The 67,003-nt window shown below is 66.3% G+C and overlaps 3 protein-coding genes across 4 annotated transcripts in view; 2 read left to right on the top strand and 1 right to left on the bottom strand.

The window, feature by feature from the left end:
* Positions 1–3,891, bottom strand: part of ACOX3 (acyl-CoA oxidase 3, pristanoyl) — a 23,656-nt gene extending 19,765 nt beyond the window's left edge. The window contains exons 1-5 of one of the 2 annotated variants that reach the window (XM_028503822.2): positions 3,743–3,891; positions 2,521–2,678; positions 1,940–2,173; positions 888–962; positions 334–423 (exon numbers count right to left, since the gene is read on the bottom strand). In XM_028503822.2, coding sequence (XP_028359623.1) covers positions 334–423; positions 888–962; positions 1,940–2,173; positions 2,521–2,664 — 543 coding nt within the window. In that variant the 5' untranslated portion in view covers positions 2,665–2,678; positions 3,743–3,891. Of the gene's footprint in view, positions 1–333; positions 424–887; positions 963–1,939; positions 2,174–2,520; positions 2,679–3,729 lie in introns of both variants that reach the window. The other variant, XM_036018367.1, reaches the window with a different exon arrangement.
* A 4,649-nt stretch (positions 3,892–8,540) lies between these two features.
* On the top strand, positions 8,541–24,592 carry TRMT44 (tRNA methyltransferase 44 homolog). Its single transcript, XM_028503762.2, has 11 exons — positions 8,541–9,176; positions 11,349–11,463; positions 13,480–13,699; positions 15,051–15,119; positions 15,841–15,948; positions 17,019–17,090; positions 19,067–19,173; positions 19,931–20,114; positions 20,447–20,810; positions 22,703–22,819; positions 24,280–24,592. Exons 1-11 carry the CDS (start codon positions 8,585–8,587, stop codon positions 24,510–24,512), a joined length of 2,181 nt encoding a protein of 726 aa, XP_028359563.2. The 5' UTR covers positions 8,541–8,584; the 3' UTR covers positions 24,513–24,592.
* Positions 24,593–48,238: 23,646 nt separating this feature from the next.
* Positions 48,239–64,855, top strand: CPZ (carboxypeptidase Z). Its single transcript, XM_028503827.2, has 11 exons — positions 48,239–48,293; positions 49,972–50,004; positions 50,892–51,266; positions 53,555–53,770; positions 56,418–56,614; positions 57,159–57,320; positions 57,711–57,869; positions 58,967–59,102; positions 60,661–60,800; positions 63,570–63,669; positions 64,360–64,855. Exons 3-11 carry the CDS (start codon positions 51,182–51,184, stop codon positions 64,725–64,727), a joined length of 1,563 nt encoding a protein of 520 aa, XP_028359628.1. The 5' UTR covers positions 48,239–48,293; positions 49,972–50,004; positions 50,892–51,181; the 3' UTR covers positions 64,728–64,855.
* Positions 64,856–67,003: the final 2,148 nt, after the last annotated feature.

The raw sequence follows: 67,003 nt of genomic DNA, 5'->3' as shown, positions 1-67,003 counted from the left end.
GTGTCCAACAAGGTAGCAATATACGCAAAACCTCGGGGGCGGGGGGCTGAGCCCCCAGTCATGTACGTTCTTGGTGAGACCTTCCCGACCACCTTTGCTAGTGCTGTTCCGCCCACCCGCCTCCCGCCCGCGGGACCCCTCGCTGACCGCCAGTCCTCGCAGTTTCCGGGCGGGGCAGGAGCAGCCTCGCCCCTGTTGGCACCACGGATCTCACGTGCACTGTGCAAGCTCACGTGTGTGCAGACGGGTCTCGGGTCTGATGACCTTTTCACTGGCGACCGCACGTGGTTCCTGGGCTCGAAGCCCAGGCAGTGCGGGGACGGGGGCGCCTACCTCGGTGGCGGGGTCATAGTGAGCGGTCGTGCGGATGGCCTTGGTGTTACTCCCGTGGCTGAGTTCCGTGAGGGCCAGGCACCCGAAGATCTAGCGTGGGAAGTGAACACGGAGTTGGGCAGCAGAGGCTCCTTCCCACGGACCTGGAAGGGCCCTGCCCCCGCCTCGCCTTTGAGGTCCAAGCGCCCTGAACCACGGCAGAAGCCCCAAACCCCCGTTTCCTATCTAAGCGACTAGCAGTCTCGCAGCGTCCCCCGAGCTGTGCCGGGCGCCACGCTGCCCGCGGCCCCGCTGGGTGGCCCGGGGCCAGAGCAGCCCCTGGACAGCAGAGGGAAACAGGAGCTTTTGCCTTGATAAGGAGACGCCGCATTCAGTCAGCGCGGGGCTCGGCAGCCCCCGTCTGTCGAGCGTGGCGTGAACGACCTGGGAGCAGCGTGCGGACGCCGTTCCACACGGTGAGACCCCGGCCCCCCACCCGCAGCTGCCCTTCCCAGGGACCCCAGGGGGACAGAGAGAGCCGGCAAGCGCACAGCCTGCCGCCCACCGAAACGCACCTCCATGCTGAAGACCTTTGGGATGTATCTGAAATGTCTTTCCAAACCGGAGCTGTAAATCGCTGACACGAAGACCTGAAAATGTGATGTCATCCCGTAAATGGGGGAGTTAGCAGAGCTGCCGCGCTGTGACGTCACGAGTGACGGCCCAATAATACCCCTGCTCCCTTGCTGCCCCGCACCGCCAAACTGGGCCAGACAGCTGAGTACAGCCCCAAGGGGCTGGCGACGGACACACAAGACTGCTGGGGCTGGGGGGGCCTGGGTCCCCTCCCAAGGCAAATCCAACAGAACCGCCCGGTCCATCTCGAGGCTCTGTGAGGAACACGGGACAGGGGCGGAGCCGGTGGTGGTGCCGGGGGCCCACTTTCCGTCAGGCAACGGGGTGGACCACGTGCTTTGCCAAGGTTTTTTGTTTTCAGGGTTTTTTGGGGGGTGGGCGGGATAAAGCAAGAGTCCCAAAGCTCCTCCCCTTACAGGGCATTGGCTTCCGCAGCACCGTGTTTTCTCAAGGGCCAGTGTGTGCTGATTTGCATATATAGGTGAAAAAACTGGACTTCTCACTAAAAACCCCAAGATCTACCCACACATTATAATCTCCGCTTGTCTCCTACATTATTCTTATTTTTTAAAGATATTATTTATTTTTAGAGAGAGGGGAAGGGAGGGAGAAAGAAAGGGAGAGAAACATCAGTGTGTGGTTGCCCCTCATGTGTCCCCCACTGGAGACCTGCCTAGCAACCCAGGCATGTGCCCTGACTGGGAATCGAACCTGAGGCCTTTTCGGTTCACAGCGGATGCTCAGTCCACTGAGTCACACCAACCAGGGCTCCTACGTTATTATCAGAAAACTCTTTAAACAAGCATTTCCCCAAACACACACATCCCCAGACAATGTTAAAAGCAAGTAGACACGAACAACCCCAAGGCCACAGCGGCAAGCGTCTGAATCCCACAGGCTGCGAGCATCTTCTGCGCAGGAGTTCCTGTGGCGGTGGCAGCCCTGACCCAGGCAGGGCAGGCTGGGCTTTCCTCCCCTGACCCCTACTCACAAACGAGTGCAGGGCGACCTTGGTGGCCAGGGACCAGTCGTACATGCCCAGGCAGTTCACCAGTGCCAGGAGTTTGAGCGGGCTCTGCAGCAGGTCGCTGGGGGACAGGAAGTCGTACTCGAAGAGCCGCTTGCAGCGCCGGAAGGTCAGCTCGCGGTGCTGCTCCAAGGAGAGATCGTGTCCCCTGGGATGGGCGAAGAGGGGGTCGTTCTCCAAGGCCGAGAAGATGGTTTTCTGGAAATGCAGGAAACGGGAGAACAGCAGAATCTCACCACCACGCTCTTACTTACCCACGTTTTCTCGAGGCTGCGTGGCGCACACAGTCCAGCCCAGAAACACTGGGACGGAGATGACAGTCCTTCCCGGCTGAAGCTTAGGAAGCTCCAACAGGCTGGGCACCTGGACAATTCTCTGAGGCTCCACCATCCTGGGGTGCAAAGAGGGGCCCAGCCTGCACCTCGCCCAGGAACAGCCGCACCCTACAGAGGCGGACCTGAGGCCCAGTTCACTGACAAAAGCCCCATCTTTGCCAGTGAACTGGGACACCTACCAGACCACTCTGTGGGCCAGCACGGCCTCACCTTAAGGCGCAGAATGTCCTCGCCTTCCAAGAACAGCGCCAGCTCCTTCCAGCTGAAGGACGCGCGTGCGCGGTACGCCTGCAGGGGCCCCCTGGGGAAATCCGGGAGCAGAGCGTCCTCGCTCCTTTCCGGGATGGGTGCCATCGTTTGACGTCAACCTGTGCAAAGTACACGGCCTGAGTGGGTGCTCCAGTCATTCTGTTCACACCGTCCACCAGCACCTGGGTAAGCGCCCTGTGTTACAACAGAAAAACTAACTCGAGAGGAACGGCGAGAGAGAATGACCACACTTGGAGCTAACATTCATTTTCCCCAGACCAGAGGGGGAGGGGAGAGCTCCTTGTTTTCATTTCAGAGCAAAGGTGACGGGGAGACCCACGGATGAAAGCCAAGGGCAGCGCCAAGGTAAACTGGCCGGTTGTGGTCTCCGTGCGCGCGGAGGGCTCCCAGAACTGCGCACTTATTTGGCACTTCCGCCCGCCACTCTCGCGTCCTGGAGGTCCTCAACCTCGGAACTCGCCTCGGCCCGCTGATCCAGCCTGCCCTGCAGGCCTGGGTCCACCCTGCCAGTGGCCCAAGGGCGCTGGAGCTGTAAACCCAGATGTCACTCTGGAAATCCTTTCTCCCTCACATCCTAGAGCCCCGCTCCCCTCTTTAATGCCTACGGAACCTCTCCTTCCTCTCCGCCCCCATTAAATCTTGCACAAAAACCTCCGACTATTGCGCAATCCGCGCAGGCAAGTGGATGTGTCCGTGGTGTGGCAACCTGTCAGAATGAGGCCAGCCACCCCAGATTATACAGCTGTCATCAGGCACATCGCCCCAAGTCCCAAGATCCTAAGTGACCAATAAGTCCCCTATGGCCCCGTGCCATGCAACAGTCCCAGCACGGAACTGCGGCTTCCGTGTGATCATTGTGCCCACAGTCGCCTGCGGTCAACTGTCCTCTCCGCAGTGGAAGAGAGAACTCTAAAACTCAGATCAGATCTTTCTCGCTCCACTGAACAGCTGTCCCGTGACCTCCGGGGACTATGTCCGAGTTCCTCAAGAAGTCCCGCGGGCTTTACCCTCGGATCGCCGGCCCTTGCCTCCTGTGCACCCCGCAGTTCCTCGATGGCAGGGTGTGCGCAGGACCCCTGGGGTGCCCCGGGCCTTTGCACGTGCCGTCTTCCCCTCGCCCCCTTGCCCCCGGGCGGACACGGGCTGGACCTTCGGATCTCACCAGTCACTTCTGTTCGCCGGGTCAGCACCGCTCGGCGCACACAGCAGACGCTCAATAAACGTCCTTGGGGCTCCGTAGCCCTGCTAGGGAGAGCCCAACGCGCGCAGCTGCGGACATCCGCTCCGCCCCACCCCGCCCCGCCTCGCCTCGCCTCTGCCCCACCGCCCCTCGGCCACCGTCCGGCCCTGACGTCATCGCGCCGCGCCGCCCGCCTTCGTCGCCCAGGAGACGCAGAACGCGTTCGGAGCGCTCTGCCGGCAGGGGAGGCTGCACGTTTGCGCTGGGGCGCAGAACCTTGGCTGGACGCTCCCGGGCGCTCTTCCAAGGGGGCCCCCTGCACGCACCAAAATCCCTGGGACGTTTGTCTGATTTGCGGATTCCAGCGCTACGGGATCAGAACCCCCTAGGCTGGGCATTCTCAAATTAGCACTCCCAAGTGCTCGTGAAGTCAGAGAACCATGGGGGGCGCCCCCCAGGCCGTGAGAGCGTCCCCACTGGAACCGAGCCCCGCTGCCCGTAGCGGTAACCACCTCGATAGCCCATCCTTTCCCAGCGTCTCTTTCCTCCTGTCTCACCCTTCCCACCTCACTCCCGCGTTCGGGGTCGGCTCCGGATTTACAGCACGCGCCCAAAGCCTTGCCTCAGCCTCTGTTTGGGGGCATCCAATTTAAGACCGGCACACCCTATTAAATGTACCAAGACAGAATCAGCTGGACCTGGCAGTTTGCAGTATACAGACGAAGGAGCGCACAAAGGGTTTCCGTTTAAGGGGACTGGATGATGGGAAGTGCGGTCCTGGGGAAGCGAAAGGTAAGTCCAAGTCTAGAGACCGTCAAGTTGCAGGTGTTGGTGGGACATCTGGATGGAGAGGTTCAGCTGATACTTGGATTTTTTCTACTGCTATTCTGTTTTGAAACACCTTCCCTTTCATTCCATGACAGTATTTTTCTTCACAGTTGCGACTCTTATTACTGGTGACAGCCCGGCTTCCCGTTGCAAAGCGGAAGGAAGAGACTGGTGGACACACTAGGACCCTGCGTGCGCGCTCCTGAGCTATGAGAATTGATCCTCCGTGTAGGCGGAGTTCCCGCGAGGGGTCCTTCTGACACAAAGGTGACTGGCCCCAGTGACGTCTGCGGTTCCGAGCTGAGAGGGGGTGTTGAACGGTGTGTCGTTGAGGGGCGTGTATGTGATCGTGGCCGCTTAATTTGGAGGTTCGGATTCGCAGACAATAAAAACTCCAAGTCAAAGGTGAATAGTTAAACGCTTTATTAAGCAAGAGCAAAGCGAAAGCAAGAATCAAGAGCATCCATCACAGACGGGAGGTCACCTACACCGAACGCAGGCGCCAGGGAATCCCGGAGACGGCAGCATTCGGGGTTTGTCTGGGAAAGTTCCGAGCAAAGCGTCCTTCCCTCGGGTGGGGTTCTGGAGTCACACTGTGGGGGCTGTGATCGAATGTATTTTAGACAGACGTGGCCACGTGCCAAGGGCCTTGTGTGGCTCAGCTGACCGATAGGTCCCTCTGGGAGAAGGGCCAGCTCTCGCCGAAGGAACAGTTAAATATTAACAGTACTCGTCTCACCCTGGCTGCTGCTCAGTGGATTGCAGTGCCGGCCTGCGAGCCGAGGGGTCGCTGGTTTGATTCCCCGTTGGGACACATGCCTGGGTCGGGGGCTGGGTTCCCAGTGGGGGACGCACAAGAGGCAACCACACACTGATGTTTCTCTCCCTCTCTTTCTCCCTCCCTTCCCTCTCTAAAATTAAATAAATAAAATCTTTTTCTCTTTTAAAAAAGTACCGATCTCTCGGGGAGAAGGGCCAGTTCTCCCTGGGGGACAGCACGCTTCTGTTTCATTTGTACAATAAAGGGCGCGGCTCAGGCATAAACAGAGAAGATTCTCAGTGCCCCTTTAACCCGCCAAATGGACACATCTCCGCTGCAGGTAAACCTCCGTCTCGTTATAGTTTGTGTCCGTGCTGTGCTGGCCTTCACAGTGTGGGACACGCCGGGCAGCCACCCCGGGATGGAGGGGCCCGCGAGGTTACAGCGGAGCTTCCGGTTAGAGGCGCTGCGGCTTGCAGGGCTCGGAAGCAGGCACAGCAGGGCTGTTCCGCGGTTCCACTGCAGGTTTCTTCATCCCCTTTCCGCACCTGGGACCTAGCGTGCAGTGGTGTGCGGTGTCCCACGTGGGTCTCTCTAGACCTGCACTGTCCAACACAGAACTCACTAGCCTCGTGTGGCTATTTTCATTTAAATATGCACTAATTAAGATGAACCGAATTTAGCGTTCACTTCCCTAGTTGCACCAGCTATTGTATTTGCAAAGATTCACAAACAGAAACCTCATTTAAACCTCCAAGCCAGGAGGACCTGTAGGGGGAGCTCTCACACCCTACCCCTCGGGCCCATTAACCCAAACAAGAAAAACCTGATTTCTTAATTAGGCAAGATAGGGAATGAGCATTCCGAGCAGAGGGATCGCCTAAAGGAAAGCTCTCGGGTGGGAGTGAATGAGCTGGGCAAGCTCCAAGAGCAAGAAGACCCCGGTGGCAGGAGCCGAGCTCGTGAGAGGAAGAAACGAGGTTGGGAGGGCAGGGGCAGAACCAGGGTGTGTGGGACGTTGCAGGCAGGAGCCAAGGGGCGGGTTACATGTCGTCTTAATCCAGTGGCTGGGTTTCCAGCAAGAATATCAGCCCGTGTACAGTTTCCCACCTCCCCCAAAACATTGGTCCCTGAATGTGTGCCCGCCCAGTCCAAGTCGTAGGGCCCCAGGAGTCGGTTCAGTGATTCTTATTGCTCTGCTACGCCCAGAGGACGTGCCGCCAGAGCCACCACACAGGCAGGCCTCCCGGCCACGAAAGGGCCTGGAGTGCAGGAGCGCAGAGCCCGAGAAACCAGATGTTTGAGGAGAAGTCAGAGCGGACACCTGGCCTCGTTGCCGTTCTGATTAGGGACATTACACACCAGGGCAAAGGACAAAACAAAAGCACTTTGCATCCTGAGATCAGCTAACGCAGGCAAGAATGCCCGGTCTGAGGCCAGTGCCCTGGATCCATAAGCCTTTCCTAGGAGGTGCTAACCCCCCGGTGAAAGGCTAACCCCCTGGTGGAAAGTCTGTGAAATGAAAGACACGTTTTTGGGTATTTTGAGGATGTCAGTCGGCTCTCCCCCACGTGGTGGAACGTTGAGTGTTCTCAGCTAATGTCTCGATTGGATCGCTGTCAACTTCGATAGTCTACCGGGTGGTGGAGCGTCGTCCAGTGAGAAATACCCAGCACAAAACTTCGCCACCACTGCTGACACGTTCGATCAGTCACAGCGCCTTCCCCATGCGTTGCACAAATCTTTTTTTACATTTCAGTTGTGTTTTTACCTCTTGGAATAATAAAGCATAATATGTCAAAAATGTCGTGTATTTTTTCCATCTTCTGTATTAAGATGGTTACATGAAAATTCACCAATTTTGATGTCTTTTTAAATGCACACTGGTAGGACAGCTGTCACAATACAATCTAACAAAATTGTTTCAAACGGAGCTAAGGACCACTAAATGCTACTAGAGCCATCTTACGGGAAAAAACAAATGAACTTTTGGCTGACCCAAATGTATGCATAGCAATGGACACAGACAACAACCAGTAGGATTTGGAAATAATTACTAATCCTTTAGCTGCCCCAACTACATTAAACCTATTTGGACAGTATAGGGGACTGAATTATGCCCCCAACTCCCACCAAGGTATGTCAAAGTCCTTGCACACTGTACCTAGGACCATATTTGGAGGTAGGATTTTTGCAGAAGAGACAAACACGAGAAAAAGGCCACGTGGCCACGAGGCAGAGATCGGAGGTCTGTGGCCACAAGCCAAGGAAAGCCACTGACTGATGGCGAGCCCTAGAAGTGAGAAGCGGGGGAGTCGATTCTCCCTCAGAGCCTTCGGAACTGTAAGAGCACATAGCTCCCCGTTTTTTAAGGCCACCCGTTGGGGGTAACTTAAGGCCGCCCCAGAAAACTCACGGGGAGCGTAGCATCCACCACGTGGTCAAAGAGTGGAAGGGCCCGCGTGAGCAGGTGTGTCTCCAAGGCTCTGTCCCTCATTTATCCTGTTAATTCCAGACATTTGGCCGGCTCTTTGATGAGTCGCATGATTTGAGTTAGTTTTGACTTAATCTGGTTCTCCCAGACACCATCTAGGGAACGAAAACAACCCAACTGAGGCACCGATGTGCAAAAAGGACAACGGACCTCTGACGTTTCTGTTTCATCACCAGCTTCTGCAGACTGCGCCTGTGAGGCTGGCTTCAACCGGCAGCGCCCACCCTTCCCCGTCGCAGGTGACAGCTGGCGTAAGACACAGCCAGGGCTGCGCTGGGGCGCAGGAGCGCACGCCGTGGCTCTCCCGCGTAAGAATGAGGGGAACGAGCTTCCATAAGAGGCGTCATCTTGAACTTGCACAAACTCGGGCTCCTTGGTCGTGAGGCATCAACACTGGAGACAATCCGACGTCGGACGCCGGGTCGATCCTTAGGATTTCATAAATGCACCACCTCCGGACTCCCCAAAGCTCAGCTCTGATCGTGCTTCTGTGAGGCACCAACACGCCTGGAATGGATCGATTCCCCCCCCCCCCCCCCCCCCAGGATGAAGCAAAGGTTCAATTCCGCAGCCGAGAACTCCGCAATGCAATCCTGCCAAGGAGTCACCGCAGCGAAGCGCTCGGGCTCGGGCCCCGCCCCTCTCCTGTCCGGCCCCGGCGCCCCGCCCCTATTACGCCACGCGCCGCGCCGCCTTCCGTCATCGCCGCGCGCCGCCGCCTGGCTCTCGGCGCAGGCTAACCATGGCGGAGGCGGGCAGGTCCGCGGTGCGCGACCCCGGTGCGCTGCTCCCGGGCGGCTTCTGGGCGGCGGTGGCTGTGTGGCTGGAGAGGCCGCAGGTGGCCAACCGGCGGCTGTGTGGCGTCCGCCTGGAGGCCCGGCGGAGCGCTGCCCTACCCCGGACGGAGCAGGAGGCGCGGGCTGCGGCGGGCTGCGGGTCCGAGGAGAGATCGGGACACGGTCCGCGTTCCCTCGAGGATGGCCCGGGCCCCAGGCCGAGCGCAGGCCCTGACGAGCCCCAGGGCCGGCACCACCAGGGCGAGGACAGGAGGGAAGCAGCCGCAGCGCCTCTGCTCACAGGGGCCCCGGGACAGCCCAGCGAGGCTGGAGGCGGGGAGGGCGACCTCTCCGCCTCGGAGCTGGATTCTCTCTGGGACGATTTCTCCCGAGGCCTCGTCGGCGACCATCGGGAGCTGCTGGCCTTCCTCACAGGCTCAGGGGCAGGACTGCAGCCAGAGGCTGAGCGCGAACTCGACGTGGTTCTCAGAACCGTCATCCCGAAAAGGAGCCCGCATTGCCCCCTTGCTGCTCCGAGAAGGGAGATCGTCGTGCACGGTAGGGGTATTTCTGATACCGGGAGGTGTCCAGATGAGCAAAACCGGACGCGAGTTAACGTGACAAAGACAGAGTTTAAAATGCACTTGCAACCGGGACATGAGGCTAGATTGCCCCACACGCTTGGATTTGTGTGACCAGGCGTTTTAAAGGGAGAATGAGCAGATGGAGGCTGATGCACGTGAAACCCACCTAGGTTTGTTAACTGGTGCATCTAGAAGCGTCTGCCCTCCCACAGAGCGGAGGAGATGGGCCCCAGCTTCAGGTGTGGGCTGGAAGAGCCCTTTCTTTTGTCTGGAATTTTCTCTGGAAGGCATGTAAGGGGAGCCTTGGGTCATCCTAGGGATGCAGCTTTCAGCTGTTAGAAATCATGTTAACGTCTGTTTGAGTGTTTAATGAGCCAGTGCTGAGGCGGGATGGAGAAAGGGCCCCGAGGAGGCTGGCTCGAGTTTGGTCAAGGGAATCGTTGTCAGAGGACGCAGTGAGGTGAAAACGCGTTCGTGGAACCCCAGGTCAGTGAGAAGGCACAGGAGGTACCCAACCGTGCCAGTGCCTTTTTGCGGTGTCCTAGGGACCTTGTAGCTTTTTCACGGTTTGAGGGGGCACATAGCAGTGTATTTCCATATACAGAGGATGGTCATTGGCTGGGGTGCTGCCTGGAAGGCTTGGGGGACACGGGGAACAGCAGACAGGAGTCTGGCAGGTGAAGAGGTGCTTGAAAAGGCCCTTCCTGGGGGAGCCCACAGGAGGGCCCCCTGGCTCTCGGGCTAGCTCCCTGCGTTGCAGAGCCGGCCACGCTCGGAGCCTCTCCGACTTCCCCTTCTGCACCGCTTCTGCCTCCAGCTGGAGGAGGTTCCCAGCGTCCAGGGCTCCCGGGACTCGATGGAGCCCACCTGCACGCTCCCTCTCCGGGGGTCTGTAACCTGAACCACAGCTGCGAGTCTCTTTGTGCCACGTTAGGCGGTCGTCACGGGTTCTGGGTGTTAGAGCGGAGACACCTGCGGGAGGCGCTGCTCTCTGCCCGAGCAGCAATGCCACGTCCTGGTAGGTGCACACCTCCCCGCCTCGGTACCGTCTGTGTCAGGGCACCTGTGGGACTCCTCCAGGTGTCCCCTACCCCGGGAGGCCCTCTCCCACCCGCGTGCCCAGGCTAGTTCAGGACGCCTCCCAGCTTCCCCCAACCGCGTCCTCACGCTGGCTTCCCTGAGAAGAGGCAGAACTACACTTCCTTCTCCGAGTGCGTGTGGGCCCTGAGGAAGCACATGCTCACCAGGGAGGGCTCCCGCTGGCCACGTGGGCCCGAATTAAACAAAACACCAGAGCCTGTCGCCCACGTGTGCCCACGGGCCTCTCACCCAAACTGCACGCCCGGAGCTGCCTGCACTGGCTCCTGCCACCAGCACAGCCCTGATACTAGATACTAGCCCTGATAGGATCCCCCTGGGATCCTATTTCAGCCAATAGGATGAGGCTTTCCCCAACCATTTGCTGCTCTGACCAATTAGAGTGAATGTATTGTGACCATTCAGGACAGTGCACAGTGCCTTGTGGACCAATCAGACTATGAAGATTTGGAGTCCTCATTTGCATGAGGTCAGACCAATGAGGTTTTAGGGTCAGGGACTTCTGCCCATATAAGCCAGCTCCCCTGGCTTGGGGAGCTGTTTCTCTTTCTGTGAAGATGAGGCTGCTGTGTCTGGTGGCTGAGCTGGTGCACCAGGGCTGCCTCAGCAGAGGGGCAGAGGAGCAGGTGCAGACCTACTGGTAGGCGGCAGGGCAGTGCCATCCGGCTGCAGACGGGCCCCAGCCGTGCTGTTCTCACAGCCGCGCTGCATCACACTTGAGCTGCTTTGCACTGAGCGAAGTTTCCTTTTCACCTCACACTGCACTGCACGCTGGAGGTCCCCATGGCGGTGAATTGGCGGCCATGGACTGACAGGGAGTGAGTGCCGGCGGTTTCAGGGCTGCTCCTGCAGAGTGTGGCCACGGGGGTGGGGGGCTGGGGGGGTGTATGCTATCCATCCCCAGCCCTGTGATAAGGGCGGGGAAGCCCTGGGGGGCTGGAGGTACAGTACACCGTCTGTTTTGTTACTATTTTTAATTCTTCTAACACCGCTTCTGTTAAGACGCTGAACTAATCTTTAACCTGTCATCGGTCTGTCTTCCCCCCAGATGTCCTCCGTGGGGCGGTCACGTTTTTACCTCTGGAAGAAGACAACGACGGGAACGTAAAGGTTAAGACGAGCAACGTGTATCAGATTCGGCTCAGCCGCAGCGGAGAAGAATGGTGAGAGCCGGGTAATCGGTTCCCCCCAGTGGTTCAGTCACTTTTCCAGGGAGCCGCCGGCTCTGGGCCCCTGAGGCGCTCCAGGGGCTGCCCTCCAGGCGGCTGGGCTTGTGGGAGAGAACGTGCCTCCTCGCCGGCTGCCTGGCGTGTGCATGCCGCCGGCGCCTAGCCTGCGTGGTGCGGTCCCTGCCCGGCGGGAGTCTTCGGTCTCCACGTTCCAGGCAGGCGTCCTTTTAGCAGTGAACTTGAGGAAGCTCAGATCCGCCTGTTGCTTGGTCACTCCTTACAACTTGGCCGTGGGGACTGAGTGGGGGCTTTTTCTTACTTCCTGCCGAGGCCCCGTGGTTTTTAGATGCAGCGGGTGTTTGAAAGTGCAGTTTAACGAGCTCCCTTAGTTCTGTGTGGCGGTCGGGCCTTTTCAGAAGGTCGAGATGTGGTTTGCTTCCACTTGGTAGTTTTTAAATGAAAGAGTCAGAGAAAGGGTGACTTTGCTGCTCGCTTACGGTTTCCTGAGAGCCACGCCCCGCCTGCACTCTCTGGAACGTTCTCGGGGAGCTGGTCTGCTGACGGGAAAATGCGAGGCCCCTGGTTCTGCAGGATGCAGACGTGCAGTGGGAGGAGCCTGGTTTGGGGTCGGTGGACTAGGTTTTCCCCCTTGGGCGTAGGACCTCGGGGACACGGGGGCCCTCCGCCTTCCCGCCCAAAACGGGCTTCCCAAAAAAGCTGCCCGGGGGGGCTGGGCTTTCATGCTGCGACGCCTGGGGGGGTGTTTCCCGGCCTCCCGGGGGCCTCGTCTGCCCTGCCGGGGGGCCCCCCCTCCCTGCTCATGCCGGTGAGCGGGGAGTGCTGGGCCCCAGGGGGTGGGGGTGGGCAAGGCTCCAGCCCCAGCTGGCGCCGAGGGCCTCGAAGAGGAAGGGGAGAGGCAGTGGGTCTCTGCTCCCGTGTCCCCTCGTTAGCAAGGGCTGTGCTGTGAGGGCGTGTGGAGGGAGGGTGCGGAAGGCCCCTGAGGCACGGACCCGCAAAGGGGAGGCCTGAGTGGACTCGAGGGAGCAGTGTGGGGACCTCTGGGGGGCACCCACTGGAGCAGGAGAGCTCAGCTCCCGAGGAGAAGGGACGGGAGACCCGAGCATCTGGCGTCCTCATCCTTCCCGGGCCCCTCCTGCATGGGGGCCGCCCGGAGTGCGTCTCAGGGGAGAGTCAGTACCTCTTAAGGGATGGGTGGTGACCCTCTGATGCACATGGTCACAGCCTGACAGTCACTGCTCTCGCCAGGCCCACCAGCCACTTGTCCCTATGCCTGCCTCCAGCTCTGCCCCTTTCTCCAGCGCCTGGGCTTCTGCCTGTCCCGAGGGCCCCGTGGGACGCCGCCACATCCCCTGTGGGCTCTGTGGAAGCCCACTCTCCTCTCTGGGCTGCCGAGTTGCAGCCTCGAGAGACAGTGGTGGTCAGGCCCGCTGGTTGTGGGCACCTGCCGTGGACCAGGTGTCCCATGAGCCGGGGCAGAGCAGCGGCAGCCCGGGCAGGAGCCACAGCTGCACCTCATTTTTGGGCCGGCGGAAGGGACCTGGGTACTGCAGGGGGGCGGCGTGCGGGACCCCAGCCCTGTGGCTGGGCACTCGGCTGTCTGGCCAGTAAACACTGGGTCAGCCAATGAGCTCACATTTCACTGGCACGTGTGAAAGGGAATAAACAAACACCAGGAAACCCGTGGGTATTCAGAACCCGGTTAGTCAGTGGGGGAGGCAGCAGGTGAGGACCTCAGGTGTTTGCAGTCTGTCCGTCCGGCGAGCCCGTGGCGGGGGGGTGCACTTGAGCCGTGTCCACAGGAGGGGGAGCAGTCTTTCTGCCTCTTAAAGGTGTTTTTCTCTGAGATGGAAACTGTAACACGTTTCAGTCTTGAGTTTTGGGTGAAAAAGACTCTAGCTGCCTTTTCTCTCCTGTTGGTAGATAAATGTGTAATTCAAAAACAAGAGTTGAGACCAGCTCTGCTTACTCATGTTTCTCTTATTTTTAAAGGTTCATATCTGTTTTGATTTTCTGTCCAGAAAGATGGCATTCGGACGGAATCGTGTACCCCAAACCCAGCTGGCTGGGGCGCGAGCTGCCGGCCCGGCTGGCCCGCTGGTCCGTGGAGAGCAAGGGGAGCGGGTTTAAGAGCACCCTGTCCCTCGTCCCCCTACTGAGGTACAGCCAGACTTACCAGGTGCTCAAGGACAAGTACAAGGACATGGTCAAGGTAGGTCTGCAGTCACCCCACCCCTTGCTTAAATGAGGCGCAGGTGGGCCTGCTGTCCTGGGCGCCTGCAGCTCCCACAGGTGCAGGTGCTGAGTCAGTGCCTGGCGCCGCCCCCCCCCCCCCCCCCCCCCCGTGCGGCCCCGCCCCGCTGTGCGGAGGGTGCAGCCCCGGGCTGGTCTGCAGCTGTGGGGGGAGGAGTTTGTTTGCCCGCGCATCACTAGTGTCCCCTGAAGGGGAGCAAAAGGGAAAACATTAAATGAATTACTGAGTCACCCTCACTCCGGTAGGGCCTTGAAGGTGTTTCAAGAAAATACATGAGAAGTTAAAGCACACGAGTGTATGCTTACAAAAAGGTAAACTTTATAACACGTCCTTCATGCCTGAGACGTAGATGTAACTCAGCGTCTCAGCTGTAGAAAGCAGGGGCCCTCGTTCACGCCCCCTTCCCCCGCAGCAGCAGCCGCAATGCCTCCCTGCCATGCATCCTACCGGTCACCTGCTGCTGTGTGACAGAGCCCCCCAGAGTCACAGGCTTGGGACAAGAGCCCTCCTTCCTGCCAAAACCTCTGGGGGTCCTGGGCCGACCTGGGCTCCGTGCTCTCCAGGCCCCAGCCAGGTGGTCCTTTGTGAGCGTGGTAACTGCCCAGGGCCTTCCAGCGGGGACTTCCACGTTTGTCCGGCTTCCATAGTCACCCTGCGCGAGGTGACTGATCCACTCTGGAGCGGATGTGAACACTCAGTATCGGCCACCCACTTCACGTGGTGTCGGTGATGATGGGAGACCCCCGCTCACACTCCCGTGGTGCAGTTTTCGGAGCACCTGGAGGTCGTCCTGGGTGCCTGCCAGTCCAGGCTTTGTCCTGCTTTGCAGCCAGGGAGACGGGGACAGACAGCTAAGGGGTGTACTCTGGGGAGTGTCAGCAGTCCCCAAAGACCGGAGGGCTGGCGCAGGGGCCTCTGGACCCTGTCCGCTGCTCCCCGTCCTGCTCGTCTCTTGTGCGTCCCTCCCCCCCTTCACCCGTGGGTGAGCAGGCCGTGTAGCTGGGTGTTCTTCCTGGACGGCCGGTCGCCTCATCTCCATGCCTGGCACGCACCGTCTTGGCCGCAGGGTCTGGCGTTGGGCGGCGTTGCTCGGGTCGGGGATGCGGCGCACGGGTGAGGCCGGGCTCCGCGGGTCTGCAGGTTCCTGTCGAGGGAGACAGACTGCGGACTTCCGTCGGCGGACGCGTGCGTCTTTTTAAACTCGCTGTCTGTCTGACGCCCCGTCTGACTCGCACCGTGTGGGCATTCTCACGTGTTGGGGCGTGGTCACAGGTGGGAGAAAAACACGCGTGCTCTTGAAAACTCCTAGGTGTGGCCCGAAGTGACGGATCCTGAGAAGTTTGTGTATGAGGACGTGGCGATCGCCACCTACCTGCTGGTAAGGACGTGTCTCACCCAAGCTCATGCGGGGGCGGGCGGGGAGGGGGACGGGGCAGCAGCAGGCGGTTGCCGTGGAGTGAGCGCGCTTCTCGCACCCGCGGCTCAGGGCCCCCAGGCTGGCTGCGCACGTCGTGGTTTCCAGCCTCGCAGGAGTGTGAACGGGGCGGCCTGACTGTAGGGACTGATGCCGAGCAGGTGCTTCCCTCGTTAGCAGTCACGTGGGGGTGCAGGCTGGCGTTGGCGGGGAGGGGCCACGCTGCCCAGGCCACGCCTCCCAGCCGCAGCACTCAGTGTGGGGGGAGTGGGCGGGCCTAGCCGGCTGGCGCTCCCCTAGTGTTTGGGCACGCCCCCACCGCGCTGGTCTTGACTTCCGAATCAGGTGTTCAGGCCCGGTGTTTTCCAGTTTCTTGTCCACCACAATTCTTAGTCATTTCAGAAATAGTGTGACTTTGTTTTGATCGATAATGTGTGCAAAACACGAGGGACACAGTGAGAGCACGAAGGAGCTAATTGTCTCTGAAGCCGTTGCCCAGAGGCACCCCGCGGCCCTGCTGTCCCCACAGAGTCGGACGACTGGGGCCGATGCATTGCCCCCGCCCCCCTGCGCGGCGCCTGTGCGGAAGCCTAGGGCCTGCCCGGCCTGAGCGCAAGCGCGCGCTGGAGTCTGAGTCGCTGGCTGGGTGAGGGCCGCGCTGACTCCTCTCCGCCTCCCCTGCCAGGTGCTGTGGGAAGAGGAGCGGGCTGCGCGGGGCGAGACCCAGAAGCAGTCCTTCGTGGACCTGGGCTGCGGCAACGGGCTGCTGGTGCACATCCTGAGCGGCGAGGGGGTGAGGCCTGGCGCGGGGCCCTTCCGGGACTTTCTCTCGAGGGTCGCAGAGCTCTCTGCGGGCACGGTCTGGACTGGGGTGGGTCAGGGTGGTGGCAGTTGTGATGGCGTCTGCTGCTGTGCAGAAGGCGGCTTGTCACCCGGGGGGGGGGGGGGGACAGCGTGTCGTTGGCCTAGGACAGGCGGTCTCGGGGACGTGCGTGGGCGCCTCGGAAACGACGGGCTTCAGTGGCCCCCGTGTTCAGTGGCGTCAGATGTGCCCTTTGGCGGACGCCCTGCTTCAGGGCGCGGGGCGGGGAAGGCGGGCTCCGCCCTGGAGGAGCTTCTGGCCTGGCTCAGAGCTCAGCCGTGGGCACACACACTGCCGTGGGCCGAGACCGGGGTCCGGTTGGGGCGAAAGCCAGGAGCCCTCAGAGCAGCACTGGGCACGGTCACCGGGCCGCCTGGTGCAGCCGGCGGGGGCTCCTCGGCTTCCGACTCGAGGGGACCGCTGGGATTGAAGCCCAGTGGTGACCCCAAAGCTGGTTCCCACCCCCCCGACCGCAGCCTCTGCCCGGCGGTCAGACAGGCCGGTCCTCGCTGTGGGGACTTGTGGGGCTGTCCGTCGGTGTGAGCACGCCGGGCAGGGACTTGAGAGTGGGGGGCGGGGTATGCACGGCAGGGAGGGGCTGGGTCGGGAAGTGAACACCCGGGTGCCCTGGGAGAGCTCGGGTGTGGCCCCGGGGGCTGGGTGAGACGCCTCCCAGAGGGGACGCGGCTCAGTTGCCCAGCAGAGAGCGGGGCTGGCTCCCTTCTTGGGCTGTTTGCTGGGGCTCCAGCCCCCACCCATCCTGTGTCCTCAGCTCCGTGTCCTCATGGTGAGAACTCATGATGGTCAGCGGAGCTTGGGGTCCCTTCTGGGCCCGGCCGGCGTGTCCGTGGTGGGCGTGTCCGTGGTGGGCAGCAGAGAGGCGGAGCTGCTGCTGCGGGGGCCTCATGGCTCGCACCGGGGGCCACGCCTGCGACTTCAGCTTCCCCTCGCTGGTTTACGGGGATGTGGGAATGTGACCTCCGCTCTCTGGGATGTTGCAGCACCCGGGCAGAGGGATCGACGTGCGGAGGAGGAAGATCTGGGACGTGTACGGGCCGCAGACTCGCCTGGAGGTACTGGCTCCCCTCCCTTGCTCGCTTGCCCTCCTCACAGGTCTCCCCCTGTGACGGCCGTTGTAACTCGTGTGTGTGTGCACACGTGTGGGCATAGGCTGGTCGGTGCCGACCAGAACCCTTCCCATCGGTCTGAGCGGTTGGAAGTGTGGGAGGAGGATGGACCGCTGCACTTCCCCGAGCCTCTCGTTAGAGTGGGAAAGGGTGCTGGCCCTCAGGACGAGCAGGGGTCTCCCCCAGGGGGCTGCTGCGGGTGCTGCCGGGCAGAGGACAGGCCGGGGAGAAGTCAGGTGCAGGGGGGCGGGGGGCGTCTGCACTGGGCCGGGACACTGGGTGCTCTGAGCCGTCTGGCAGCCTGGTCTCAGCCCGTGACTGGAGGCCCGGGTGTCCCAGGTCCGAAGGCAAAAATAAAGATCGTGTCTCAGGGCAAGAGGGTCAGACCGCCGTTGAACAGGCCCTTTGTTCAAGTCGTGCCCCGGAGAGGAGCGGCCTGGCGTGGGGGCCCTCGGGGAAGGGGCGTGTGTGTTCCACGTCCCCGGCAGCCTTCCCCGACGCCCGGGTGAGTCCTCCGTGTTGAGCGTGAAAGTGGAAGCCATGCCCGTTCCCGTGGCACCTCGTGCCCTGGAGGAGCGAGCCTGGGGCTAGGCGGGGCCCTCCTGGGCCGGGCAGGGGTGCAGCTTCACGTGGTCCTGCAGAACCTCAGTGACTGTGAGCGAGAAGCTGAAGGAAGCCCCCGTTTGTAGCAGCAGCCCTGAGGACCGGTCTGCTAGCGTAGCCGGGGGGAGGCAGGCGCGGTGCCGTCCGCTGCGCTGGCCTGGGACGCAGGTGGGCCTTGCCGTTGAGCGCGCGCTGGCCGGGCCGCTGTTAGTCAGGTAGCTGCCGGTTGTAGGCGATCTCGCTGCAGGCTGTTGAAAGAGACAAACAGCAAATGTAGACACAGAGCGAAGGAGAAAAGAAGAGAAAATAATTAGCATGGGTGGGAATAAATAGTAAGTAACAGCCAAGGTTTGTTTGTCCTGCATTTGCGTTACACGCCGTACCCTGCCGTGTCTAGCGTGCGCTGCCTCCTCAGTCTTTGAGGGGAAAAGGCGCCTTAAGCGTGAGAATCAGCCCTAAACACAGGTGTGTGGCACACACGGATTCGGTGTGAGCGGCTGGGTGACTGTTCTCGGCGTCTGATGCCCGCGTGTGAGTGGAAGGAAGCCCTCGAGGTTCTCCCAGCTGCCGCGGACCTGACGGCCCGGCTTCGCGCCGTGTCTGTGGGGCTCCTGCTCCGAGGTCCCTGCAGGGGGCCCGGCCCTGCCCTGCGAGCCAGCGAGTGTCACCACGAGTGTCCTCGGCGGCTCCCACCGGGGGCCGCCTCCGCTGCTTGCTTCCCTGGGTCCATTCTTCAACCTCGGGATGAGGGGGCTTGAAGTAGTCACACAGTGTCCTTCCGCTTTTCCGTTTTGAAGGACAGATTCACTCTTGAGGCGGTTGGTTTCAGTGATGAGTGAGGGTTGGTGCTGCTGCAGCAGAAAGACCGGTGGGTGGAGTCCTTGAGTCACGAAGCACACTCGGAAGCGTAGCATCACGAGTGGTCAGCCGGGAAACGTGCCCGTGGGCTGCGTCGGTGCCGGAGGCGGTGGGGTCGCAGCCGAGAGGCGGGGCAGGCGCACCACACACTTGGGTCGGCTCGGCCTCGCCACTCTGCACTTACCCCTCTCACGGCCACTTCTGCCGAAGGAGCAGCCCCTCCCGTGGCCCCTCTGCCCCTCCCGTGGCCCCTCTGCCCCGTGGTGCCCTTTTATACTTTCATGAAGCAGCTCGTTTGTAACTGCCAGCAGGCGATTAGCTCTGAGAGCCGTGCTGTTAGATGCTTTAGTGACGGCACTGGGCCCCGTTCCCCTCCCCCCGGGGGCGGGCCTCTGCCCTCCCACCGGTCCTTCCTAAAGCCTTCCTAAAGCTCCATCTGGTCTCCGGCGGCTTCCTTTCAGGAGGGTGCGATCACGCCCGGTGACGAGACGCTCTTCCCCGACGTGGACTGGGTCATCGGGAACCACTCGGACGAACTCACTCCCTGGATACCTGTCATCGCGGCCAGGTGAGGGGGCCGGCAGCGCCGTGGCAGCTGAGCCCCGGAGATGCGGCCTCACGTGGCAGCACGCTGGCCGTTGGGTCCCGTGGGAACCCCACCTGTTCTACGGGCTGGACTGCGGGCACTGGGGACGGAGGCCCCCACGCAGCTCACGTTGCGTTTCTGTCGGACAGCGCCCGTCGGGAACGGCCGACTCCCGCAGTCCTCACAGCCAGTGGCACGAGACGCATCGTTTTTTGTTGGAAACGTTTTGGTTTTTTTTAGAGGGCGGTTTGTCCCCAGGAAAAGCCTGTCACTGTAAAGACACTTGCGGCCGTGTCTGTCCTCAGGCGGCCTCATGTCCCCGTGTCGGGGGGCAGGGGGGGGCCTACTAAGGCGCCCGTTGCGTGGCCGCCCTGAACTGTCTTCCTGCGGAGCCGCCTCTCCGCGGGCCTCTCGTGCCCGGCCCCAGCTCCAGGGGAGCCTTGTGGGCCTGGGGGGTGATCTGCTTTGCTCGGCCCCCAGCGGAGCTCTCAGAGCCCCGCCGGAGTCAGCCAGGCGTCGGCAGGAGTGAGCTGCCGTGGGAAGGGTTTTACGGGAGAGGCATTGACTCATTAGCTGCAGGTTGCGTTGAAAACACCTACTCAGCTACACTGTTTCTAGATTGCGGGGGGCGGGGCTGGGGTTCACTCCATACGGATGCCGGAGCCGCAGGGCTGGCTGCTGAGCTTCCGGAGGAACCCCCTCCTGACCCCGGCCTCCGTGCTTGTCGGTGTTCCCCAAGGTCTTCCTACCGCTGCCGCTTCTTCGTGCTCCCCTGCTGCTTCTTCGACTTCGCGGGGAGGTTCCGCCGGAGGCGGGGCGCGCAGACGCAGTACCGCGGCTACCTGGACTTCGTCCGGGAGGTGGGGGCCGCCTGCGGCTTCCGCGTGGAGGAGGACTGCCTCCGGATCCCGTCCACCAAGAGGGTGCGTCCCGGCGCCCGCCCCCCCGCCACCCCCCGAGGTCTCCTGGGCGGCTCGGTGGTGCTGGGTGCGAAGCCGAGGGCCGGGCCACGGAACCGTGAACGGCACGGACGTCGCCGTCAGCGCTCTTTTGGCCTCGGCGCGGGCCTGCGCCCTGAGCGGTCTCGCGCCGTTCCCTGCCGTCCCGCTGTCGGCACGGGTGTACGGGTGTTATTAATGTTGGGGCTTCTCTCTGGCTGCAGCCGAGGCTTCCTGGAACCTGTGCGCCAGAGCAGGGTTCCGCGGAACAGGCTGCACGCCAGCTGTAGCGGCCTGACTGTGCGCTTTCCCCGCAGGTTTGCCTCCTCGGGAGAGCCAGGACGTACCCGCCCGCGGATGAGGCCGCTGTCGACCAGCGGAGAACCCAGTACATCAGCGGCCGGCGGGGCTGCCCCACTAGCCCGCCTGCCCTGGAGCCCCTCCCTGCCCCGCCCCGGGCGGCTGGCGGCGGCCACGGAGCCCTGGACACCGGGGCGGGAGGCTGCTGGCTGCCCGGGTTTCTCCCCAGAGAGAAGGCCGAGCGTGTGCGGAACTGTGCCTCCCTGCCACGCGAGTTCGTGGACCAGGTGGTTCTGCAAGTGGCGGGCCTGCTGCTGGGTGGAGAGCAGCCGGACCCCGGGGGCCCCTGCCGCGGGAGCGCGGACGCCTGGCGTGGAGGAGGTAATGCCGCCCCGCCCCCGGCACTTGTGGGCTCCGTCTGCCCGGGCACCGGTGCAGACACAGGGACCGGGGGTGGTTCTCAGTGGGACGCACGGTGAAGAGGCGGTGAGGGCGAGTGTGCCGCTGACCGGCTCGGTACGCCGCTCACGAGCCCCTCCAGCCCCCCTTGACCCGCGGGGCTCAGGCTCCCGCCCAGCGGAGGCAGGGGCCCAGGGTGACACTCGGGGGCCACCGCGAACCTAAACCGAACAGACGGTGGGCTCTCGGGTCTGCAGACCTCACCCAAGCAGAGCGCAGGCGCCAGGTGCCGGGAGGACGCCCTGCCCCCTGCGGCCCCTGGTGAGGGGTCACAGCTCTCCGGAGGCCCCGAGGTGTCAGATGTGAGGAGAGAGGATGGTAACCCTGCTCGTTCTCACGGTGGGGGTGGGGGCGCTGTGCTGAAGGGTGCCTTCCGAGAGCACAGAGCCCAAGGACGCGTCCCATTCCCTTTCCGAAGCTGTTCCCTGTCGTTCTGGGTCCCAGGCCCCTGGGATGGGACCAGCTCCCTCCCGCTGCTCCTCTGCCTGCAAGGACCTCAGCCGGCCACCAGGTGGCGCTGTGGGACCACTGGTCCTGGCCCAGCGGGAGCCCTGCTTCTGAGGTTTGGGGTCACTGGCAGAAATCCAGGACCCCTCCCTCCCTCCCTCCAGGGGTCAGGGCTGCGCCTAGTTGGCCCTGTGGGTGGGGCAGGCCCGTGAGGAGGGAGCAGTGGGCCCTTCTTCGCCCTGAGCCTGGTCTTCCTCAGCCAGAACTGTTGTTCTGTGCAAGTTGGTCTTCGTCCCCTCCCACCTCATGTCCTTGTGACGTGGCAGCGCCGTCGAGCGTGTCCCCTCCTCCGGGAGTCACCCCACCCTCTCGGAGTCTGGTCGGGGGACCCCACAGGGACCCCACAGGGACCCCACAGCAGCCCTGGCCAGCACGGCCCTGGCCCGGGGGCTGGTCCCCTGTAACTGCAGGCAGCCCGGGGTGCCACGGGTGTTTTATGGGCTGGCGCCCCGCCTCCTGGGTGGGCCCCACTGAGGCGGAGCCTGGGTTAGGAAGGCAGGCTGGGCGGGGGCTCCTTCCTGGTGGGCCCCAGTGGGCCTGGAGCCCCGACCTCCCGGTGCCTCTGAAGGCTCAGGGGTAGAGAGTGGGGGCTCTGGGTGGCATTTCTCGTGCCCCACCCACTGCTGACATCTGGGGGCTGGGGTGCTGTCTTCCCCAGGGTGGTGTCCCTCAGTCCAGGGCTGGTCTGAGGCCCTTACCTGCCCCAAGGCGGGGGTGGGGGGCATGCCCTGTAGAGCACAGGTGTGTCCTTGGCCTCTGGCTCCCACCCGCAGGTGGTCCTCCCCTGTCGGGACATGGGAATGAGGGACGGCTTCCGTCACGGGCCCCAGGCGTGGGCCCCCCGTGGGTCTCAGCCCCACGTGACATAGAGCAGGTCTGTCCCCAGGCCTGGGTCTCCCCTCGGCACGGCACGGCACGGCTGGGGGGCACACGGGGTGGGAGCCGTGTCCCCCTGCCGGCAGCAGCTGGGTAAGCACGGACGTGAGGGCGAGCGGCGGAGGCGGGGGCTGCGGTCCGTTCTGTCCGTAGACGCCTGCTGCTCTGCGGACTGGCGGCGCGGCGGCGGCGGGCCCTGAGGCCGGCCCTCCGGGTTGGGGGGGGGGGGGTCGCCCCGCTCGGCTGCAGCGTGGGGGCCTGCGCACAGCCGGGCTGCGTGGTGCGGACTGGAGCAAGTCGGGCTTCAGCTCCTGGCCCTTCCCGCCGCTGCACCTGAGGGACCTGAGCTCACAGCGCCGGAGGGTTTTGTGTCCGGGTAGCCGGTCTGTGACGGCCTCTCTGTCCCCCTCGGGGGAACCCCGTTTCACCAGCCAGCCTCCCCTTGGCGGCGGTGGCCCTCGCGCTGGACGGGGCCGCCCTGCGCAGGCTGAAGCGGGAGTGCGGCGGCCTGCAGACGCTGCTCCGGAACCGCCACCAGGTGTTCGAAGGTGAGGGCTCGCCGTCCTGGCACCCCGCCCCCCGAGCAGGCGCCCCCGCCCCCCAAGCAGGCGCCCCCGCCCCCCGAGCAGGCGCCCCCGCCCCTGAGCACGGCGCCTGGCCTGCGGAGGGTCCCCTCTCCATCACTGCTGCGTCTTCCAGGGCCCTCGCCCCCCCCTCCCCCCCCCCGCGCGCCCCCATCCCCCCATCCCCCCATCCCCCCATCCCCCCATCCCCCCATCCCCCCATCCCCCCATCCCCCCATCAGTGCCCTGGCCCCACCGACACTGGCCCCACCGACACGCCCCACCGTGTCTCGCTCACGAAACCACCCGTCCTGCCCAGCTCTCCATCCGCCCCACCTGGTCCCCCAGGTGCTCCCGCCCCTTGTCCTCCCGCTCTTGTCAGTCCCCACCCTACCGCACTGTGAGCCCAGGTGGGCGGGGCCGGGTGCAGGCCGGAGGGACACTGGTGGGCCTGGGGGTGGGGGAGGTGCCACCTGTGGGCAGGGCTTTCAGGGTGTGTGCTCTGTGCCAGGGGCCACACGCCAAGGTGACAGCCTCCCTGTCCCAGGACACTCCACACCACGTGGTAGGCCCCTCACAGCAAGCAGGACAGGCGCCTCCGTCGGGCTCCGTGTGCGGGAGGAGATGCTGGGGGCCTTTCTGGAGGGCGGGGCGGGGGGGCGGTCTGGAAGGACACGGAATCGAAGTTCACCCGGAGGGTGCTGGCCCCTGCCGGGGCAGCCCTGGGCGGTGTGCCCCTACACCCCTGCTGGCAGCTGCCCCAGCCCCCGGACTCGGGCTGGTCCCCACCCTCCCCCCAACCTCCCTGCTCCTCCTGAGCAGGCTGGGCTGCGGGGGCAGGAGACGAGGCCGGCGGAGGTGTTTGTCCGCCCGTCGGTCCGAACATGTCCCAAGGGAGTTGAGTCCTCCTGTGTGCACTCCACAGTGGGGCGTGCACACGAGAGCAGGGTGTACACACCAGCACTTTCCCTCCCCCTCCCCCGGGGCCCTCCAGCTGCCTAGCTCTGAGGTCACCCAGGCCACGCCAGGCCACGCCACCCAACCCAGATCCTCCCACCTCTGCCCTCGCCCCCATTGGCAGGGCTGTGACCCTCGTTCACCTTTGGGGGCTCTGGCCGTGCGGCCTTCACAGCCAGCCCCTCGTCTGCCTGCCTTGCTCGTTTCCTCCCACGAGGAGATGTGGCCGGAAGGACCGGGACTCCTCTGGGGGTGGGGTCCGGCCTCCTGCTCCGATCAGGGCCGAGTGGGTGACTCTCGCACTGTCTCCCACATCCTCATGTGGCCCCGGGCCCTGGGCCTTCACCTTCCTCCTCCCCGTCACTGCTCGCCCGCTCAGCCCCTCACGCTTGGCTCGTGCCTGCCCCGGTGCTGGTGAACACAGACCCCGCAGGCGGACCCCCGCCGCCCGAGGGCTGACCCCCCGTCCCGCTCCGCTTCTACCACAGTTGTGAGCGGCTCGGTGCGCCTCCGTGACTGGAGGGAGGAGATGCGGCGGGAGGAGCAGCGGCCGGCAGCCAAGCGCAGACTCTCCTCCGAGGCCTTCAAGACCCGCCTCTGCTGGTTCTTCGCGCACCACCCCGACGGCTGCGCTCTGCCCTCGGCCCGCTGCCCCTTCGCCCACGGGCCCGGGGAGCTGCGGCCGCCCCCCGCCCCCAGGAGGAAGCAGCCGGTTCCGTGAGCCGGGTGGGGGGAGCCCCGCAGGAAGTCCCGTCCCGGCTCCTGAGCGCTCGGCTCCGGTGCTCCCTGTGCTCTGGCCGTTTGCTCCCGTCAGCACCCCCCACTGTCAGCACCCCCCGGGGGCAGAGTGCATTCCTGGGGGCCCGGTTCCCCCGCCAGGAGGAGCCCGCCTGGGTCAGTGTCCTGTGGCTCAGGAGACGCGGGCAGGCTGGCCGGGGGGTCGGTGTGCTCGGAGGCCGAGGCTGAGCCTCTCCTGCCGTCCTGCGCTGCATGCCCGCGCCCGCCCCACAATGAGCGCTGCCCCTGTTCTGCTCCCAGGGAGAAATGTCCTGATGTGTTTTTACTTGGAATTATTTTTACAGCTTCACACAGAAGTCACATCGATAAACACTGTGGTGCCCGATTTTCCAGGCTGTGTATCCTGGTGACCTCTCTCTGGTGTGGGTGTTGGTGGTTTGCTCTCGGGTGAGGAGGGCCCACTGCACTCCGCGAGGCCTCGGCTCAGGGGGGGCTATGCCCCCCCCCCCCCCCCCCACCTCTCAGCAGTGCACCTCTCCTCTGGCGTGGTGGGCGGCGCAGCCAGACGGGGCCGACGCGCCCTGCCCGTGCTGCGCCCGAGCGGCTCCCCGGGGGCCCCTCACGGGCAGCTGTGCAGGAGCTGGGCCGGCGGCGACACTTCGGTTCTGGAGCTCCCTCCCGTTCTCTGGCCGAGTCTCACAGGCGCTCTTCCCCTCGGTGCGCACGTCAACCCTGATCTGGTCGCTGCTCTCGCCCGGAGTTGGCTGAGCCTCGGAACTTCCTCCGCTACTATTTCTGGTCCCATTTGGGAAAACAGCCGGGATCCTACCAACGTTTTTTCTGCTCCCTTTTTTCTCCTAAAACTCCAGCGGCACGAGTGTCTGGTCACTCGGCCCCGTCCCACTGGCCATCGGCTGTGGGCTACCTCCCCCTCCCCCCGGGCACCTCCCCCTCGGTGGGTTCCAGCCCGACCTGCCCGTCAGGTCATCGGTCCTCCTTCCACTGCGTCTGATCTGTTGTGCAGGGTTCTTTGAATTTTAGATATTAGTTTTTGTTTCTAGGGTTTCCAGTGGGTTTTTAATATTTTTTAAAGATTTTATTTAGAGGGGAAGAGGAGAAAGAGAGGGAGAGAAACATCAGTGTGTGGTTGCCTCTCACACGCCCCCTACTTGGGACCCGGCCCACAGCCCAGGCATGAGCCCTGACTGGGAATCGAACCAGCGACCCTTTGGTTCACAGGCCGGTGCTCAATCCACTGAGCCACACCAGGCAGAGCAGTTTTAAATACTACTTTTACAAGTAACCTCTGTGGAGTCTTCTGTCTGTCCAGCCGTCACCCGTCAGGTTTGGTGTCCTTTTATGCCTGCCCAGCAGTCGGGCCTGTTTCTCCGGAGTGTGTGTGTGCTCTCAACGGAGAGCCGCGTCCGGCGGAGACTGGAGTCCCCCGTGTCGCCTGCTCCTGGGGTGGTCGGTGACTCGCCCTGGTGCGGCGGGGCCCGGCCTGAGGCGCTGAAGCAGCGGGTCTGTTTCTGTTTCCCCCTGTTTGTATCCTTGCCCCAAGTCCCTGCAGCCCCCGGACGGGTCCTGAGGGCAGGCCTCGCTGGCTGGGGCTCACAGGAGACGGGTCCTGCCCAGCCCCCCGCTGTGCCGGGACACGAGCCCTGAACTCTGCATCCCCGGCTGCCCGGCCCTGCTGGGCTGCACCCCGGCCCCGTCCTGGGCCCTACCCCCGCCCCCTGCACTACAGGCGTCAGGTGCCACCCCCCCCCCCCCCCAAGAACCTGTGCACAAACTCTGGAGACCCTCGGCCGCCATCGTCCCAGGTCCAGGTTGGCCACCAGCCACTGGAAATGGGGCTGTTCCCACTGAGGATCTGACTTTTTTTAAACTTCCTGTTGTGATTTAAACAGCCACGTGTGGCTGGTGGCTAGCACGTTGGACAGAGTGCCCCTGACCTTCGCTGCCCAGAACGTTAGCCTCGCCTGGAGCACGTTAGAAACACAGAACTCAGGGTCCCCTCGGTGGCCGTCCCCAGGGCGGAGCCAGCAGCTGGGTGTCACCGAGCTCCACGGGTGGCCCAGTGGGTGCTGACCTTGAGCTCAGCCCGCTTCCATGCCCTGCGCAGCCCAAGTCTCATCACAGGCCGCCCGTTCTCCGGGAAACCCTTCTCCCCTCTGCTCCCTCTTCAGCGCCCACGCCAGCCCGGCTCTCCGGGAAGCTGCCTGCCCGGGCACCTGGGCTCGGCTGTTGGGTGGGATGGCCTGGGACCAGGCCTGAGGGTCCGACCCCAGGGTGCCAGGCCAAAGCAGCAGACTCACGGGGGAACAGGACAGGAGTGGGGGGATCTGTGGAGGTCCCAGGTCAGGAGGCCGTGTGCCCGCCGGCCAGAGTGGGGAGTGCTGCTGGGAGTGGCTTTGGCCCTCTCCCGTGAGTGTGCGCCAAGGGCTGGCTGATGGCAGGTGGGGGCTGGTGGGTGCCTCTGCGGCCTCACTCCCTCCCTGAGACCTGGATGCCACCCGTGGGGCTTCCCTGGGAGGGCTGTGCAGCAGCAGCAGGGTGGGCGGGCAGGGCGGGGCAAGAAGCTCAGCTGGGGGCTGTGCCGCCCCTCATCCTCAGCCCCCCCCCCCCCCCCGCCCTGTCACGCTCCAGGGGTGTGAGGTCCGAAGGCGGACAGAGTGGGGAGCTTGCGCCCCAGGCCACACGGTGAGGGGCGGCGCCAGAGCTGAAGCTGGGCCCCTGTGGCTCCGGCGGGCTCTTCCTGTGGGGTCGCCTGCTTTACAAGGAGACCCCAGGGGCCTCGGAGACACGGAAGCCGCAGGACTGCCCCCTGCTGGACACTGTAGAAAGGACCCAGGGCGCAGAAATGAAACCAGGGCTTGGGGGAGGGAGCAAAAGGAATTTCCCCGGATCCCCCAGTGCCCCAGAAAAGGACACTGACGGCAGCCTGGGGTCATCAGGCTGACGCTGCTGGAGCCCCGCCCCGCCCCGCCCCGCCCCACCCCGCCGGCGGGTGGGAGCCAGGACCGTGCCGAGCCAGCGGAGCCTCAGCCAGGGCAGCGCCCCACACCCCTCCGGCACGTGGCGCCAGCCTCACCCGACTTCACCCCTGGTCCTGGGTTCTGCGCAGTAACGGGGCCCCTCTGTCAGCCCGGGGGTACCCCCTGCCCAGGGCTGCGGGTGCACTTCCTCTGTGGCCGCCTTCCAGCGCCGCTGCCTGCTGGGTTCGCGAGCCCCGGAGCCGGTTCTCGGCAGGAGAGAAACCACAGCTCAGCTGCCTCTCGCTCCGAGGGAGAGCGCTGCTGGCCTGCCAGACTCGCCGCGGCCGCTGCGGCGCTGGGGGCCTGGTCGGCGCCTGTCAGACTGGCTGCGGGGGCTGCCCTCTCCGAGCCCACCTTGCACCTGGCTTGCGGGGCTGGGAGGCCTGCGACCACTCCTGCTTCGCCCCTGGCCCCCGGCCCCCACCCCTGGCGCTGAGCCCTGCCGCCCGTGAGGCCTGCGTGGCACCTGCCCTCCCACGGCACTGCCTGCGGGCCGGCACTGGCCTCCCACACCGCCCCCGCGCACACGGCTGCAGCAGAGGTGCCTGCCCCTGTGCCGTGAGCCGCTGACCTGGGCCAGGCCGCACAGCTCACGGCGGAGTTTGCACGCTGAAGGGCGCATCTCCGCTGGGGCTGGACTGGTCACGCCCCCGGGTCACGAGGCAGCGATTGGCTCTGCCTGCAGCACTCTCCAGAGGACGCGGGGTGGGGGGACGACACAGCCTGGTTCTGGGAGGACCCTCGCTCCACACATGCTGTGTGGGCCGTGCCCCCCGCCCCCTCACCCTCTGCCTTTAGCCAGAGCCGCTCCTGTGACTTGAGTCCACACACAGCTTTATGCTCGGGGCACGTGGGGCCCCGCCCACTCCTCCTGCACCCTGGAGGCCCGTCTCCAGAGCCAGGACCCAGCCAGCGTGCACAGCTTGCGGGCTCCTTCCCCGACCCCCACGAGGATGCCCTAGAAATGCCCCCACCCCAGTGCCTTTGGGAGGCTGGGGGTGTGGACTCGAACCCTAGTTTCCGTAGCTCAGGATCTGCTGTGTCTGCCTGGGACCTAGCAGCCCCGGGGGCGGGGGAGTGACGTTCCAGCTGTGTGTCGGCCTGGGGCTGCTGGGTGGGCGGGGCCTCGGGCCCTGTCTGGCTATGGGTCACTGGGGGGGGGGGGAGGCCCCGCCCGAGGGGCTCTGGATGTAGAGTGAGGTCCCTAATGAACCTGCAGGCCAGTCAGAGTGACCTGTGGTGGGTGGACCCCCAGGAAGCCCCAGGGGGACTGGGGGAGGGGGAGCCTGTCCCTGGGCCTTGCAGCGGTGGGGGGTGGCTGGCTGTGGGGTCCCAGTGACGAGGACAGCACCTGTGACATGCTCATGGCACAGCCCCTTTGCTGGCGGGTCCTCACTCTTGGCTCTGGCTCGGGGCTGGCACCTTCCCCTCCCGAGCCTCAGTCTGCTGACCTGTGAAGTGGGACAACAGCCCCTTCCAGGCCAGTGACTCTCCTGACTCCTCGGGCCAGTGGACGGTCTCCTTGGGGACCCGGCTGCTAGAGGGGCCCAGCCAGGCACCCCTGAGCCAGTGACAGCAATTGGGGCTTCCATGGAAACTGGAAAACCACACAGATCAATCTGAGAGCTCGTCATCAAAACTTGAAGTAAATCTGCTCTGGCTGGTGCGGCAGAGCCAGTGCCCAATTCACTGAATCACAGGGTCACCGGTTCAATTCCCAGTCAGGGCACATGCCTGGGTTGCCAGCCAGGTCTTCTCTTCCTGCCCGTCTCCCATCCCCTCTCTCTAGAAATCTTTAAAAACAAACCTCGAAGTAAATCTAATTCCAGCCCTTAGCACTCAGATGTCCTCCCTGGTCCTGAGGCGCACCCCGCGGGGAGCTGGGGAAGGTGGGGGGCGCTGCCTCGGAGCCCGTGCCCCTCCCCGCCTGACGCCGCAGGCGCTCCTGTGCAGACAGGACAGCTGAGGGACAAGGCCGCTGACCGCGGGGCCGCCCCGGAGCTGCGTCAGAGTGCCCTGTGGTCCCTGCGGGGGTCCCTCATGCCCTCTGCAGCAGTGTCATCGTGATGGTCGCCGGCACTCCCAGCGGCTGTGTCTTGAGAAGCCTCGAGTCCCTCCTGCCTGGTGCTCCACGCTGAGCCAGGGACGGGAGCCCACGGAGCCCTGTGGTTTCGCCTGATGGGCCAGCCAGCCGGGGAGTGACCTCCCGGGGTCAGAGAGGAGACAGGACGGGGACAGGCCCCCAGCAGACCCGGCTGTCGGCTGGGTTCCCTGGTGCCATGGCTCACCCAGAAACTCACTGGGAAGTTCACTCACAGCCCTGTCTGCCCAGGCGGGTGCCCGGGGCAGGACCTCCGGGCTTTGCAGGGAAGGACGGGGAGCGTGGTGGGGCGGCTAGGGGGCCTCAAGGTGGAGGCCCCGCTCGGCCTGTGTGGCCCCCCGCAGACAGATGGCTGTGGGGGGCAGCCCTGCCCAGGGGGTCCTCTCCGTTCCCTCCCCAGAGAGCCCCCAAGTCACGCCTGCTGGGGGCCAGTCCCGCCAACAACCTGGTGCCCTCGGCCTGTTCCCTGCAGGATTCCTAAGAAGGCCCCACACCCCCCACGGAGGCCCGAGGCCAAGGCCACATCAGCAGCAGGCCCTTGGCTGCGAGGCAGCCGGGTCCTTCCAGCTTCCACGAGGCACACGCGTCTGGGCGGGCGGGGGCCCGGGGAGCGGCTCTGCTCTTTCTGGGCAGAGAAGGGAGAAGTGACTTCCAAGAACTGAGTTGGATTCAGGAATCTCGCTGCCCCGAAAATGCCTTCTGGAGGCCGTGCCCGCGGGAGCTGCCGGCTCTGCCCGTGGCTTCAGCCAGTGGGGGTGGGGGTGGGGGTGGGGCGGAAAGCCCTCCTGCCTGCCCTGGGCAGCCCGTGGGCCTGAGAGCGAGCGGTCCCTCTGGGCCTCTGTTCCCCTTCCTGCTGCATGCGGCCCGCCCCGCCCCCACCTCGCTCTGCCCTCCCGGGGGCCCGGGTGGGGGGTAAGGGGCGGGAGGAACAAAGGTCAGGGGTTCTAGGGAGGAGGGGAAGGCCCAGCACCTCTGGTCGGAGGGCTCGGCTGTCTCGTAAGAGACCCCGGTGGGCGCAGCCTGCGAACGTCGCCAGGAGCGGGGGTGGGGAGGTCGCTGCCGGGGGCCCACGATGCTGAAAAGAACACGGGGACGGTGCAGGCGACTTCACGCCAACGAGGCCGATCACTCTGCCGTCACGGCGGGTTCCCGGAACGCCAGGGCCGGCCGCGGAGGAGAGGGACCTGCGCAGCCCGTGTCTGTCTGGGGAAGGGAGACGGGACCGAGGTCCTCCCGGCGGAGGGAGCTCGGGTCCGGTGGTTTCGCTGGGGGGTTGCACCCGCAACTCCACCGGTTGTCCCCAAACTCTTCTGGGAAACGGGAGGAGGGGAAGGGTTTCCCAGCCCACGCTGGGAGGCAGCACCGCCCGACCCGGCGCCGGACAGACGCGCGGCAAGAAAGGCGAGCCGCAGACGGATCCGGCGTCGGAACGTGAGAGCGAGACGCGCGGCGCGGCGCCGGCCCGGACCCAGCACCGCAGAACCGCGGCGTGGGCGTCCCGGAGGGCGAGGCCGGCTTCACATTTAAGGAGCGAACAGTGTAATCTGCCACATTAAAAAGCTAAAAACAGCCCTGGCTGGCATAGCTCAGTGGATAGAGCACGGGCTCTGAACTAAAGTGTCACAGGTTCGATTCCCAGTCAGGGCACGTGCCTGGGTTGCAGGCCATGACCCCCAGCAACCGCACATTGATGTTTCTCTCTCTCTTTCTCCCTCCCTTCCCTCTCTAAAAGTAAATAAATAAAATCTTTAAAAACAAAAAGCTAAAAATGACAAAAACCACATGATCATCTCAAAAGTTGCAAAAAAAAAAATCTTTGTTAAAACCCAACATCTATCTTGGGTGAGACTCGCAGCTCCCCAGGCCCAGAAAGGACCTCTCCCGCAGGCGGAGAACCCCCACCAGCCCGCGGTCCCTCCTAACTCCGTGGGTGGAGGCTGAGGCCCAAGGAGCGGGGCCAGGCTGACCCCAGCCGGAGCCGTACCAGGCCAGGGCAGCAGGCGTGGGACCGGGGGGGGCCGGCCCAGCTGTCCTGTTCACACCCCGCAGGGCCGTGGCTGCCGCGAACCCGTCGGGTTCTGCGCCGAGTGGCTGGAACCAGCTGGAACTGGCACGTGCACTGATGCAACGTAGTAGCTCAGCCCTGTTTGCAGGAATGAGGGGTGGTGTCCCTTCTATCTCGACTCTGTGCTCAAAGAGGGGGTCTCCCCGCCCCCAGCCTCACACCTCAAGGGACCCCCTACCCCCAGCACAGCCACCTCCTTCCCTGCGGGGGGCGTGCTGCGCCGGCAGGGGCGGCTCCCTGCCCTGGGTCCGCAGCAGGTGTGCGGTGCGGTGGGCTTCTCCCTGGGGGCAGGCCTGCCCGGGCCACCGTGGCTCTGGCCCAGGTGGTGGCCTGACCCTGTGGCCGGCAACAGGGGACTGCTCCGGCCGCACGCCCGAGCCACACCTCCTGAACGCAGCCCGTCCCTCAGCTCTGAGTGATAAAGCGGAGGTTCCGTTCCCGGTGCCACCTGCCTGGCCTCTGTCAGCCGGCCCCAGCACTGGGCAGCCCGAGGATGCGATGGATGGAGACTTCCTCACAGGGTCCCTGTGGGTGGCCCGGCCAGGACCCTCACTCTGCAAGGAGATTGGGGTGCAGAGACCTGAACAAAGGAGTGGCTGGGTGGGTGGAAGGGCCAGCTGCCGCCAGAGCCCGGGCCCCGGGCTTGCCTGTGCCGAGGAGAGCGGGTTGGCCCTCGGGACGGAGCACGGGCCGCGTCCTGCACGTGCCGTGAGGGGGGAGAGACCCTCCGGGGCTGCGCCCTGCGCCCTGCCTCTCTGACAGGCGGACATGGCCCCCCAGGTCTGTCAGCCGCCATCTTAGCGATGGGGACTTGGGCAGCACCTCCGTGTGGAGGGCAGGGGCCGGGCGTCTGTCCCCCCCCCCCGCCCTGCCCCCACCCCAGGGCTGGACATCTCGCTGAAGGGTCCAGTGGGCTCCGAACGCTTCCGCTCCCCGTTCTGACCTGGAGTGCGGGAGAGGAAGTCAGGGACCTGGATCCCTGCCCTGGATCCGCGCCCCTGTGTCCCGGGGGGCGAGAGGCCTCCGTCCCCAGCCTCCCACGCTGCGCAGGCCCCGCCCCGCCTGGCTCGGGGCTGGAGAGTCGTGTGTCCCCCCCCCCCCCCCCCCCCCCCCGGCAGAGCGCGGCTGGGGGGCTGGGAGCCATCTGGAGAAGCACTCTGCGGGGCTGGCCAGCGCCGGCGCCTCGGCGGGGAGGCGGCCAGGGCCAACTCTCCCCTGCGGGGAGCGGCTCTCTGGAAGGGCCGGGTGGCCACGCAGACCGGGCCTGTTCCGGCCACGTCCGGGCTGCTGGGCTCTTCCGTGTGGAGCTCTCCTCCCCGCACCCAGGGCAGGGGCACGTCCTCCGAGGGCCCCAGCGCTGGGACTCCATTCCGCTCAGCAGACACACCGCCCACCCTGGGGCACAGCTGTCCTCTGCCCCAGGGGGCACCAGGCCCACGGGGAGCACATGGGAAAGAGGGGCCGTACCAGCCTGCATCGTGGGGGTCCTATGACCCCTGGAGGGTCCTTCTGAGCTGCAGGAAGCTCACCCGGGTCACCCTCATTGACCCTGGTTTTACAGACGAGGGGACTGACCCCGGAGAGGGCAAGGACTCTGCCCGAGGGCACGCAGCCGAGGGAGGGGCAGGACCCTGAGCTGGGACAGCCGACCCCAGTGCATTGGGGTTCGAGTCCACCTGTTCCTGCCATGATGGGAGCCCAGGGGAGCCCCCCAGCCCGGGCCCGGGGTCAGAGCAGCCTGCCCAGGAGGGGTGCGTGCACGGCCCAGTGGGAGGTCCCACGTCAGACAGCTGGCCTGGGCTCCCCCGTGTCGCCCAGCGCAGCGAGGGCGGGAGCTTTGGCTGTGGGGCTGGACCTCGTGCCCGTCTCCTGGCCGAGGAGGATGCCCGAGCCCTACGTCTACGTCACCCCACGAGCAGAACCGGGCCCTGGGCGGGTCAGACACCTGGGCGGGGAGAGCAACCCTCCTGCGCGGCCGTGGCTCTGCTCCTGGGTGGAGGGCGGCTCCCCGACGGGGCACGGAGCGTCCACGCCGTGCAGGAAAACGCTGGCCGCGCCCCGGGGCACGGGGGCCGAAAGCACACTCGGGGGGCGGCCTGCAGCCGGCGCCCGGCACGCCAGCGCGTCCGGGGCTCCATGGGCAGCAGGACGTCCGGCTCCCGGTCGCCCGCTCACCTGGCCACTTACCTGTTGCTCCCTTGTCTCACGCCCATCCGCTCCGGCCTTGGGGCCTCCCGTGGGGCGCCAGGGGATGGGCTGCCCCCAGACTCGACTGCCCCCCAGACCCGGCTAAGGGCTCCCCCAGGACCCTGGATGCTCCAGGGCTGAGACGCCCAAGTTGGGGCCATTTGGCGCCACTTACACCTCAGAGGCCTGTCCTTGAAATGCCAGCCCCAGGCCCACGGCAAGCACAGAGATCAAGAGCGAGTGTTCGGGGATTTCTGTAGCATCTCCCAGGCACCGAGACACACCAGTTCACGTGGCGAACCCCACGTGATGCAGGCCACACGCCGTCACCCACAGTGGGACAACGTTTGGGCCTGGGGAGGCGGGGTCTCCCCCACAGACAGTTTGACCAGTGCCGACCCAAGTACCCCTGTGCCAGGGAGCAGGGGTGGTCAGGAGGGCTTCCTGGGGGAGGTGTCCCCCAAAGTGCCGTGAGTTTCAGACCCATCCTCCTGAGGCCCCCGGGATGGAGGGAGCCTGTCGCTGCAGCCTCTGCCGGCCCCCCCCAACCCCCAGTGAGCCGGAGCAGCTGCCAGCCCCAGGGTGGGGGGGGAGCCAGGGGCAGCGGGGACAGCGGGACAGCAGGGAGACGCGTTTCCGGGCAGGCTCAGGAATGTGCTGATGGGGAAATAGCTCTGGGAGAGGTCGGCGGGGCGTCCTGTGGAATCTCAAGTGCGGCCAGTGTCAGGGGAGGGAGGATTTGCGTTCCGCCCCCGAGGCCAGCGAGGCCCGAGGTCGGCCTGTCCGTGCTGGGATTCCACAGGCCCGGCGCCACCTCCAGGATGGGGGGTGGGCAGTGGGAGGGGTGGGTTCAACGTGGGGTGGGGGGCAGGGAGGAGGGGTGCACCCGGGCTCACAGCAGGACACGGGGCGTCCCCACGCTGCCCCTCACGCCTAGGGTGGGGCTGCGGCGGTGACCCCGGCGACTCCCGGGCCCAGACTCAGGGCCACAGCCCGTGGCCTCTCCGTGTCTCCCCCAGACGCCTGGCCCCTCACCCACCGGGACGGACACGGGGCCGCGCCTGCATCTCAGCGCCTCCCAGAGACGCGGCCCAGCCGAGAAGCCCCGCCTCCGCGCGCTAGGGACAGCCTGGCTCCCCCCTCCCCCGAGCATGGGGGAGGGCCCGGCTCCTGTTCGGTGCGCACGGTCCAGTGGGGAACCGTGCCAATGACTGTGACCGCCTCGTTCCCTGGCTGGAATCCGGGTGCCTCCTCTTTCTGTCTCTCCGCACTTGTTTCCGGTTGTGACGCGGAGGAAACCGAGGCACAGGCACGGGGAGGGCCCGCGGCTGGTGCGGGGCAGCTGGGGCTGACCCTCCCACGTGCCCCGAGCTCCGTACTACGCGCTCTCTGGGTCAGGGCGGCGACCCCCGCAGACCAGCCTGGGCAGGCAGGGGAGGGGGCGGGGTGGGGGGAGCGCGGGCTCCTTTCGCTCACCCGCCAGTGGCGGCGCACGCAGAGGGCGCACGTGAACGGGTGTGGAGGCTCGTCCACCGCGGAGCCCGCGGTGCGGGCCCACGTTTTTACCCAAACAAAACTCGAACACTGACCACCTTCCACCTTCGCTTCGCCTGGGGGTCCCGGGCGCCCTCCTTCCTAACCCGGGTTTGTTCTGTTCTGGATTTTAGGACATGCTGCTGCCTCAGCCGCCCTGCAGGCCGCCTGCCTTCTGGCGTCTCCCGGGTCGTGCATGCGCACAGGCGGTGGGTCTGTGCAAGCGCCTCCCACCCGGGGCGGGGCAGCCCAGCCGCCCCGACCCCGACCCCGACCACCGGCGGCCTGGTCTCCATCCACGCGGTCTGTCTGTCCCAGACCGCCATGAAGCGGCGACACATCCGCGTGGGCTGCCGGAGACCGCGCCGGAACGGCTGCAAAGGTGGCCCGGAAGGGCTTCCCTCCTGGGTGCCAGCCCGGGAGCCGCCACCCCGCGTGGTCGCTGGGGGGCACCCTGTCGCGGGGTCACACGGATGTAGCCCCGTCTGTCCGTCTATCGGCTCACCCAGCGGAGGACGTTGCGGCCTTTTCACGTTCCTGTCGTCTTCCGCCGAACTCGGGCAGCTGCCCGCCGCCGTTATTTCTTCAGATTCCCTTCCCCGCCCCGCCCTCCTCCGCCCCGCCCCCTGGGAGCCCACCTGCACACACCTTAGCCCTCGTGTGGCTCCCCCACTGGCCCCTGAGCCGTCGTCCGTTTGGCGTCCTTCTCTGAACTGCGCTTTTTGTGACGCGGCTCTCATAACACGCAGTTACCGTGAAAAACCTGCAACTCCGCGGTTTTAGCTGAGTTCGGTGTTTTTGGCAGCCGTCGCCGTGACGCGACTCCAGGGCACTTCCGTCACCCCGAAAGGCCACCCCACCCCGGTTAGCAGTCACCACCACCCCCCTCCCCCCTCCCCAGCTGCCCGTCTGCTCCAGCCGCTGTCCACCGGTCTATCCTGACAGTTCATGGGAGTGAGGTTGCGGAGCCTGCGGCCTTTGCTCCCGGCTCCCTTCCCTCGGCTTCGCGTGCTCAGGGCTCATGGGGGGGCGGGTGGCAGGTGTCGGGGGTGGCGGGCCTGCGGTGGCTGCACCCCACTTAGACAGACCCCTCCACTCGTTGATGGATATCAGGGTCGAGTCCCCTTTGTCATTAGTCATGCTGCTGTGGACACCTGCGAGCATACGAGTTTCTGTGTGACCGTGTGCTTTCAAAGCCCTTCAACGGAACAACATACCCAGGAGTGAAATTTCTGGGTCCCAGAGGCACCCTGTTTTTAAGTTCTTGAGGGGCCCGCCACGCTGGTTCCCACGGGGCAGCACCGGTCGGCACTCCCTCCCGCCTGCAGCAGCCCCCGGGTGCCCTGTTCTCCGCAGCCTCGCCAGCCCAGAGGTCGGGGCCCTGACCACAGCCTCCCGGGGGCGGGGAGGAGTGGGGAGGTCGCGTGTGGTTTTGATGAGCGTCTCCCCGACCGTTAGTGGCCCTGCGCAGCTCTGCGAGTTCCTGCGGACCTCTTCGGAGAAGTGTCTGTTCAGATCCCTTGCCCATTTTTAATTACATTGTTGCTCTTTTCATTGTTACATTCTCAACCCTGTGTCCTCCCTGCATCTGTGGTTTGCAAATATCCCATCTCATTCCGACTGACCATGTTCATTGCAGCGAAGGCGTTTGGTAGGGATGAGCTCCTACCTATCTGTTTTTTTCTTGGATCGCTCATGCTTTGGATTCCGTGTGTAGGAAACTGTGGCCACAGCTAAGTTCACGGAATCTCACGCCTTCGTCTCCTTCTCAGAGTTCTACGGCTTTAGCGCTCACATCCAGGTAGGTCTTGGAGCTCATTTTCGTGTTGATTCTTGCACAGGTGGGAGGTGGGCGTCCAGACAAATTGTTTTTTTTTGCCTGTGGACAGCCGGGCGCTCCTGCACTCTCGTGAAACAGACCGTTCTCTCCCTGTGCACCGTCTCGGTCTTGTAGAAGGTCGATGGGCTGCAATCGTGTGGGTTTTTTTCTGGAGTCTTGGTCCTCCTCCTCGGACCACGCTGTCCGTCCTCAGGGCTCTGGCTTCCTGGTGCGTTTACAACCAGGAAGTGTCCACCCCCGACGTCGCTCTCCTTTCTCCTTCGCTGTTTCTGCTCCCCGGCCTCCCTTTCAGTTTCGCGTGAGTTTCAGGATCAGGGTGTCCATGTCCGCCAAACGGGCCAGGGGGACTGCGATCGGGCTTGTGCCGGCCCTGCAGACGGGTCAGGGAGGCGTTACCATCCCGACAGCGCCGAGGCTCACGATCCGAGAACATGAGCTGTCTTTCCGTTCATTTAGGTCTTCGGTTTCCTCCAACACTGTTGTGCCACTTTGGGTGCATAAGTCTCGCATTTCTTTGGTTAAATTTATTCTTCAGGATCTTTTTTTTTTTAATGTTACTGAGGAATTTTCTTAATTCCACCGTGGGATCGTCCATGGCTAGTGTACGAGAACACAGCTCATTTTTCTGTGTGGGCTGTGTACCCCACAACTTTGCTCAGCTCTGCATCAGCTCTAGAAGGGTTTGGGGGATTTTTTTTCTAGATTTTATTTATTTATGTTGTAGAGAGAGGGGAGGGGAGGGAGAATGGGAGGGAAAGACACATGGATGTGCCAGAGAAACATCAGTGTGTGGTTGCCTCTCATGCGCCCCCTACTGGGGACCTGGCCCGAACCCCGGGCATGTGCTCAGACTGGGAATTGAACCAGCGACTTTTTGTTTCATAGGCTGGCACTCGATCCACTGGGCCACACCACCAGGGTCTGGGGGGATTCCTTAGGGCTTTCTAGGTATAGGTCATTTCCTCTGACAGTCGAGGTTGCTTCCTGTCTCCCTGTCCCATCTGGACTCCTGTTCTTTCCTTCTCACCTCCCTGGACCGGCTAGACCCTCCGGGAGAGGAGGGCGGGGGAACCTGAGGGCCCACTGCCCTGCTGTTAGCGCTACCTCCACTGGGGGCTGAGGCATGCCGGGTACACATGGAGCCCAGGCGTCCCGGGCTCTGCCCCCTAGTACAGCCGTACCTGGTTCCTGAACCATCCTCAGACAGGCGCCCACCCGGAAGGCTGCTCCCTCCCCTGCGGAGAGCTCCCCACCTGTGGGCCCCGCCTCCTTCCTCCCCTTGGCCCACCCCCTGTCCTCCCCACCCTCCCCCACATCCGAGTCACATCCGAGTGCCCCTCACACGCACAGCCTGGGGTCCCTTCATGCCTGTCTCCTCCCAGAGCTGGCGATCTTTAAGGGGAGAAGCCTTACAAAGCCGAGGCTCAGAGAGGCTGAGGAAGCTGCCCACGGTCACACAGCGCATCCCGGCCGAGTCTGTCTGAGCCTGTGCACCTTGCTCTCCGGACCACAGCTGTCCGGCGCAGTCACTGCCTTCCCCGCACACCGCCCTCCGCCTCCCTCCCATGGGGCCGGGCCGGGCTTCCCAACGCAGGAGGCGCAGGTGTCTGGGAAACGGGGCAGCCCGCCCTCCCTCCCGCCCTCCCCAGCGCTCCTGCCTGCCCCTCCCCCGCTTACCTGCGTCTCCCTGTGGGACATGACGTGGAGCCTCTGGGCACCCTCATCATGGTCAAACGCCCGTCATCAGGCTCCCAAGGCCCTCAGGGGCCCCCGGAGCCCTGCACCCTTTGGTGCCGTTTGCTTCGTGCAGGGTGTACCCCTGCCCTGGTCTCACCCCGTGGGGTCCCAGTCACCCCTCCTCGGACAGCTGCCCGGCCCCGGCCCCAGCCCCCAGCCCAGGCTGAGCCTTGAAGGTCTCCAGCCGCGTGGGTGGAATTATGGATTTTTCCCTAGTTCCTCACACCCCCACCAGCCGCACTTCCTCTCCCCGCCTCACTGGTGGGCGCAGCCGTGCAGAATCTGCCTGTGACACCTGTCCCCACTCCCGCCCCCAGGGCTTGGGGGGAGGGGCGCCCACACTCCATAAGCTCCCGCTGTGTGCTTGGTGTTGACTGTTCCCGGTTTGTTTTACCCTGTGGTTCCTTCCCAACGACCCTAAGACGATGGCAGATAAGGAAACCGAGGCTCACGGAGCGAGGTGCGGGGGCCAGGTGTCCGAGCCAGGCTCCGGGCCCGCCTCACCTGGTGCTGGCGGGGAACACTGACGCCGTGCCTCCTGCTGGCAGCCCCCCACCTCACGAAGGGCTCTGTGGGGTCCGATGGCCTCGGGGACTGCAGGATGGACGTGGTGGCCCAGGAGGCGGGGCTCCTGGGGGGAGGGGCCTGGCTCAGGCTGCAGAACGGAACCTCCGCGCTGCCTCCAGGACCTCCTGAGACCCTCCGCCCCCCCCCCCGCCCCTTCCCCATCCCGGGCTGCAGCCCTGCACAGAGCTGGCCTTACCCGCTCAGGGGTCTGAGCAGTAGGAGCCCAGGGAGGCCCCCAGGCCCCCGGGCCTCCCAGACAGGTCCCCTGCAGAGCCCTCTGAAAACTTAGACGTTTATAGAGCAGAAAGGTTACAGTCAGCTACGCTGCTCTGTGATGTTCCTGCGATAACAAAATCACCTCAGGACACATTTCTTAGGGCGCACTCCCATCCTCCTGTGACGAGCGGCTGTGCTTGGAAGAACAAAGGTGCTCCCCTCACCGGGCCACCTGGCTCCTTCCGGCTCAGACGCACCGTCTCAGACCTCAGCACTGGCTTCCGGGGACCCCTCCCCTGCCCAGGGGTATTTAATGGTTCCACGCTGCCTGGAAGATTCCTTCCAGGCCCCCAGAGGCCCCAGATCTGCTGGCTCTTGTTGCTGCTGCTGTGGTCACCAGCCGGGGCCCACCTCTGAGGCCGGCGCTCTGACTGCAGACCTGGGGTGCCCCCTTACTCTCCCCCCCAGCCTCTCCCACTGGCGGTCCACCAGCAGAGGCAGCTCCCTTGGGTGCCGCTCCCACGCCTGTGTCCTGGAACCAGGGCCTCTGGGCGCCTTTCCTTCGTCCTGGTCCTGCCAACTGAAGATTCCCCGTGGCGACTGGGTTTGGAAGCTCGGGGGGTCAGCGGAGGAGAGAGAGATTCCCCCAGCCCCGCCTCCCCGGCTGGGTGGGCTGGGGGGGGGGCAGACCTCCGGCCCTGGAAGGCATTGCATGTCGCACTCCCCAGTCTGGGCCCCTGGCTGGTCTCTCCCGCCCCCTCCCCCACCCGCTCCCCTCTCCCTCTCCGTCCCCATCTCCCTCTCCCCTCGTTCCTCCCCCAGCCCGGTTGCCTCTTCTCGAAGTGCCCCGCTTGGTTCAGCAGGCCCTGAGCTGGGGACGGGGAAGTGGGCGGCTCCCAGCCAGCGCGCTTTCTCTCTCCAGCTCCCGCCTTGTCGCTCCTTCCGCCCTCCTTGCACGGCCCCCCTACCCACCCACCCACCCACTCACACCCCCTGCAACCTCCGGGGTCGCTTCAGTTTGGTGCCAGCGCAGAGGAGGGCGAGGCGCAGGTGAGGGCCGACACCTCCGAGGGGCAGACCGGCTCGCTAGCGTCCCAGCCGCTCCTGAGTCGCCACCGGACGCCCCAGCGGAGGTGCGACCCTTGCAAGGACCGACCTCGTTCGCGTCAGTCCCGCCTGGACTCCGCCAGGGGGTAGCTCGGCGCCGGGCGCGGGCACGGCGAGCGCGTTCAGCACTCCGGACAGCGCCGCGGGCGGTGAGGGAGTGCGGCCGCATCTGCGCTCCGCTGCCCGGGCCGCTACCAGCTCCGCAGCGCAGAGCGCTTGGCCAGGGCGCCAGGACCCCGCGCTTGGCGCCGCTGCGCGTGCAGCTCCGGACCCTGACCGCCGGCGCTGCCTCTCCGAGACTCCGTGGGCGCTTCTCCAGTCCACTCCCGGAGCGGAGCCACGAGCGAGAGGCGCCCGCTGCCGCTGACCCGCGGGGCGCCTGGAGAGCCGCTAGCGCCACGGGCCCGGGAGAGGCGCTGCCGGCGGGCTGCTGGCGCGGACGCTGGCCTCGTCGCTGCTGTCCAACACGCTGGTGCTGCTCTGCTGTGCGGACAGCGCCGAGCTGAGCGCGCGCGTCTCGGGCGTCTTCCTGACGAACCCGTCGCAGGCAGGGCCACCTGCTCCCTGCGGCGCTGGACACGCTCTTCAGGCTGCTCCGCGTGGGGCGTGGGCGGCGGCCGTGGCGGCCGGCCGCACGCCTGGCTGTCGGCTTTCGGGATCCCTTCTTGGCGTCCTACGCAACGCTGAACCAGTGGTGGATTTCCCGTTGGGAAACGCCCAGCCCCTGCGACCACGCGACCCCCTCCTGGTGCTGGCCCACGCTTGGGGACAGTCGCTGGCCTTCGCGTTTGTCGCCCTCGCCTGCTCAAGTCTCAGCGACAACGCGCCTTGGCGTCCTGTTCCCTGCGCTTGCACTTGGCCAGAGCGCCAGGGTTTCGCCACCTTCCCTACAGCTCCCCACGCCGCGGGTGGGCGCTCCGCTGCCGCTCTCCGCGCTCGGTTTCGCGTCTTTCAAGGCGCTACGGCTGGTGTGCCGCCACTGCCGGCGCCTCCACGACGTCTCCTTGCAGGCGCTCGCGCCGCTCCAGGACTTGCACCTCAGGCCCCGCCCCCGCCCCGCCCCGCACCAGGGCCTCCCTGTATGGGGCTCCTGCGGGCGCGCCCACCTGCCCAGGCGCCGGCAGGCTTGTGGGGCTCCCCCTGCGCGCTGCTCCCGGGTTCCAAGGTGGCCTGTGCGCGCGCTCCGTGTGCCTGCCCTCCAGAGGGCTTTCGCCCTGTGGGTTCAGTGCCCACAGCAGGCAGGGTGGCTTTGCCCAGCTGTGCGAACAGGCAGCCCCCCTCTTCTGGGGCAGGTGGGCGTGGACCCCAACACTCCTTGATGTTTCTGCGCTGCTGACCGGGAGCCCTTGCCCTTCCCCGGGCCTCCAGTCTTCCGGAAGGGGGTCTCTCAGGTTCCGTCTGCTCACTGTTTGGTGGGCCTCTGCCCACTGCGTCTCCGGCCGGTGTCGTTGCCCTCCGTGCGAGCGGCTCACAGAGGGGGAGGGGCGAGAGCGGCTCCCTCTCTCCCACCCCCGTGCCTTTGCCAAAGAACCCACCCCCTTCCCTGTCCCCTCTCCCTTGCCCTGTCCCACTGTGTCTCTTGGGCTCTCTGGCCTGGACCCCTGGCCCTGGGCCCTGCCTGGCCCAGCTCTGCGATCCAGACTTGGGGCCTGCCCCCTGCCCCCTGCCCCCAGGGCCCCCGCCTGCTGCCTGCCCCCCCCCTCTCACTGACCTGTCCTGAGAGCCTCGGGGGAGCGGGCAGGCCTCCGAGGTCTCCTGGTCCCAGGTGTGCCCTGCCCCATGGGCTCCTGGGTCTGATGGCAGGAGAACTGCGCCCCTCACCCCTCCCTCTCCCAGACCGCCTGCTGTGGAGGCCAACGCTGTGTGCCGGCCCCTGGTCTGCCCGCTGCCCACCGGGGCCTCACTCCACAGCGCTGACCGAGTCCGTAAAACCCACGGTGACAGCCAGGGGACAGGAGGAGAGGTCACTGTCCCCCAGCCCCACGCCCTTTCGTCAGGCACGCCAGGGGCTCCAGGTGGCCTTGTGATATTTCTGCCCCAGACGAGCGCACCTTCATCGTCTCCGCGGGGGAGGGGGGGTCTAAGGGTGCGCCCCAGGTCCAGAATGGTTCCAGCGGGAGACCCCTGAAATACCTGAGCAGAGCTGCGGACAGTCGTCTGGGGGCGGGGCCACGAGAGGCACGGCCTCCTGGGGGCGGGGCCGTGAGAGGCACAGCTCGTCCTGGGTGTGTGGGCCCCCGAGGGGCTAGTCAGCAGCCGCTCAGAACCTCGTCCACACTGGTGGCCACGAGGGTCCCATACGGTCCATGCTTGCGATGTGCCGCCTGGATGGGGCCCCGCAGTGCCCCTCACTGGGCCTGAGGCTCAGAGAGGCTGCCCAGAGCCACTCCGCTGGGAAGTGCCAAGGCTGCCGTATGCACTTGTCTGTGGTTCTAGAACCTTCCAGACCTCTAGGGCATGGGTGGGGGGAGGTCACTGTCCCTGAGCCCCTGCTCAACTCCCCAGCGGGCTGGTGGGGCTTGTGCCCTTTGTCACCATCAGTGCCACAGGGGCGTCCTGAGCAAGGACGGAGCTACAGCGAGACGGTGGCCGACCCGCACATCCAATTCCTGCGCAACCGCAGTTCCGCCAGGTCTCGGCCGCCCGGGCCCGCCCAGGGCCGCCCCGCTGCTGGGGACGCATGCGCACCAGCATCCGCCGCGGCAGCTCTCAGGACCTGGAGTGTGACTCCTGCCGGCGGCGACACGCTGAGGGCCTCGCCGGGCCCCGCTGGAGCGCAGAGCACTCCGCGGCCCTGGTGCTGCCGCAGAGGCGTCCCCTGGGCCCCCAGGTGGCAGTGTGGGTGTGGGCAGGGTGGGGGCCGCAGGGGCAAGGGAGGGGGCACCGGGTGCGGCTTGGTTCAGCGCTGGGCTCGGCCGCATGGCTGCTGGGTGGCCCTATAGGGCAGTGTCCTTCCGTCTCCGAGCCTCAGTTTCCCCACTCCCTTTCCGCGGGTAAGGGGACCTCGTCTGCTCCGCGTCTGCCCGGGCGACCCAGGCTGGTCCAGCCCAGTTCCTGGCCGAGCCCTCCCCCAGCATCGGCCGGGTCTGGAAGGTGGACCCAGCGCAGCGCCAGGGGTGGGGCTCCCGGTCCGCTCACCGGACAGGATGCGCAGGGCGGCGGGGCCGGGAGTCTCCCAGGAAGTGCGTCTCCGAGACGCCCGGTGCTCGCTCCCTCTGCTCCCGGCCGGTCCTCCTGGCACGTGGGCCAGGCCCCGGGCCGCCGGCCTCCCGTCAGTCTCCAGTTGGTTTAGTAGGAAGGGCAGGCAAGAGCACGTGGCCCCTGCTGCCCTGCCCCACAGCCACGCCGGGACTCTGGTGACCGTCCCGGGAGGATGGAGACAGCAGCAGGTGCAGGCAGAGCCAGGTGTCTGTCCGGGGACAGCGGCCGGGAGGCTGGGGGCCTCCCTCCCCGACTCAGCCGCTCTGCCCAGCACCTGGGTCCCAGCACCGTCCCCGGTCGAGTGGTCGAGGGGGCCACGACCGCTGTGACCACAAGGGCCCAGGGGACAGGGTCTGGGGGTGTGCGCACGTCTGTCCTGCCCCACGGCCCAAGGGGAGAGCAGCGTCGGCAGCCACGGCCCTCCGACCGGTGAGCCCAGGGGGCTGGTGAGCAGCGGAACGACCGCTCACGGCCCCTCGGCCCTGCTCACCGCCGGCGTCCTCCGCCCGCTGCAGCCCAGGCCGCCCCCCAGAGCAGGGAGGGCTGCGTGATCAGGGCCCCGTGGGGCCCTGGGGAGCCCTTCCCTGCTCTGGCCCCTACCCAGGGTCTGGGGAGCGACGGCCCCCCCCACACAGCAGCCGGCATCTGTCTGGCTGCTGTGGGCTGATTCCTTATAACTGTTTGTATTTATTTATTTACTGTTTTAGAGAGAAGGGGAGGGAGGGGGAGAGGGAGAGAAACATCAGTGTGTGGTTGCCTCTCATGCGCCCCCTGCTGGGGACCTGGCTCACAACACAGGCATGTGCCCTGACTGGGAATCGAACCGGCGACCTTTGGTTCTCCTGCCAGCGCTCCATCCACTGAGCGCCCCAGCCAGGGCAGGGCTGGTTCTTGAATGCCTCCCCTGGCGGGACATGGTCTGAGAGCTTCCAAGTCATGAGGTGCAATCCAAGTACAAGGAACCCGTGCTGGGGACAGTGACAACGCACATGTGGCAGGAAACTCTAGAAAAGCAAAGCACAACCACCCAGGCAGGTCGGTGGGAGCGTGGCCCCAGCCCTGGGTCTGGTCTCGGGTGTGGGGCTGGGTGACGTCACGCCTGGCTCCGCGGGCACGTGGGCCTAGCGCCCCCGGGTCTCCCCACCCCAGGCGCCCCAGTGCGCCCAGCAGGGTCGGTCGCCCTTGTGAGGAAGCCAGAGCCAGGCTGCGGACCCCCGCCCCCCTGGACTGGGGGAGCAGCGGCCGGGTGGGCCCCGCCTCACCCCATGAAAAGCCACTCTCACAGCCTCAACCCCCTCGAGGGGGGCTCGAGTGCCCGCCCAGTGGACAGCGTCGCCGTGGGAGGTGGTGCCTGCTCCTCTCCCATCTGCCTTCTCTGAGACCCCCATGGAATCTTCCAGAAGACCACTCAGGCACGGCCGCCCTGGGGGAGCGCTGCCTGTCGTGCCCAGCGGGGCATTCTTGCACGCCCCGTCTGCCGGCCTGTTGGCTCACGCACCGGGCTCCTCCCCTCGGGCTTGTGGTCTCTCCAGTTTGAAAGATGCTTCTCACCGACCTGAACTGAAGTGCGTTGCGGAACAGCCCGCGTCCCAAGGGCTTGGTGAGCCAGCGCTCGCCTCCCGCAGCGGGGATTCCGTTCCGCTGCCGGGGGGGGGGGGGGGGGGGGGGGGTTGCTGACTGAGCATCAGCCCCGGCCAGCTGTGCAGCTGCCGGGGAGGCCGGTCCCCTGCTCAGCTTCCAAGATGACCGGACTAGACCGGCCCCCCCTCCACGCCCCCCCCACTCCATGGGCAGGGAGGGCCCCAGCTCCCCTGCAAGCCTCCTGTTCCTTTTGACCTGCCGGCGGCACCCAGCACAGCCCCCCTCCGAGTCCAGGGGGCCCGAGACCCCGAAGGGCAGGGAGCACTGGCCGCTGCGGCCTCCTTGTCGGCCACTCCAGGACAGCTGAGTGTCCGACGAAGCCCCTCGGTACCCGGCAGGGTGGCGCCCACCTGTGGATGCGGAGCCCTGTGGACGAGCTCTGGCCCGGAGGGTGCAGCCGACCCACCGGCAGCCACTGCGCGCTCACCACCCATCCACCATGAGCTCTCTCAGGCTCAGGCTCAGGCTCCGCCCCTCTGCTGGGTCACCTGCTGCGTCCTGACCTCACTGCTGGCTTTGGGCTGCCCCGCCCCTCCTGCCCCATTACCTGGGGGGCTGGCTGGAGGGGGCTGGGATTCGGTGGGACGGGGAGGACCCGCACACCTCTGGCCCTCGCCTTCAGGAAGGGCTGCCCGCCTGGGCTGGCCCCTGACAGACCGCAGGTGGGTCGGACCCCTGGGTAGAGCAGCCCTGGGTGGGGGGCTGCTCCTCCCAGCTCTCCCAGGGGGCAGACAGGTCGAGCCCAGAGGGCGTCACCAACCTCTTCCCCCTGGGTCTTTCAAACCAACAACAGCCAGCACCGACTGACCCCGTTTTATCAAATCCCCACGCCCCTAGCTTACAGGAATGTCGTTACCGCATGCGCCTCTCGGAAAGACAGACAAAGCTGAAGGGGGGGCTGTCACTGGGGGCGGAAGGCTGGGCATGGGGGCGGCAGGCTCCAAGCTGGGCCTGTCTGCATGCAGGAGGGGACGCACCTGTCACCACCGGGTCACACCGCCCCCCAGCACGGGCCTGAAGCCTTCGATGGGGCAGTCACGGGGTGCTGCCCCGAGACATGGGCTGGCCCGGGGATCCCGGGGGTCGAGGCCGCCATCCAGGTGGGCAGCGGGCAGTGAGGGGTGGGGGATGCCAGGCTGCAGAGGTGCTGAGGGGGCAGCTGGAGGAGATGAGGTGGGACCCTGGAGGGACCGAAGCCTGTCCCTACATTGACTGCCTAGCGCAGCGGTCAACTGTCACCCCAGCCTCTGGGCCAAGTGGCGCGTCCAGAGTCCCCGGGCTGAGTGGCATCCAGCTCTGGGTCCTGCCTCCTGCCCTCCTGCCCTCACGGGGGTCCGTGAGGGCTCATGGCACCTGGAGGTCGTCGGGCCACAGGGACACTCCGGGCCGTGGACCGCGGTGCCTGGCCAGCACTGTCCCCAGGGCTCAGGGCTCAGGGCGTGAGTGCACGGATGTGCAGCTGTGAGGGTGGCCGGGGGCAGATGTACGCACATCTGGACGGCAGTTGTCACCTGTCCAGCTCCATGGAGGGGGCATCACAGACTTTGGCCGAACCCCAAAGCAGCCCTGGTCCTGGGAGGAGGGAGGGGGCTCTGGGCAGACAGTGGGCTGGGGTCCCCCTTTCCCTCACCACGGGGCAGAGTGCCCTGGGCCTCCCTCCAGTGGCTCTGGTGACATGGGTGTGGGCACTGGGGGGTGGAGGCCTATGGGGAGGGGCCCCCCACTCCCCAGGCGTGGGCAGGTCACCGTGGAGGCAGGGGTGTCTGCGATGGCTCTCGGGGACCCTCCGCATTGCCCCCTTTTCTGGGGGAGGGGGGCAGGAGAAGGGGAGACTCACCCCAGGGAGCCCCCTGCCACTGCTGGACCAGCCATTGTCCCCTTTGTGCCCTGAGCCACCACCGCTCATTTCTCTGAGGACGGGCCAGGCTCCCCCAGGGCCCTGCTGGGGCTACGGCAGGAGGGGCCGGCTGGCCCCGAGGGCGCGCCCTGAGGCCGGGCTCAGAGGTGCAAGTCACCCCCGGGGGGGCCACCAGCCCTTCTGGGGCGTCCACGCCCCGGACAGTGTGGGGGATGGGGCACCCCCTCGCCCCTCTCACGGGCCGAGGCCCAGAGCTGGGTGGCTGGGCCTGGCTCGCAGCCAGCCGGGGTCGCTGGCCCCAGTCCTGCCCGGGAATCGGGATTTGGGGCAGGACCAGCGGGGATTTGGAGGGCGGTTCCCAGAGCCCCCAGGTGGGGGACGGGAAACGGCCCCAGGGGGTGCCTGCCCCTGGGGGCGGGACAATGCGCGCAGCGGTCGCTCGGATCCCTCCGCCCCCTCCTCGCTGCTGGGTCCTGGCGCCTCGCTGTAACCCGACTCCGCTCCTGGGGGGCGGGAGCGGAGTGTGCTGCGCCCCGGTCAGGCTCGAGTGCCACATCACGGCGCCGCCGCCCGCCGCCCACCATGCTGCTGCTGCCGCCGCTGCTGCTCCGAGCCGCGCTGGCCGCCGCCGCCGCTGCCTGGCCCGGGTGCGAGCCCTCCTCGGACCCTGCGGGTAAGGTGGTCCGGACCGCGAGTCCGGGGGAGAACGCGGCTCTTGGAACGGCAACACCTTCCCCCCGCATGACCCACAGCCCCAGATAACGACCCCAAGGGGCGCCCCGAGGTGTTGGACTGGTGGCCTGCCCAGCATGGGGCACGGGCTCCCTGAGCCCCTCCAGGCTGGGACCCCAGGTCGGGGCACACAGCAGCTGGGGCGGCGGAGGGACACCGTGTCAGGACGGGGGGTCCTTCTGCGGTCGGGGCGCAGCGGTGGTGGGGCGCCCTGCAGGTGGCGCCCAGGAGCAGGGAGCCGGGACCTTGCAGGTCGTCCGAGGTCAGTCCCCCCAGGAAGGGGTGGCCTCGGAGCAGGGCACCCTCTGGACCCCTCTTTCCCAACTCGGCTGTGATGTGGGCCGCAGCGTCTCCGGAAGTGGGCGCAGCGGGCTGGGGGGGAGCGCTGTCCCCTGACAAGAGTGCTGGGAAGGAGTGGGGACCCGGGGACCCTCCGAGGTGTGTGTCTGCCTGCCCGGTCTCGCGGGATGGTGTGGGCCACGCGGGAGTTTGGGGCCCTAGCCACACCTCCCCCCGCCCCCCCCCAGCGGGCCTCAGTTTCCCGCCTCAGTTCCCCTGGTGCTGGAAGGGGAGGTCTCGTCCAGTCCCCTGCCTCAGGGTCTGTATCAGCCGCAGACATCTTTGCCCCCGGGGCGGGGGGGTGCCCTGGGGCCCAGGGTGTCAGATTCAGACCCCCTCCAGGGCGGGGGTGGGGACACCTGAGAACCCGCTGCTGGGGCCAGCGCCCCCCCCCCACACGTGCACACGGCGGCCTCGTCCCCGCCCCCTTCCTGCAGAAAGGGCCGGGCTGGGCCAGGCAGGTGTGCGGGCACACGCGTGTGTATGTGAGGGCACACGTGCACACGCACACGCAGGTGCGCGGGCGGGATGCCGATGGAACTGGCACCGGGTCGGGGGCGGACCCTCCCGGGACCCCGGCAACCCCAGGGAGTGTGGAGAATCGCAGGCCGTCGGGGTCCTCCTCCCCGGGAAGCTCGCTCTGTCCTGCCTGCCCAGGGGCAGTGCCTCTCTCCCTGGAGGACGTGGGCAGCGCAGGCCACCCCTCCCCACCCTCCTCTCTGGCGTCAGCGACCCTTTCCGGAACAAGTCCCCCCCAGACCCATCTCCCCTCTGGGTGTGGACGGCAGTAGCTGAGCCCCCTCCGGGCTGCAGGCGGGCAGCTGAGGCTGGGTGCTGGCACCCAGGCGTCCCGGTGGCTCTGTCCTGTGCCCACCTCCCATGCCCCGGGGCTTGGGGCCAGCCGGACCCTCCCCTCCCCCCGGGGTCCCTAGCCTGGGGGGGTCTCCAGGTCTTCACAGGGAACCTGGGGCTGAGGACACGTTCGTGCCCCTAGGGGTGGCTCTGGGTTCAAATTCTGACTCTGCCACTGTGCTGTGTGGCCTTGGGCGGATGGCGTGCCCTCTCTGACCCCACCCAGGCTTCTCCTGTGTGAGGGGAGGCCTGGCCGGGAGGAGGAGTGACCTATCCCAGGCTTCAGACCGGCCGCGGGCGCCCGCTCCGTCCGTCGGCTGAAGCAACGCTGCCACCTAGTGGGCGAGAGGTGTAACGCTGGCCGCCACAGACGGGATTTTGCGTTTCCTGCGAGCCGCACCCCTAACGCCCTGGCTGTCTCTTTGCAGGTGGCTGCCACCAGCCGTCGGCCCCAGACAGTGGTACGTAGCAGCGTGACAAATAACGTGGCCCAGTAATCGAGTCCAAACTGCTTCCTCAGCAGCTAGAAGTGAGACAAGACCGCGAGTGTGGGCCACGGAGCCCGGCCTCCCATGGAGCCGGCCGTTCCCCAACAGCTTGCTCCTCCGCCCCCTCGCTGCCCCGCCCCCCCCCGCCCCTGCCGGGCTGCACACGCCCGGTCCAGCCTCGAAGTGGGGGCACGGAGACTCGCAGTCCCCCTCCCGCTCTGTGTCCTGGGCTCAGGCCCCCCACGGCCTGGCACCTGCTGGGCCTGGGCTGGGCGGAGCCCCGCCCCTCCGGCGCGATCCCCCCTCAGTACACCGAGGAAGGGGGCGCTGACCTCTCAGGTGGGCGGGAAGGCCTCCTGTATCTGGAGGGCTCAGGAGCAGACTTGCCTTCCCGGCTCCTGCGGCCAGATCGGGCATCTGCTGTCCTCCCAGTGGAGAGACTAGACTGTATTTTTAAAAGCAGGGGGATGTCTTCCCGATGCAAAAGTCAAGGACGTGCCCTAAGGGGGCAGCCCCCCACCCCGGCTAGACTGGCTCCCTGCCCCCACTTCCTGGACACGGAGGCTGAGACCCTGAGCCTGGCTGGCCCACCAGGGAGCCCCCAGCCCAGTCCTCAGAGGGGCCGGGTCTTCTCTGCCCCTCCCTCCGCCCCTCGTCCTCCGCCAAAGCAGCCCTTGCCCGGTCCCTCCCCCACCAGACTGCAGCCGTGGCAGGTGGGGGGAGGCGAGTGGCCCCTCCCCGTGGGCCCCGGCCTGGGTGGGTCTGCTTAGGCACAGCGGGCCCTCAGGGAGACAACCCCGTGGGTCCTCTGGGTCCCCGTGGGAGGGCCTGACCCGGTCCCCCCCACCCCCCACCCGCAGCCACCTGTGTGGACCTGCAGCTCAGCACCTGCCGGGACGCGGCCTATAGCCAGACGGCCTTCCCCACGCCGCTGGAGCACCGGACGCGGGAGGCGGTGGAGGCCAGCTCCGAGTACATCCTCCTGAGCGTGCTGCACCACCTGCTGGAGGGCCAGTGCAACCCGGACCTGCGGCTGCTGGGCTGCGCCGTGCTGGCGCCGCGCTGCGAGGGCGGCCGGGCGCGCAGGCCCTGCCGGCGCGTCTGCCAGGCCCTGCGGGAGGCCTGCCAGCCCGCCTTCGACGCCATCGACATGGCCTGGCCCTACTTCCTGGACTGCGGCCGCTACTTCTCGGGCGAGGAGGAGGGCTGCCACGACCCGCTGGAGAAGCTGAGAGGTGCACCGGGCGGCGGGGGCGCTGGGGCTGTGGGCTGAGCAGGCCACTGTCCAGGCAGCCCGGGGGGACCACTGGGTCAGAGCGGGCCTGGCGCTGCAGCCCGGCTGGCGCGGAGGCCGAGAGCAGGTGCGTGCGGGAGTGCAGGTGCGGAAAGACCGTGGCTGTCCAGGCAGCCCGTGGCCTTGACTGCAGCCCCCTGCAGAGCGCTGCACCTCCTGTCTGCCCTGGGCTGGAGCTGACCCCGGCAGGGCACCTGCAAGTTCACAGCTAGGATACGCCCAGCAGCCAGACCCACACGAGAGGGTCCACGGGGCTCGGTGGAATTCAGGCAGCCTCGAGAGGGACTGCAGAGCGATGGGCTCCGGTCCCTTGTGTGGGCAAACCAGCAGACGTGCAGCGGGCAGCCCCGGGCGGTGGTAAAGAAGTCCGGGAGGGCTTCCCGGCAGTGGTGCCGAGGGGGAGGGGCAGCAAAGCCCTGCATGGGGCTGGGCCCAAAGCCTCCCCACACCTCTAACCACAGCCCGCTGTGCCCCTGCTGGGCCTGCTAGGGCAGGTCAGAAGGAGAGGGTCCGTGGGTGCCCACCCTCTGGGCACAGAGCTGTCCCTGGTGGCCAGCTAATGGTTCCCACCGCGGTGACCGTCCCTTCTGCGCTGTGCCAGGCAGACGCGGCCCCTGAGCTTGGAATGTGGCTCGTGCGACGGAGGGTCTGACTTTTTGTTTGATTGGATTCTAATACATTTAAGCTTGAGTACAAACAGCCACGTGCGGCCAGTGCGTGGCGCTGGGTGGTGCAGGACATGAGCCTCTGGCCTCTGGTGCACTCACGCCACCAGGCGAAAGGCGAGGTGGCGTGACCCGGGGCTGAGGGCCACCCACGGGGTCTCCTCTGCACCCAGGGCAGCCCTGAGTGTCCGTCACACCCCGCTGGGTGGACGACGGGGGGGCTCTGGGCGGGCGGACGGCAGCGGGCATGGACTAGGCCGAGGGAGGGACTGACCGTCCGCCCCCAAACACCGCCAAGCACCTGCTGCGCGAGGGCTGGTGCTGGGACATCGAGGACGGCGGGGGGGACACATCCACGTCCCGGCTGGCCTCTGGCGACCCCGGTTCTGGTTCCGCCCCTCCCTGGCTGTGTGGGGCCCCGTCTTCTCCGGGGGCCGCTGTGCAGAGGCAGCGGGCCTGGGCCGAGGGCGGTGCTTTGCGTGAGCAGAGGCCGCAGACAGGCGGGAGGCGGCGGGGCGGGGCGGGGACCCGAGGGGGGAGCCGGGCTCCCCGTGGGCCGGGCCTGCCCGCCCTGGGACAGCCGGACGACTCAGACTGAAAGAGACTATTTCGGGCAACTCTGACACCAAATTGCCGGTTCCGTCTGCTTTCTTCCTCCTCAAGACGGTCTTGAGTACACACAAAACCACAGCTCGAGTGAGACCTGGGGGGAGGATGAACTCTTAGCGCTCCCCCCGGGACCAGCCTGCTGGACCCTGCGAGGGTCAGGCCGAGACTCCCGGGGCCGGGCTGGGGCGGGCAGGGTGCCAGGGCCACCCGCCGGGTGTGAGCGCTAGTGAGAGGTGGGAAAGCCAGCTGGCGGTGGCTCCCCGGGCCTGGAGGCCCAGGAATTTCTCCTCAGGAAGCTTTTGGAAGTGCAGTGTGTGGAAAGAGACCCGTCTGCCCCCCACCCCCAGGCCTGCCCTGCCCCCACCTCCCCTCCCCCCAGGCACCCGCCCTGCCCTGTGGTCGGGGCCGCAAACACCTGCAGGCCTCAGGTAGCCGAGTGCGGGCTGGATGGAGCCCCTCAGAGCCGTCGCCACTGACCCAGGGGGCTGACACTTTCCTGTCCGGACGCCGAGTAAACGAGGCAGAGAGGGGTCCTCCACCCCCTCCCCGGTCACAGCGGGTGGGAATCCCCCCCCCCCATGGGTCACAGCGGGTGTCCCAGGAAACAGAGACACGGCCAGGAGACCACAGGCCGAACAGCAGCTTTCTGGGGGTGGAGGGCTCTGTGGGTCCGTCTTTTCCCCCACACTCACGGGAACGGTGGGAGCTGTGTGGCTTCGTGCATCTGTCGGGCGCTGTTGCCCGCTGCGGACGCTAAGGGTTACAGAGGGGTTTTCGTTTAAGACTGGGCCGGCTGGCCAGAGTGCGTTGGGGGTCCGGGCGTGAGGGTGCTGCGGCGGGCAGGGCCCCAGGCTGTCCCCGGGGGGCAGCAGGTGCGGGCAGGTAGGGTGCTGTCTGTGGATAGGGCCTCCCAGGCGCCCCAGGCTGACCCCGCCCCGCCCCGCCCCGCCCCCAGGAGGCCTGGACGCGGAGGACGCGCCGCACCCCTCGGGCCTGCCCGCGACCTTCATTGACTTCGCGCACCACTCCTACGCCCAGATGGTGCGCGTGCTGAAGCGGACGGCCGCCCGCTGCCCCCACATCGCCCGGACCTACAGCATCGGCCGCAGCTTCGACGGCAAGGACCTGCTGGTCATCGAGCTCTCGGCGCGCCCCGGCCAGCACGAGCTGAGTGAGCCGCGGTCGGTCGTGTCCGGTGCCCCGGGGGAGGCCCGGGGACCAGCCCGCTCTGGGGAAGGGGGCCAGGCCTGCTTGGCCTCGGGGAGGGGGGCGGCGCCGGCCGGGGTGCAGGACTCTAATAAAGCCCCCGGTGTTCGGGGGACGGGGTCTGGGGTCGGGGGGGGGGGGTGTGAGGCTCCAGGGCTCTGCCCGGTGTGTGCTGGTGCAGGGCCACCTCCCAGCGGGCACCTTGGCACCTCTGGGTGACGTCCCTGGGAGTCAAGGGGACATGGGAGGGGAGGAGGGCACCACCCCGGAGTGGGGGCTGCTGGCCCGGGGGCAGCGGAGCCCGGGGTGCACGGGCCTGGACCTCCTCCGGGGAAAGCGTGCCGTCTCTGTGTGCCATGTGCTCGGCTCCTCCGGGCCACATGGTGAGCGTGGCATCTCGCATGCGTGAAGAGAGTCCTTGCTCCGTGTAAAGCCCACATCCGTCGCAGTGCACGTCAGGCCTTGGGGTCCCGGTGTGTGGCGGGGCAGAGCCGCACTGGGGCGCCCCATTCCGTGGTCCCCTCAGGGCGTCCTTCTTCCGGGGCAGAGTCAGACCCCCCTGCGGTCACAGCTGACTGCCCAGTGTGACCGAGAGAGGGCTGCTCAGGCCAGGGCCGCGGGCGCCGGGGAAATGGCCGTGGCTCGGGATCTGGGGGGCAGGCTGAGGACCAGGCATGGGCCCGGGTTCGGGGCGGGGTCTGGGTCCAGAATGCTGGAGGTCAGCTCTGGAGCGTGCGGCCGAGGGGTCCCTGTGCAGAGCGCCCAGGACCGTGGCTGCCCTGGGAGACCTGGGGCCCTTCACACCCGCCGAATTTGGGGGTGAGGGTTTGCCCCCATGGCTGCAAATTCTGGGGCCACACATGGCCAGGGAGGGAGATGCCTCCTTTCAGACGAGTAGTGGGAAGGTTGGAGGGGAGACGTGACTTGTCCCGGGCCCCGCAGACAGCTGGCGAGGCTGCCAGGCTCTTGGTCTGCTTCCTCCCAGAATTCATCTCTCCCCCCACCCACCCACCATGCATCCCTTCCATCCACCATCCACCATCCATCCACCCACCATCCATCCACCATCCACCACCCATCCACCATCCACCATCCACCATCCACCATCCATCCACCATCCACCATCCATCCACCATCCACCATCCACCATCCATCCACCATCCATCCACCATCCATCCATCCATCCACCATCCATCCACCATCCATCCACCATCCACCATCCACCATCCATCCACCATCCACCACCCACCATCCATCCACCATCCACCATCCACCATCCATCCACCATCCACCATCCATCCACCATCCATCCACCATCCACCATCCATCCACCATCCATCCACCATCCATCCATCCACCACCATCCATCCATCCATCACCATCCATCCACCATCCATCCATCCATCCACCATCAACCATCCATCCATCCATCATCCATCCACCCACCACCATCCACCATCCATCCATCCATCCACCATCCATCCACCATCCATCCATCCATCCACCATCCACCATCCATCCACCATCCACCATCCATCCACCACCCACCATCCATCCACCATCCACCATCCATCCACCATCCATCCACCATCCACCATCCACCATCCATCCATCCATCCACCATCCATCCATCCACCATCCACCATCCACCATCCATCCACCATCCATCCATCTACCATCCACCATCCATCCATCCACCATCCATCCACCATCCCCACCATCCACCCATCCCCCCACCCACCCATCCACCATCCACCATCCATCATCCATCCACCATCCACCACCCACCATCCATCCACCATCCATCCACATCCATCCATCCATCGCCCATCCATCCACCATCCACCATCCATCCACCATCCACCATCCATCTACCATCCATCCATCCATCCACCATCCATCCACCATCCACCATCCACCCATCCACCATCCATCCACCATCCATCCACCATCCATCCATCCACCATCCATCCATCCACCATCCACCCATCCATCTATCCATCAATCCATCCACCCACCCATCATCCATCCACCATCCACCCACCACCCACCATCCACCCATCATCCATCCACCATCCACCACCCACCATCCATCCACCACCCATCCACCATCCACCCATCATCCACCATCCATCCATCCACCATCCACCCATCTATCCACCATCCATCCACCATCCATCCACCCACCCACCATCCACCATCCATCCACCCATCTACCCACCCACTCACCCTCATTCTTCCTCCCTTCCTCCCTTCCTCTTTTCCAATCTTTCCATTCGTTTACTCGCTCACTGGCCGTCTGCCTCTCCACCCAAGCACGGATGTGTACCTTCCTCCACGCACTGAGGCGTGGCCGCCAGCGATACAATGTGTCACTGACTAATCACCGACTAACGTCCCCAGTCCGGGGTGCCGCTCATTTCGGCCAGACGGATCGAATGAGCTCAGCAGAAGCGGCGACCTCCGTGGGCCCTCATTCGCCCCGGAGATACTCGGGCCAAAACAAGCACGATTTGGTCCCTGCCCAGCTGGCGACCCCGCCCAGGGGGCCCTCGGGCCGGGAGGAGCCCGGGGACCTGAGGCGACCCCCAGGTCACCGTGTCTCCCCCCAGTGGAGCCTGAGGTGAAGCTCATCGGCAACATCCACGGCAACGAGGTGGCGGGCCGGGAGATGCTCATCTACCTGGCCCAGTACCTGTGCTCCGAGTACCTGCTGGGCAGCCCCCGCGTCCAGCGCCTGCTCAACACCACCCGCCTGCACCTGCTGCCCTCCATGAACCCCGACGGCTACGAGGTGGCAGCCGCCGAGGTGAGCGCCAGGGGCAGCGCGGCGGGGCTGGGCCTCCCACACCCCGTTCACTGCTCACTGTTCACTAGCAGCCGGGGAGGGTCCGAGGGCGCCCCCACCTGGGGGCCGTGTGTCCAGCAGGCAGTGACATGGGCGAGTCCTGCTTGGGCAGAGGGGGACCGGTGAGGCCATTCGTGGGTGTCACAAAGGTGGTGCACACTTGGGGGAGACGGGGGGTGAGAAAGGACGTCCAGAGAGGGTGAGAGTGCTGGCTGGGGGTCAGAAGCTCCTGCCCGCAGGAGGTGGGGAACCGTGGGTGACAGCTGGGGGTCACTCCGGCCAGGGCCAGGCCCTGGGGTCGGAGGGCCGGCGAGGAAGCCGGGTGGGAGGGGCCGGAGAGAGGGCAGAGCACGTGCAGGAGGCACAGGCCCCCAAGTTCATCACCGACAGCCAGAGAGACACCCCGGCCCCGGCCCCGGCCGACGCTCAGGCCGGCCCTGCGGCCGCCCCCCGGAAGGCCCAGCGCCGGCGTGCTGACCCCAGCGAGGCGCGGCCCGTGTTTCAGGGTGCCGGCTACAACGGCTGGACGAGCGGGAGGCAGAACACGCAGAACCTGGACCTGAACCGCAACTTCCCCGACCTGACCTCCGAGTTCTACCGCCTGGCCGCGTCCCGCGGCACGCGCACCGACCACATCGCCATCCCGCAGCACTACTGGTGGGGTAAGGTAGGAGCCGCCCGCCCAGCCTCGCACCCGTCCCAGGGTCTCGCGCACCCGGGGACCCTCAGGTGCGGCCCCTCCCCGGGACACGAGAGCCTGGCGGTGAAAGCCTCAGCCTCCGACGACAGCCCCTCCCCGGGCGCTGGCAGCTTTCAGGGAGCATGCGTGGAAAGCACCCAGAGCCTGGCAGGTGCTCAGGGTCAGGCGCCCAGGAGGGCTGCCTGGAGGAGGTGACATCCCGAAGAGGTAGGAGGGCCGGCAGGCAGGAGGACCAGCGTGGGCATGAGCCCTGTAGTGCCTGGACCCAGGCCTACCAGTCAGGCACTGGCCCGGGGGAGGGGGGCAGCGGGTGGCGCCCTGTCCCTGTCCTGAGACCGGCCTGCCCCGTCCTGGCAGGTGGCCCCGGAGACGAAGGCCATCATGAAGTGGATGCGCACCATCCCCTTCGTGCTCTCGGCCAGCCTGCACGGGGGCGACCTGGTGGTGTCCTACCCCTTCGACTTCTCCCAGCACCCCCACGAGGAGAAGATGTTCTCCCCCACGCCTGACGAGAAGGTGAGGGGCAGGCGTGGGGTGGGCGGTGCCTTGGGGCCGCCCGGAGTCACAGAACCACTGGGGGGCTCCCGGGCCCAGCTCCAAAGCGCCCCCGCTCCAGGACGCCTTCCGGCCCTGGCGGGAGCGTCCTCTCTCTCCTCGGGCCGCACCCACCTTGCACCAGTGTCCCTGTCTGGGGGCGCGGGTGGGGACTGGCCACCTGCCCTCCCACCGGGCCACCCGGTGTCTCCCGGTCAAGGGGAGCGTGGTTCCGGGAGGCGCCAGCAGAGGGCAGTGCTGCAGCGCGCACGGCAGCCGCCCGGCTGGGTGTGGGAGGCCCTGGCCCTGGCAGCGGCTGCCGTGGGACCCTGCAGGAACCCCGGAGGAGGAGTTCTCAGGGGCAGATTCTCGAAGATGTTCCCTGGCGGGGGCGGGGGTGGGGGGCATGTCCGCCTCAAAGAGTCCCCACAGAGCCAGAAAACCGAGCCTCTTCCCCAGCAGCCATCCATCAGCAGTCGATTCTCCCCAGCCCTGTAGCCCGCGGCGGTCTCTGTGGAAACCGGGGTCCCGGGAGAGGCGCCGGGGAGCGGGGCGGGGGCTGGCGCAGGGCTGGCCAGCGGGTCCCAAGTCACCCCCGAACTCCCACGGCACCCCATGGGTGAGGGCCGGCACCTCAGGGCAGCGTTCTGGGGCCCCAGGCTGGCCGTGGCCCCGCCGTCCCCCTGCCGACCCCCACCATCTGTCCCTGCACCTGCCCGCTCTGCAAGAAACCCCACTCCTGAGTGGCCCCCCCCCCCGAGCACCCGGGACCCAGTCCACAGCCCCGTGGAACGGAGCCCGGTTTGTCCAGGATCACGGGGGCAGGAGCCGGGCAGGTGGGTCTTCTCCAGGGCCTGGGTCCTGGTGTTTCGGGCCTTGCCCACCCACTCCCGGCCCCGCAGGCGCCCTGGGTTTGGCCCCCCGCACCGCCGGGCCTCTGCACGTGCCGTGCCCACCGGGTGGACGCCGTTCCCCTCCACTCCCTCGGTGACCGGTGCCCCCCGGGGATGCCCCTCCACCACTGCGCCCAGTTCGGGGGGCAGACGGCAGGGCGCCCCACCTTCTGGTTTCCTCTCCAGATGTTCAAGTTGCTGGCCAGGGCCTACGCCGACGTGCACCCCATGATGATGGACAGGTCGGAGAACAGGTGCGGGGGCAACTTCCTGAAAAGGGGCAGCATCATCAACGGCGCGGACTGGTACAGCTTCACCGGAGGTGAGGCCCTGGGGGGCTGGGGGAGGGCGGGGCCTGGCAGGGGCGGGGCCTGGCAGGGGCGTGGCCTGGCCCCTCCTGTGGCAGCTTTTTCTGGGAGCTGCAATGATGCACTTGGTCCCGGGGACACACTCAGGGGAAGGGAGACCGGGGGACGTTGGTGGGCTTCAGTCCTCGTTGCTGGTGGCAGAACAGGACCTGGGACTCCCCGCTGCCGGCTCTGGTCAGTGACCGCTGCACTTCCGGGCCCCCCTCTGTGCAGTCTGTGCTGCCCCCGAGGGCGACCGAGGGCTGCCCCGTGGGATGCAGGCCCCCCCCCCCCCCCGCCCCACGGAACTCGAATTTCAGAGAAACGCTGGTGGCTTTCGCAGAGCCGGACGAGCGAGTCCCCGATACGGCTGGGGACAGGCTTCCACTCTGACCTCATTTGCTGTTTCTCCAAAATTCAGCTTGAACGGGACGCCTGAGTTTTGCTCGCGGAAGCTGTGCTCAGTGAGGACGGGGCCCAGAGCCCTGCGGGCGTACATGCCGCCCTGTGTGGCCCGAGGCCCCCCCTCCCCCCCCCCCCCCCCGGGGGGCTGGGCGCCTGCTCCCGCCTTAGTGCTCTGCCGCCCGCCCGGCACCCCCGCAGGACGCCCGCCGTTCATGCCGTTTGGCAGACGTGGGGATGGGCTCAGGGCTACCGCACAGGCGGCAGAGCTGGGGCTGGAAGCGAGTCTGGTCCCCCCCAACTCCACCCCGCTCCTTCGTGGGCAAGGGGGTGGCCCCATTCTGAAGGCAGCTCACGCCTGCTCCGGGGGAGTCTCCTGGGCTGCCCTCCCCGGGGAACAGAGCAGCGTCCCCCCCCCCCAGAACCCAGCCCCCAGGCTCCCCAGCGCCCGGGGCTCTGAGCTTCGGCCTTGACCCTGTCGTCAGGGCCTCCCGGGGCAAGCGTGGGGCTGGGCCAGAGGCGCCAGGGCGAGGGGCGTGTGGCTGCACTGTGGGCCCGAATGTCAAGTCGGTAACAGCAGCACCGGGTACCGCGCGCCAGGGTGGCCCCGACTTACTGGGGCGGGGTGTCCCAGGTGCCCCAGGCAGAGTTGGATGGTGGTCAGTGGCCATGGCCTCTGCTGACCAGGAGACCCCAAAGGTGGCTGGGGCAGCGGTCAGTCTGAGCTGTCGGGGAGCCTCTCCCCACCACTTGGTTGGCGTCTGCCCAGCCGGCAAGGCCGTGTCCCCCCCATAGACGTGGGGGAGACAGGACCTTCCTCCCCAGGCGGCCCTCGTGGCCGTCCGGGTCAATGCACACGATCATCTGTGGGGTCCAGGCCTGGGGGGGCCCTCGGCTCGGCCACACACGTTCCGAGGCTGCACTGGAGGTCAGCTCGGGCTCCCTCCGCCCTGCTGAGGGGTGGCTACCCGGGCACCGCAGCGCCTCGGTTCAGAGTGCCGCCGGCTGCCCACCCCCGTGGGTGCCAACCCTTGCACCGGAGCCCGCTGACCTCTGGAGCGGGGACGGCGACCCTGGCCCCCCGCCCCCGTGGCCGCGCTCAGCTGCCCCCCCCCCCCCCCGGCGCCGCAGGCATGTCCGACTTCAACTACCTGCACAGCAACTGCTTCGAGATCACGGTGGAGCTGGGCTGCGTGAAGTTCCCCCCCGAGGAGGCCCTCTACACGCTCTGGCAGCACAACAAGGAGCCGCTCTTGAACTTCGTGGAGACGGTGAGCTGGGGGCTGCTCGGTGGGCTCCGCTGTGCCCACGTGTGCAGACACACCCCACTTCCTACCCAGGCACCTGCTTGTGTACCGCCAAAGCCTCACCCGCTCCGCCCGCGGGTCGTGCCCTGCAGGGGGTGACCACCAGGGGGCATAAGCCACCGTCTCAGAGCCTAAAGGGGCACAAATGACCAAGGAGTGAGTCCCGGGCAGGGGCAGCCCAGGGGGAACCCCTGCCCTGTCCCAGAACCCCGGGGACTTCCCGGAGGGGGCGGTACCTGGGCTGTGTCTTGAAGGACTAGGGGAAAGGTGATGGGATGGGGAGAGAGCAGGCGGGGGCCGGTGGGCGAGGGTCCCGGTGGCTGGAAGATGCGGTGGGCACTGGGCAGGGTGAGGCCTGGGGGATTGCGCTGGGCAGCTGGCTGTGTGGTCCGGCCTCAGGTGGTCTGCCCCTTGGACGGGATGCCGCAGGCTGGTGGGGCAGGGGGTGGGCGGCCTGCTGAGGTCACCCAGAAATAGCTGAGTGGAAGGGAGCAGGGGCCTCGGAGACTGTCCCTAGCGACCCCTCTCTGGACAACCCTCTCAAGTCTTGGGTGACCGAGCGGGGGCTGGAGTGCCAGTTGTCCGGCCGGTCACCTCCCCCAGCCCTGCCGCCTGCCCAGTGTCCACAGAGTGGCTCACAGTCAGGGGGGTCTCGGGGCTCTGGGTAAGGTCACGGACAGGAGAGGGACACAGGGGGTCACCGTGGAGGGGAGCAGTGGTTTTGCAGAGGCCTCTGCTACATTGTTCCCAAACACTGAACAACCCCCACACAGTGCCAGGGAGACGCAGGCTCTGGGAGAGAAAGCGGGTCTCCCGGCGAGGCCGCAGGGGGGCGGCGCATGCGCAGTGCTCCGCAGTGGACGCCCCCGCACGTGGCCTCGAACCCTGACCGCCGTCCGGGGCAGCAGACGGCGGCCCGTTTCATAGACAGTGGGGGTTCCCCCAGCCACACCCAGCGCTCGAGCTCGGACCGGCCGCCCCGAACCGCAGGTCTGTCCACAGCCTCCCTCCTTTCCGGGAAGATCAGGAACCTCGCTCCGGGCTGTGCCTCCCGGTCAGCAGCCGGAGCGCCAGGACACAAGCCCAGACGGCCGCTGGGCGGCGTCGGTGCGCGAGCCGCTGCGTCGCGGCCCCCTGGCCGCGCAGCCGGCCATCATTCAATCACCGCCCGGGGCCAGACCCCGCGCTCATTTCATTTTACGGCTGTCTGCGGAAAATGGGTTTTAAGGAGCCTTAAATGGAGCTGGGATCGCTCTGAGGATATTGCATGTGAAGTCTTGGGAGAGGAAGATTTAATAGCAGGCGAGACTCTGAGGAAGGCTGGGCAGCGCGTGCCGGGCGTGGCTGCCCCCGAGGCCGACCCCTCGGGAGAGCCGGGCCGGGCCTCGCGATAAGGATCGAGCCTGTCGCGGCCCATTGAGGCCCCTTCACAGTGACGCTGACCAGGCCCTGGGTGGGTGTCTCCATCTGCCCCGGTGGAGGGTGTGGGGGGACGTTCTCCGCCTCTCCTCCCCCTCTGGAGGGCTCCCCACCCTGGCTCTGCAGGACGATGACCCCCCAGCCCGAGAGCAAGGACGGAGTGAAATCCAGCCAGGGCACGCTGACATTAAACGAGGGGTCCCTACTGTGTGTCTGACCCCTGCCCTCAGGCTGGGCAGGGGAGGGCGCGCTGTGACCTCTCTATGAGGTCAGAGCTGGGAGAGTGGACGCGCAGGACCACAAGACCTCAGAGGAGGCCCCTGATGGGGCCGGTCATCAGGGAGGGCTTCCTGGAGGAAGAGGGGTGTGAGCTGGTGTTGAAGGGGAGGAGCACTGGTCAGGGGTTGGGGCGCACTCAGTGGGTGGTGCAGCATCCTAGGGGAGACCGGCCTTGCCGTGCTGAGCCCCCTGCCCCCCAGTCGTCCTGGCCCCACCCGACGTGACCTGTGGGCCCACGTTGTTCCCGGCCGGCGGAGCAGCGGCGGTCCTGCTTGCGTGTTGCAGGTTTTCTCAGGAGAGGCGTGAGCAGGCTGGGGCAGTTCCAGGAGGCGCTTCGCTTTGGGGAGGGGGAACGTCCCTGTCCTGCCCGGGGCTGTATGCCGGAGCGGCGGGCAAATGCTCGGACCCCCAGTGCATTAGTGGGCGGTGCAGGTCCCACGTCCCCGCTCTGGCGCCGCCTGTGTTATTGCGTGGCCTTGCTCTGCAGCAGCACCCTGGCGGGCTGTGTGACCCTGCTTTCCAGGAGGGGCCGCCACACCAAGGACGTGAGGTAGCCCCCACACGGTCAGAGAGCGGGTCGGGGGGCCACAGCCGGGGCAGACACCAGGGCCCGAACCCCGGCCCGTGTCCTCCTGGCGGCCCATGCTACTTTGGGGGCCCGACTCAGAGGGGAGCTGGCCAAGGCTCTGACCACGGGGGCGGGCGTTCGGCCCTCGGGGTGGAAGGGCGTCCTGCCCACTGCCTGCTGCCCGCTGCCCGGGGGTGTTGGCAGCCAGGCCCTCCAGCGGGACTGTGGGTCGTCCCCAAACCCTCAACAGGGTTGGCAGCCCTGAGACAGGCTCACGGCCACCCTCATTTCACAGAGGAGGACACTGGGGCCCAGGGAGGGGAGGGGCACACTCAAGGCAAAGTGAGGGGTGGGCTCGGCCACCTGGAGACCCCAGGCTCCTTGGAGAAACGTCTGGGGGGGAGACTGGGGGGTGGCACCCGGGCTCTCGGCGCCCCCCATACACCGCCCCTCTGCGGTCCCATCAGGTGCACCGGGGCATCAAAGGGGTGGTGATGGACAAGTTTGGCAAGCCAGTCAAAAACGCCCGCATTTCCGTCAAGGGCATCCGCCACGACATCACCACAGGTGAGTGCCCTTCTGGGCCGCGTCCCGGCCACCGGCTCCCGCGGGTGTTCACAGTGTCCCCACGCTGTTCCGGGGGACGTAAATCACCCTCTGCCCTCCGGGCGGGGGAGGGTGGGCGGGAACCTGGGTCTGTGTCTCCTGCCGCACCTGGGCCCGGGAGACCGCGCTCAGGCCCAGGGACGGGACGTGGACTCCAGGTTTGTGGAGAAGCACCTGTGCCAGGTGAAGCTACCTTCTCAAATATCACCAGAGTGGGGGGCTGCCTGCGGCCCACGAGCCCCTGTGTTGGCAGCCCCGAGTTTGCATCCCACCGATGAATGGACCCACCCCCGTGGGCTCCCGGGGCCCGCGGGCATCTCACAGCCGATCTGAACATTTCAGTGCATCGTGACGTGCGTTGCCCGGTGCGGGCAGGGCGGGGTGGCCGACCGTGTAGTCTGGGGGTGGAGGCCGGGGGTGGCCTGGGAAGGCCTCAGAGAGGAGGGGGTGCCTAAGCAGGGCTTTGCGGGATGAGTAGGAGCTGGACAGAGGGAGGAGCTGGGAAGGGCGTTCCAGGTCCTGACGGAGGCCCGTGTAAGTTCGGGGCCTGTCTGTCCTCCGGGCCAGCGCCCACTCTGACGCCCACCACCCGTCGCTCCAGGCTGGCTCTGGGCCCGGGGCCAGGAGTCACCTCATGCTCTTTGTCAACAGCCCCAGACGGTGACTACTGGCGACTGCTGCCCCCGGGGTCCCACATAGTCATCGCTCAGGCCCCGGGCTACTCCAAGGTCGCCAAGAAGGTCACCATCCCCGCCCGGATGAAGAGGGCCGGCCGCGTGGACTTCATCCTGCAGCCTCTGGGCCCCGGACCCAAGAAGTTCCCGCAGGGCGCGGGGAGGGGCGGGCCCGGGCTGCGAGACCCGCCCGCGGGTGCCGGCCCCCACGGGGAACCCGAGGAGCCGGGCCAGGAGCCCCTCGGGGCGCGGAGGCAGCCTGGCGCCGGCGGGAGCAAGCCCTGGTGGTGGTCCTACTTCACGTCGCTGACCGCGGACAAGCCGCGCTGGCTGCTCAAGTACTAGGGCCTCCGGCCGAGCGACGCCAAGGCCCCCCCCACTCCGCCCGGGCCCGGGGCTCCTGGCTCTTGATTTCGTCTCACAGATGCCCTGTAAAGCCGTTCCCTTCCATTAAAGTGTTTCTGTTCACCTCCGGCCGTGATGGGAGGCGCTGTGGGGCGGGGGGCACCTGTTGGGGGCAGAATGGGACCCTGGTGGCCACGCACAGGGCTGCCACTCTAACTCCCCTGTGCCTGGGTGGCCTCCAAAGTGAGGGGGCCCTCTGTGTCACTGGTGGGAGACCGGGGCTCGCCCAGGGTCGCCCACGGAGGGGGGTGCAGGGCGGAGCAGGAGCTGAGCCCCTGCGGCGGAAGGCTGTGTGCTGGGGAGCACGTGGCTGTGAGACGCAAAGGTGAAAGGTCGGGTGCCTGGCTGGGAGGTGTGGCAGCGGGCAGCAGGTGACCCCCTTGGGGTCAAGGCCGTGAGGGCCGGAGAGCTGCCAGGGACTTTGAACCCCGAACCTTCACCTGAGGGTCATGCTTAGCAGCACCAGGCCCTGGAGCACCTGGGCCCGAGGGGACGGATCTCCTGGCCCCTGGGGGGGGGGGGGAGGTGCATCTCCTGGCCGGGGGGGGGGGCGGGGCAGCCCTTCCAGTGCACCAGGAGCAGGCTTCCTTACAAGGGGGAGATGCGGGTGGGTCCGTGGGGATGGTTCTGATTCCAAGTCAGAATCATGTCCCCCCTTTCCCTGCCCCGAGGACACGGTTTTCAACAGTGCCGGGAAGGCGGCGTCGCTAGTTCTCCTAACTGCTTCTCCGAGCGACGGACCACACACGCACGTTGGCTTCGGGGGTGGGGGGTGGGTGCCAGCAGCGGCACCCACAGGGTGATGGCCGAGAACTGGTCAGAGATTTTTATTCTCTATTGTTTTTCCCCCATTTCTTTTTCCTGGGGTGCAGCCCATTAAGGATGTAAGGTCAAATGATTTGCTTCTGCTCATCTGGGCAGCTGAGGGCCCCCAGCTGCGTGGGCAGCAAAGCTCGCCCCGCCAGGCCCGAGGGCAGGGGCTGTAGCCAGGGAGGCCAAGGGCGGGACAGAGGGGCGGCTGAGGCCGCAGGCCAGCTGGGGTCCGGCCGGCGCTGGAAAGACACGGTGAGGAGACACAGGGATTCGAGGAGGCATGAGAAACGTTTGCACGGAACCCCGTGATTCGTAAGCCAAAAGCCCTGCGTCCGCTGAGGTGGAGGGGAGGCGGGCCCGTGGGCTCTGACCGCGGGTCGGGGAGACGCCGCGAGGCAGTTGGGTGCGCGGGCACAGGGGCCGCCGAGAGGACAGACCAGCGGCCCCGTGTGCACGGGTTCGGGGAAGAGGAACTCGAGGGACGGGGGGAGAGGTGTCTGTGAGCTGCGGACAGGCCGGCCCGCCCGCCCGCCGACCGGAGGGCTCACGGGGACCCAGGCAGGGCTGGTGCGGCCGGGCACAGAGCCCGGTGCGGTCTGGCGAAGCATCTGCACCAGGAGGAAAAAGCAGATACCCGGTGGGTGTCAGAGGGCTTGTCCTTTGTCACGGCGAGGGCCCGAGGGGACCGGCTGAAGTCTATGCCGCCGGTGCCGGCACTGCTGACCAATAATAGTAACGGCAAGCGCGTGGCAGTGCCCGGTGCCGCTCACAGGGCTGCCACACATGTGCTCGATGGGTCCCCTCCCCCTGCTGACGGGGCGTTGGCCCGACCCCCGTCTGAGGGGCTTGGGGGGGGTGGTTTAAGCAGCTGACCGCAGGCACAGCCCGGGCTGGGGAGTCCAGCATCAGGGTAGGTCCATGCCCTTCGCCCTCTTCACAGGAAAGTCACGGGCCTCGGAGACAGGAAGAGGTTTCCAGACTCACGAGGATTCAGGGAGCACGTGGCCCAGAAGGTCCTCCGGCCAAAGGGCCACCGAGGACGGACAGGGCTGCCGTGAGGGGCTGGGAGCGGGGCCTGCCTGGGGGGCTCAGTGTGAGGCTGGAGGAGACCGCCGGGCACTAGGACCCGGAGCCAGGAGACTGGAGGGCGTTGTGCCAGCACGGACTGGGGGGCTGGTCGAGCTGTCTTCCAGCGGGGCCAGGCACGGGGGGGCGGGGGGGGTCCCTGAGGGAGCCTGCCCGACCCGGGGGTCCCAGAGTGAGGACCCAGGTGATCTGGAGGTAGGACAAGGGGCGGTGCCCCTGGTGGGGGAGAGAGCCTGGATCACTCACAGATGCCACCAGGAGGGGGCAGGTGACTAGCCCCCAGAGCAGCAGCAGCTACAGTGGGGGGACAGCAAGGG

Source organism: Phyllostomus discolor, chromosome 1, assembly GCF_004126475.2.
Source record: "Phyllostomus discolor isolate MPI-MPIP mPhyDis1 chromosome 1, mPhyDis1.pri.v3, whole genome shotgun sequence".
Lineage (NCBI taxonomy): Eukaryota > Metazoa > Chordata > Mammalia > Chiroptera > Phyllostomidae > Phyllostomus > Phyllostomus discolor.
Note: the sequence above shows the minus strand (reverse complement) of the source record. Positions and strands in the feature narration are given on the sequence as shown.

Bases quoted from the DNA above. Each gene is read 5' to 3' on its own strand.
- TRMT44 (XM_028503762.2), top strand. From the start codon at position 8,585: ATGGCGGAGGCGGGCAGGTCCGCGGTGCGCGACCCCGGTGCGCTGCTC. The intron at 15,120-15,840 runs GTAAGGACGTGT...CTCCCCTGCCAG, and splicing joins CGATCGCCACCTACCTGCTG to GTGCTGTGGGAAGAGGAGCG. The intron at 20,115-20,446 runs GTGCGTCCCGGC...CTTTCCCCGCAG, and splicing joins GGATCCCGTCCACCAAGAGG to GTTTGCCTCCTCGGGAGAGC.
- CPZ (XM_028503827.2), top strand. From the start codon at position 51,182: ATGGCCTGGCCCTACTTCCTGGACTGCGGCCGCTACTTCTCGGGCGAG. The intron at 57,321-57,710 runs GTAGGAGCCGCC...CCGTCCTGGCAG, and splicing joins AGCACTACTGGTGGGGTAAG to GTGGCCCCGGAGACGAAGGC. The intron at 57,870-58,966 runs GTGAGGGGCAGG...TTTCCTCTCCAG, and splicing joins CCCCCACGCCTGACGAGAAG to ATGTTCAAGTTGCTGGCCAG.